The 72089-nt window shown below is 49.0% G+C and overlaps 1 protein-coding gene across 2 annotated transcripts; it reads left to right on the plus strand.

The window, feature by feature from the left end:
• The first annotated feature begins 2320 nt into the window (after nucleotides 1-2320).
• Nucleotides 2321-30501, plus strand: URI1 (URI1 prefoldin like chaperone). Of its 2 annotated transcripts, none has more exons than XM_075326152.1 (10): nucleotides 2321-2351; nucleotides 4053-4127; nucleotides 4209-4344; nucleotides 20740-20831; nucleotides 21707-21767; nucleotides 24833-25001; nucleotides 25195-25411; nucleotides 25550-25692; nucleotides 26977-27202; nucleotides 30147-30501. In XM_075326152.1, the coding sequence occupies exons 2-10, from the start codon at nucleotides 4125-4127 to the stop codon at nucleotides 30330-30332; spliced, it is 1233 nt and encodes a 410-aa protein (XP_075182267.1). In that variant the 5' UTR covers nucleotides 2321-2351; nucleotides 4053-4124; the 3' UTR covers nucleotides 30333-30501. The 2 variants fall into 2 exon arrangements, with proteins under 2 accessions (XP_075182267.1, XP_075182268.1); XM_075326153.1 differs by having other exon boundaries at nucleotides 25198-25411.
• Nucleotides 30502-72089: the final 41588 nt, after the last annotated feature.

The raw sequence follows: 72089 nt of genomic DNA on the forward strand, positions 1-72089 counted from the left end.
CTGCAGAGGAGAAAGCGAGAAAGTTTAAGATGTCTTCAAAATGTCTGAACTTTCTTAGAGAGAAGGTGGCGGCACAGAGCGGCGGGACTAAAGCCGGTTACTCCAGCACAAGCAAGGAGTGGGATCGGAGCACAATCGGGGGTTGGGATCGGAGCACAATCGGGTGGTGGGATCGGAGCACAATCGGGTGGTGGGATCGGAGCACAATCGGGTGGTGGGATCGGAGCACAATCGGGTGGTGGATCGGAGCACAATCGGGTGGTGGGATCGGAGCACAATCGGGGTGGTGGGATCGGAGCACAATCGGGGGGTGGGATCGGAGCACAATCGGGGGGTGGGATCGGGAGCACAATCGGGTTGGGATCGGAGCACAAACGGGTTGGGATCGGAGCACAAACGGGTGGGTGGGATCGGAGCACAAACGGGTGGGTGGGATCGGAGCACAAACGGGTGGGGTGGGATCGGAGCACAAACGGGTGGGGTGGGATCGGAGCACAAACGGGTGGGTGGGATCGGAGCACAAACGGGTGGGTGGGATCGGAGCACAAACGGGTGGGTGGGATCGGAGCACAAACGGGTGGGTGGGATCGGAGCACAAACGGGTGGGTGGGATCGGAGCACAAACGGGTGGGTGGGATCGGAGCACAAAGAGGGGGTTTGGATCGGCACACATTTGGGGGGGTTTGATCGGCGCACAAAGAAGGGGTGGGATCCGGAGGCCAAAGAAGGGGTGGGATCCGGAGCACAAAGAAGGGGTGGGATCGTAAAGTTGAGGGGGTGGCAGTACGCTTACCATTGGACCCTCCGCCCCGCATCCTCGTGGCGCAGCCTCGTTTCCCCGCCGACGGATATTCCGTTCATTTATTTGGAAATGTTTATCCGCGATCTCCTCCTATAAAGATGTAATTAGGCCGTATGTCACTCTAATCGTTCTGCGCCGCGCCGTATTTATAGTATCCTTTTATTTTAGCTTTTAATAACCGACTTAACCTTTTATGATATTTTACTTCTCCCGTTTTTTTATTTACAAGATCATTAAAAAAAAAAATCTATTATTATTTTTCATCTGCGTCAGAGGCCGCTATTTTTACCGCCAAAACTAATATCATTCCGCGGTCCCCGCTACCAGTCTGTAGGGGGCTGCTGTGCGCTGCTGGAGTCTGTCTACGAAACAGAAGAGTAAAATTCGACCAATATTATTACATTATATTTACGAAAAAGCAAGTCTACACCAGCTGCTGTAGACTTGCTTTCCAATTTATGTAAGGTTCTGGTAAAAAAAATATAGTAAATGTATCATCTTGTTGCCACGCCCTCTTATAATAAGCTCCACCCAGTTGTCATATGTATGTAAAAAAAGTTAAAAAAAAAAATTGCTCGCAACAAATATGCTCTGAAATTAGCACTTAAAGCGTTTTTTCCGCATTTTCATATATGTATATTTTCGGATTATGCTTGTAAAATCGAGCACTTTTGCAAATTACTGCTTGTTAAAATTTTCGTCCGTTCTTGAGCTATTCTCACTTTTGTTTTGTGTACAGATCGTTGCCTTGGAGACCGACCACCGCGGCTAGACAGCAGAACATGCAAAGTGCTTTTCTGTTGAGCTTGTAAGCACTGTTTTGAAGCAGGAGTGCGCTAATCCTGTCCGGCTTCAACACTAGTGCTTAGAGGCTACACAGCAGCGGTGGTCAGTTTCCATAGCAACAAGCAGTAAACAAACGAAAAGTGGTAATAACTCGGGAACGGTTCCAAATTTTAACAAGCAGTAAATTGCAAAAGTGCTTATTTTTACAAGCTCTATCCAACAATAGCCATTTATAAAAAATGGAAATAATCCCTTTAAATCGAAAAATGAATGTCCCTTCCCCTATTTGTGCACCATTATTGCTCATACCTACATTTTATTAGTAAGGTAAAAATTTGCCACAAAGTTTGGCACAAATCTGCTGCAAAATTAGTCCCGTGCGACATTGTCAAGGATTTTCTTGCAGATTTGGCAAGAAGTTGGGTCAAAAAAGTCACACGACGCGGACTTAAAGGGCTTAAAGGGTTACTCCCAAAATTGGTAGTAAATACAAGGAAGAAAATAATATAAATATATAATGTGCAAAAAAAAATAAAAATGGTAGTAATATTTCCGCTGTCGCTCTCTTCTCTCCTCGTGTTACACCGTTATATATTGTTGTGGTTGGAAACAAATATTCTGCGGCCTGATACATATTCGCCGCCGGCGCCGCTGCATCAATATCACAGTTTTCTGCAGTCTCTGCCTTTTATTTATGTCCCTGTTTTTTATGTTTTTCTTTTTCACAGGTGATCAGCGGCTGCCAGGAGAAAATCCAGCACTGGTAAGTGACATGCGGAGAGTGTCGTTACCGGATACTTCTGCTGCTTGTGCAAAATGTTTCCCCCCCCCCCCCAATTTATTTATTAAACAAAATCCATATTCAACTTTCTGATCATGACCGCTTCCCTGCTGCTGAACAGAGGGGGGTTGGCCTGTGAAGCCTTGTTTAGAGGGGGCCGACCTAATGGGCCCTATCCAGAGGGTGGCTGGCCTAAGGGGCTTTATCCAGAAGGTGGCTGGCCTAATGGGCCCTATCCAGAGGGTGGCTGGCCTAATGGGCCCTATCCAGAGGGTGGCTGGCCTAATGGGCCCTATCCAGAAGGTGGCTGGCCTAATGGGCCCTATCCAGAAGGTGGCTGGCCTAATGGGCCCTATCCAGAGGGGGGCAGGCATAATGGGCCCTGTGCGGAGGGTGGCCGGCCTAATTGGCCCTGTGCGGAGGGTGGCCGGCCTAATTGGCCCTGTGCTGAGGGTGGCCGGCCTAATTGGCCCTGTGCTGAGGGTGGCCGGCCTAATTGGCCCTGTGCTGAGGGGGGCCGGCCTAATTGGCCCTGTGGGGAGGGGGGCCGGCCTAATGGGCCCTGTGGGGAGGGGGACCGGCCTAATGGGCCCTGTGGGGAGGGGGGGCCGGCCTAATGGGCCCTGTGGGGAGGGGGGCCGGCCTAATGGGCCCTGTGGGGAGGGGGGCCGGCCTAATGGGCCCTGTGGGGAGGGGGGCCGGCCTAATGGGCCCTGTGGGGAGGGGGGCCGGCCTAATGGGCCCTGTGGGGAGGGGGGCCGGCCTAGTGGGCCCTGTGCGGAGGGGGGCCGGCCTAGTGGGCCCTGTGCGAAGGGGGGCCGGCCTAGTGGGCCCTGTCCGGAGGGGGGCCGGCCTAGTGGGCCCTGTCCGGAGGGGGGCCGGCCTAGTGGGCCCTGTCCGGAGGGGGGCCGGCCTAGTGGGCCTTGTCCGGAGGGGGTGGTCGGGAGTGTGATTGAGGGGACCTGTTCAGAGCAGTCCAGGATCAGGGGCCCTTGTCCTAGCAGGCAGGGGGTCTCGTCTGAAGGGCCGGGCCTGGGGGCTTTGCCCATTGTTGGGATTTCGGTAGTTTGTTGGATCACACTCGCAACAGCTTAGAAGAAAACTAATAAAATAGTGACAATTATAATAATAAAAAAAACACTAATCAGACGATTCCGTGCGGTGATGTTTTATTAAAATATGCGTCTACTACCTATAGAAGAGCGCGGTGATGATAACGTAATCGCAGCAATTACCGCAGCAGCCGTCACCGCCATAAAGCAAGGTTAAGAACAATCCGAAAATAACGATAGTAAAAATAGCAACAATAAGAACAAAAAGAGGCGAGGAACGGAATAAAAGTCTCAGCGCTAACGATGATAAAATAACAAAGTGTGTAATAATCCCCATAGAGGACGGCGCTGATAATGATAACGCAGCGCCGCCGCCGATAACCACAAAAACCGCCGTAAAAAAGAGCAATGGAAAAGCGATCGTCACATAAAAATAGCAACAATAATAACAAAAAAGGAGACGTTTATCATAAATCCCCAGCGGAATAATGAGCGGAAATGCAAATAATAATAATGGAAATCATCAAATTATGGAGGATCCAGACGTGGCGTTCGTGGCGGGGGGCTGGCGATATTTGGGGGGTCGGAAACTGCTCGTGTGTCATGTGCCGATCTGTTCTCCTCTAGGAAGAAGGTAGAAGAGGACTACGACGCGCTGCAGGAGCGGCTGGGGACGCTGCCCGACAAGCTGTCCTACGAGATCATGGTGTGGAAACCGTCAGCAAGCAGGGGCATGACCGCTGACAGATCCTGTTATGGTATTTTAAGTGCACTGTTTCCCCTGCAGGTCCCTTTCGGCCCTTTGGCTTTTATGCCCGGGAGCCTGGTCCGCACCAATGAAGTCACCGTCCTCCTCGGGGACAACTGGTTCGCCAAATGTTCTATCAAGCAGGCGATGAGTTTAGTGGATCACCGGAAAAAACGTGAGTGCACAAAAACGTGATGTAGCACCAGCCTACGCCAGCGCAATGTACACAGACTGTCAACTGGATGGTCGTTGGGTCTAGATCCTTGATTTCGGATTAATAGACTGTTACCTCTGGGGGCGACACTACCTGCCATATTGGTTATCATCCAATATTATATATTATCACAGCGCTACCTCTGTCTACAGGTCATGCCAGGTACTGCGCCTCTGTCTACAGGTCGTATCTGGTACTGCACCCCTGTCTACAGGTCGTATCTGGTACTGCACCCCTGTCTACAGGTCGTATCTGGTACTGCACCCCTGTCTACAGGATGTGTCTGGTACTGCGCCTCTGTCTACAGGACGTGCCTGGTTCTGCGCCTCTGTCTACAGGACGTGCCTGGTTCTGCGCCTCTGTCTACAGGACGTGCCTGGTTCTGCGCCTCTGTCTACAGGACGTGCCTGGTTCTGCGCCTCTGTCTACAGGACGTGCCTGGTTCTGCGCCTCTGTCTACAGGACGTGCCTGGTTCTGCGCCTCTGTCTACAGGACGTGCCTGGTTCTGCGCCTCTGTCTACAGGACGTGCCTGGTTCTGCGCCTCTGTCTACAGGACGTGCCTGGTTCTGCGCCTCTGTCTACAGGACGTGCCTGGTTCTGCGCCTCTGTCTACAGGACGAGCCTGGTACTGCGCCTCTGTCTACAGGTCGTGTCTAGTACTGCACCTCTGTCTACAGGTCGTGTCTGGTATTGCACCTCTGTCTACAGGTCGTGTCTGGTACTGCACCCCTGTCTGCAGGTCGTGTCTGGTACTGCGCCTCTGTCTACAGGACGTGCCTGGTACTGCGCCTCTGTCTACAGGTCGTGTCTGGTACTGCGCCTCTGTCTACAGGACGTGCCTGGCACTGTGCCTCTGTACAGGACGTGCCTGGCACTGCGCCTCTGACTACAGGTCGTATCTGGCACTGCGCCTCTGTCTACAGGTCGTGTCTGGTACTGCGCCTCTGTCTACAGGTCGTGTCTGGTACTGCGCCTCTGTCTACAGGTCGTGTCTGGTACTGCGCCTCTGTCTACAGGTCATGTCTGGTACTGCGCCTCTGTCTACAGGAGGTGCCTGGTTCTGCGCCTCTGTCTACAGGATGTGCCTGGTTCTGCGCCTCTGTCTACAGGACGTGCCTGGTTCTGCGCCTCTGTCTACAGGACGTGCCTGGTTCTGCGCCTCTGTCTACAGGACGTGCCTGGTTCTGCGCCTCTGTCTACAGGACGTGCCTGGTTCTGCGCCTCTGTCTACAGGACGTGCCTGGTTCTGCGCCTCTGTCTACAGGACGTGCCTGGTTCTGCGCCTCTGTCTACAGGACGTGCCTGGTTCTGCGCCTCTGTCTACAGGACGTGCCTGGTTCTGTGCCTCTGTCTACAGGACGTGCCTGGTTCTGCGCCTCTGTCTACAGGACGTGCCTGGTTCTGCGCCTCTGTCTACAGGACTTGCCTGGTTCTGCGCCTCTGTCTACAGGACGTGCCTGGTTCTGCGCCTCTGTCTACAGGACGAGCCTGGTACTGCGCCTCTGTCTACAGGTCGTGTCTAGTACTGCACCTCTGTCTACAGGTCGTGTCTGGTATTGCACCTCTGTCTACAGGTCGTGTCTGGTACTGCGCCTCTGTCTATAGGTCGTGCCTGGTACTGCGCCTCTGTCTATAGGTCGTGCCTGGTACTGCACCTCTGTCTACAGGTCGTGTCTGGCACTGCACCCCTGTCTACAGGACGTGCCTGGTACTGCACCTCTGTCTACAGGTCGTGTCTGGTACTGCACCTCTGGTTCCATTGAAGTGAATTGAGATCTGTAATGCCACATTCAACCTGTAGGCAGGGGCATATGCCACTGTGCGATTAACACAAGATCGGGACCCCCCACTCTCATACGGGGTGTTATAGTGACTCCAAACTATCAAAATGTTTAGTTGCCTCCATTCAATTCCTGAATGGCTTGTGTTTTTAACAGGGGTTGAGGACTTTATGTCCTAATATGATGAATTGGTGGAAGATGCCGTGACTGATGGGAGTGGACCCCCATCAGTGCGGTGGTTGAAGGGTCCACATCTGTCATTAGCATTGCATTATCGGCCCTCAGCATTGTGCAGCCTCTGTCTGTCGCCACGTCCCTTCTGTCTGTACCGTCGCCGCGTCCCCTCCGTCCGTGCCGTCGCCGCGTCCCCTCCGCCCGTGCCGTCCCCTCCGCCCGTGCCGTCGCCGCGTCCCCTCCGCCCGTGCCGTCGCCGCGTCCCCTCCGCCCGTGCCCCGGCCGCGTCCCCTCCGCCCGTGCCCCGGCCGCGTCCCCTCCGCCCGTGCCCCGGCCGCGTCCCCTCCGCCCGTGCCCCGGCCGCGTCCCCTCCGCCCGTGCCCCGGCCGCGTCCCCTCCGCCCGTGCCCCGGCCGCGTCCCCTCCGCCCGTGCCCCGGCCGCGTCCCCTCCGCCCGTGCCCCGGCCGCGTCCCCTCCGCCCGTGCCCCGGCCGCGTCCCCTCCGCCCGTGCCCCGGCCGCGTCCCCTCCGCCCGTGCCCCGGCCGCGTCCCCTCCGCCCGTGCCCCGGCCGCGTCCCCTCCGCCCGTGCCCCGGCCGCGTCCCCTCCGCCCGTGCCCCGGCCGCGTCCCCTCCGCCCGTGCCCCGGCCGCGTCCCCTCCTGGATCAGGATGACACAAGGGGGTTATTTTCGGCGTCTCCGGCGCTCCAGCTTCAGGCGTCCTGGCACCTTCAGGTCTATCTGGAAGACGCGTGCGAATATCTCGGCATTGTCTGATTTTTTTTTTTTTTTTTTTTTTTTTTTCTTGCCTGGCAATAATAAACTTATGGGGGTGATGGGGGGGTCCTAATTACCTCCTTTCCATTGTGCTGCTTTCCAAAACCCGTTGCACGTATTAAGCCATTAAAGTATAAAGACTTTGATTTTTTTACTCGCCCAAAAATAGCAATAAAGCGGCAGAAATATCCCAACGCAACGAAAAAAAAAAAGAAAAAGTGATGGGGGCTGCTTAGCATAAGAAAAGAAATCATCGCAAGAAGGGGCGGGGGAGGGGGGCGAGCGAGAGCGAGTGATCAGGAGTATTGCGGTAAGAGCCGCGCTCCTCATTGATTGATGGAGGACACAAGCCACAGTCATTTGGAAAGGTAATCGGGCCTCACGCGCTTCAGGTCCTCCTTGAAATCAGCTCTCCGGCTCTTTATAGAGTCAAGGGCGAATTATTCTGTAATTCATGATAATTCAATAGAAATAATCCCCCTGATAGGGTAATGGGACGTGGCGAAACGTCTCGGGTTCAGATGGGTGTTCCGGGAGCGACCAAAATGCGTTTTCAGCAACTTTAGATATAGTTTTAGTACTATAAATCTACTTTTCTTTCTCCACTTATGAGCCACTTCTCCTCTTCCGGCTTCCTCGAGTCCAATTTTCACAAAAGTGACCGCCAGCACAGTGAGCGATCAGATTATAGCTGCCTAAAGAAGTGTATGGACAGGGGAGCGGGAGAAATGTGTTGCTGCTTTCTAGTAAGTGTTTTATCTCAGCCCAGAGCTGGATTCATATCTACACTGCTCAGTACTGTTGTATAATGTCCTCCTTGCTGCAGATTTCTAGTAAGTGTTTTATCTCTGCCCAGTCTTGGATTCACATCTACACTGCTCAGTACTGTTGTATAATGTCCTCCATGCTGCAGATTTCTAGTAAGTGCTTTTATCTCACTCCAGAGCTGGATTCAAAACTACACTGCTCAGTACTGTTATATAATGTCCTCCATGCTCATGCTTTCGAGGAAGTAATTTTTTTGTCTGTGGTAGATTCACAGCTACACTCCTCAGTGCTGCTGTATAATGTCCTCCATGCTGCTGTATAGTGTCCTCCATGCTTGCTTTATAGTGTCCTCCATGCTGCTGCTGTATAATATCCTCCATGCTGCTGCTGATTTTATTATGTGTCTTATCTCACCTCAGTGCTGAAATCCCATCTACACTGCTTAGTACTGCTATATAGTGTTCTCAATGAAGTTTTTTTTTTCCTCACCGCAGTGCTGGATTCACATCTACACTGCTCAGTCCTGCTGTATAATGTCCCCCATTCTGTTGTATAATGTCATCTATGCTGCTTTATAATATCCTTCATGCTGCTGTATAATGTCCCCCATGCTGCTGTATAATGTCCCCCATGCTGCTGTATAATGTCCCCCATGCTGCTGTATAATGTCCCCCATGCTGCTGTATAATGTCCCCCATGCTGCTGTATAATGTCCTCCATGCTGCTGTATAATGTCCCCCATGCTGCTGTATAATGTCCCCCATGCTGCTGCTTCTGACTATCTGAGCAGTAATCCTCATGTCCTTGTGTGCTGTGTATGGAAGATATCGTAGCAGTTAGTCTGTACTCACCAGCTCAGAGACAACTTAGCGCTGGAGACGGAGCCTGGAGAGTTGAAATCTGGTGAAAAATGAAGAGAGCTGAGCGACCTCCATTATTTGCTGATGCAGCTCCTCTTGAGGTTCTTTGTCAACAGCAGATTTTTGGGCCTGTACAGAGGTCACAGTATCGGGCAGCTTCGCCGTGCAGTGCTGTCGGACAGCTGGGTGGTATTCACAGTGGAAGCTATAATGGTGAATATATTGATCACCCAGGGAGAGAATGAATTCTTCTTAGTTCTATCTGTTCCTGGGAAAGATGGGTAATGACATATCCAGCTTTCCAAGGCTCCTGAATGGCAATAGTTATATCTCCACACGGTGTGCCATATAACCCACTCCGTTCTACATCAGAGTGTACAGCACAACTATCACCGTCCTCAAAACTTATGTTCTGAATATGGAAGGTTTCCACCCTCTGGGTGCAGGGCCTCCTCCTCGCCTACAGGTGGTGCTGCTGCAGTAGATGCAGATTTGGGGAGCAGTGCCTGTTCCTCACCTACAGGTGGCGCTGCTGCAGTAGATGCAGATTTGGGGCGCAGTGCCTCTTCCTCACCTACAGGTGGCGCTGCTGCAGTAGATGCAGATTTGGGGCGCAGTGCCTCTTCCTCACCTACAGGTGGCGCTGCTGCAGTAGATGCAGATTTTGGGGAGCAGTGCCTTTTCCTTGCCTACAGGTGGCGCTGCTGCAGTAGATGCAGATTTTGGGGTGCAGTGCTTCTTTCTTGCCTACAGGTGGTGCTGCTGCTGTAGATGCAGAGGGGGATGTCTGGGAAGGAACCACCCTAGAGTCCGGACGCCCCCCCCCCGCCAGTAATGTCACATATAGCTTGTCTTTATCACTGCAGAAGAATGCGCCAGGAAACCTCCACGACGCAACTTGTCTTTCTTGAGAAGCCAAAACCCGCGTCTGCCCGGCATCTGCTCGCACATCCTGTGCTGCCGAACACGTGGACTGGGCGCTTATACTTATGCGCCTTCTATTGTTCCATTAATTGGCACAAATCCGTCCCATTTTTCCCTGCAAAATCTGCAAGAGATATTCTTGTCCCGTGAAAAGTGTTTTTTATTTGGGGGCGAGGGTAAGGGGGGGATGAAGCTGCAGATCTGATATGGATTTTTGCTTGAATTGCTGCCTGAAATCCAACCGCGCGTCACAGGATCCAAAAGTTTCCCTGTGGCTTTTTGGTGCGTTTCTACAGATCCGGCCTCGATAATGTTGCAGTTTAACCCCGTCACGTTCCGGGAGGCGCAGGCGATCCCCCTCGTGGAGCGCTCCTTTGGACTCCACACTGAAGCCTCGCGGCTCTAATATCCACACTCCAGGCTCCTGAGGATTCGCAGCTGCTCCAGACACTTGTGGTTTGATCTTGAGAATCGCAGATGACTCTTCAGCGGCGGAGGACGAGTAACGAGAAGATCTCGCACCATTCCGCCGCGTCCCGCTAATTGGAGACCAAACACTATTCCCCCGGGGGGATCTCTGCAGACCCCTCCCGGACACTTAACCCTGCTACGCTGCCGGCGAAGACGGGGTTAAACGGCAATGCTAACCAGCTGTCAGCTGCAGCGGCGGCACCAGACGGCCACAATAATAACCTCCCTGTTTAGCGGAGGCCAAGGCCTCTACAGCCCGGGTATCGATCCGCGCGGAAAGTAAAGAATAATGAAAATTCATCCCAATCAGTACGACGCATATATAATGACTGTCACAAGGTCGCTGGCCGATCGCGGGGCGAGACCAGCGCTGGATGCAGCATTTTATAGTATAACGGCGGCTTTTATGCCATTCTCTCTGGGAGGTGATGCTTTACACTGCAGCGCTGATCTCCGGATCTTATTCAGTTGCAGACATCAAATTTTCTGTTCTCTGCGGACATCAGCCCCATGTGCGGGACACGGGCCCCCATATGCGGGACACGAGCCCCCTTTTCAGACACAAGCCCCAATGTGTGGGACACAAGCCCCCTCTGCGGACACGAACCCCCATGTGCGGGACACAAGGCCCCTCTGCAGACACGAGCCCCCATGTGCGGGACGCGGAGCCCCCATGTGCGGGACACCCCATCTGCGGACACGAGCCTCATGTGCAAGATGTGAGCCCCCATCTGCGGGACACAAGGCCAATGTGCGGGGACGTGGAGTCCCCATGTGCGGGACACAAGCCCCCTCTGCGGACACGAGCGCCCATGTGCGGGTGGTGGAGCCCCCATGTGCGGGACACAAGGCCCCTCTGCAGACATGAGCCCCCATGTGCGGGGCATGAACCCCCATTTGCAGGACGCGGCGCCCCCATGTGCGGGAAACAAGCCCCCTCTGCGGACACGAGCCCCCATGTGCGGGACGCGGAGCCCCCATGTGCGGGACACAAGGCCCCTCTGCAGACACGAGCCCCCATGTGCGGGACACAAGGCCCCTCTGCAGACACGAGCCCCCATGTGCGGGATGCGGCGCCCCCATGTGCGGGACACGAGCCCCCATGTGCGGGACACAAGGCCCCTCTGTGGACACGAGCCCCCTTGCCCGGGACGTGGAGCCCCCATTTGTGGACGCCGGCCACCTTTTGTGGAACACAAGGCTTATGTGCGGGACACCCCATCTGCGGACACAAGCCCTAGGGTTCCCCCAAGTCGTCTTCACCTGCGCTAAACACGAAGAACGTTACTTACACTTGGAATTCGACTACTGCCCCCATCATCCACTAAATCCATCATAAACTGCGGGATCTAACAGCCTTGGAGCGGTGATTTAACGCCGCCATCCTCCGTCCAACTAGACAAGGCTTCTCCTACTGCTTCGGTTGAGGGGGGGGGCCACAATCGCACCGCAGGCCGCTCCAGCACAAATTTATTATTTTATTTTATACATCTTATAAATCTATATCTTTTTATTAGTTTTTTTCAGGGTGTGGGGGGAGTAAGGTGCAGGTGGATTTTCCATTTTTACTATAAAGAAAATCAAAGTCCAATTTTCTGTAAATGAGGCGGTGGCTGCGCGGAGGGCCGAGCCTGACAACTGCGCGGAGAGCCGAGCCTGACAACTGCGCGGAGGGCCGAGCCTGACAACTGCGCGGAGGGCCGAGCCTGACAACTGCGCGGAGGGCCGAGCCTGACAACTGCGCGGAGGGCCGAGCCTGTAATAATTGCGCTGAGGGCCGAGCCTGACAACTGCGCGGAGGGCCGAGCCTGTAATAATTGCGCTGAGGTGGGGCCGATTCTCCACTAGTGCATCACCCCTCCAGGCACTCCCCTGCCCAGCACTGTGCGCTCGCTTCACATCAGTCAGATGTATAGAGGTGGGGCAGACCTTCTTCTGAGCTTTTTATGGGGGATCCAATCTCCCTTTGAGCATTTTCTGGGGGTGGGCCTCCCTCGGCACCCTTTTCTGGGGGTGGACCTCCCTCGGCACCCTTTCTGGGGGTGGGCCTCCCTCGGCACCCTTTCTGGAGGTGGGCCTCCCTCGGCACCCTTTCTGGAGGTGGGCCTCCCTCGGCACCCTTTCTGGGGGTGGGCCTCCCTCGGCACCCTTTCTGGGGGTGGGCCTCCCTCGGCACCCTTTCTGGAGGTGGGCCTCCCTCGGCACCCTTTCTGGGGGTGGGCCTCCCTCGGCACCCTTTCTGGGGGTGGGCCTCCCTCGGCACCCTTTCTGGGGGTGGGCCTCCCTCGGCACCCTTTCTGGGGGTGGGCCTCCCTCGGCACCCTTTCTGGGGGTGGGCCTCCCTCGGCACCCTTTCTGGGGGTGGGCCTCCCTCGGCACCCTTTCTGGGGGTGGGCCTCCCTCGGCACCCTTTCTGGGGGTGGGCCTCCCTCGGCACCCTTTCTGGAGGTGGGCCTCCCTCGGCACCCTTTCTGGGGGTGGGCCTCCCTCGGCACCCTTTCTGGAGGTGGGCCTCCCTCGGCACCCTTTCTGGGGGTGGGCCTCCCTCGGCACCCTTTCTGGGGGTGGGCCTCCCTCGGCACCCTTTCTGGAGGTGGGCCTCCCTCGGCACCCTTTCTGGGGGTGGGAGGCTGATTTTAGTCCATGCCTTTCCAGTGTTTACTAATATACCTATTCTTATAATTAGTTTATGACCTATTAATCCAATCACGTTTTTATGCTACATTATTATTTATTTTGCAGATTTTTGGTGTTTTTTTTCCATATCACTATCTGCATTAGCAGTAAACATTAGAAATCTTGCCGTTATTGCACCGACCACTGGGACTTTTTTAGACTCTTAAAACTTCCTGTTGTGATTATTATTATGCGTTGCTTATATAGCGCCATTAATTCCACAGCGCTTTACTTACTTCATAATCACTGTCCCCATTGGGGCTCACAATCTAGCTTCCTTATCACTATGTCTTTGGAGTATGGGAGGAAACAAAGGAAACCCACGTATTACGGAGAGCGTATACAAACCCCTTGCAGGTGGTGGTCTTGGTGGGATTCAAACCCAGGACCCCAGCACTGCAAAGCAACTGTGCTAACCACTGAGCCACTGTACAGAGCTAACCACTGAGCCATCATACAGTGCTAACCACTGAGCCATCATACAGTGCTAACCACTGAGCCATCGTACAGTGCTAACCACTGATCCATCGTACAGTGCTAACCACTGAGCAATCGTACAGCGCTAACCACTGAGCCATCGTACAACGCTAACCACTGTGCCATCGTACAGCGCTGACCACTGAGCCATCGTACAGTGCTGACCACTGAGCCACCGTACAGTGCTGACCACTGAGCCACCGTACAGAGCTGACCACTGAGCCATCGTACAGTGCTAACCACTGATCCATCGTACAGTGCTAACCACTGAGCAATCGTACAGCGCTAACCACTGAGCCATCGTACAACGCTAACCACTGTGCCACTGTACAGAGCTAACCACTGAGCCATCATACAGTGCTAACCACTGAGCCATCATACAGTGCTAACCACTGAGCCATCGTACAGTGCTAACCACTGATCCATCGTACAGTGCTAACCACTGAGCAATCGTACAGCGCTAACCACTGAGCCATCGTACAACGCTAACCACTGTGCCATCGTACAGCGCTGACCACTGAGCCATCGTACAGTGCTGACCACTGAGCCACCGTACAGTGCTGACCACTGAGCCACCGTACAGAGCTGACCACTGAGCCATCGTACAGTGCTAACCACTGATCCATCGTACAGTGCTAACCACTGAGCAATCGTACAGCGCTAACCACTGAGCCATCGTACAACGCTAACCACTGTGCCATCGTACAGTGCTGACCACTGAGCCATCGTACAGTGCTGACCACTGAGCCACCGTACAGTGCTGACCACTGAGCCACCGTACAGTGCTGACCACTGAGCCACCGTACAGTGCTGACCACTGAGCCACCGTACAGTGCTGACCACTGAGCCACCGTACAGTGCTGACCACTGAGCCACCGTACAGTGCTGACCACTGAGCCACCGTACAGAGCTGACCACTGAGCCACCGTACAGAGCTGACCACTGAGCCACCGTACAGAGCTGACCACTGAGCCACCGTACAGAGCTGACCACTGAGCCATCGTACAGTGTTAACCACTGAGCCACCGTGCCGCCCTATTGTTTCAGGAAATGTACATATACAGCACTGAATGGACTCCCGCCCTATATTTTGTATTGAAGCTTCTAATGAGTGTAAGGATCATTGTGAGAGGAGGGGGAGCAGGGTCGGCCATGACATCACCTATTCTAAATGGAGCATCCCGTGTTATCAGCTGTTAACCATGGTATCATCATTCATTGTATTCCAGCCTCTGATGATAAGGAGCCTGTTGAAAGCTGTTCCCAAAAGTTGGAGTACGAGTCTAAAGCTGGTGTCACACATAACGACGACGACAACGACGTCGCTGCTACGTCACCATTTTCTGTGACGTTGCAGCGAGGTCCCGTCGCTGTCGCTGTGTGTGACATCCAGCAACGACCTGGCCCCTGCTGTGAGGTCGCCGGTCGTTGCTGAATGTCCAGCTTCATTTTTTGGTCGTCACTCTCCCGCTGTGACGCACACATCGCTGTGTGTGACAGCGAGAGAGCGACGAAATGAAGCGAGCAGGAGCCGGCACTGGCAGCTGCGGTAAGCTGTAACCAGCGTAAACATCGGGTAACCAAGGGAAGACCTTTCCCTGGTTACCCGATATTTACCTTCGTTACCAGCCTCCGCTCTTGCTGCCAGCGCCGGCTCCTGCACTGTGACATGTGGCTGCAGTATGCATCGGGTAATTAACCCGATGTATACTGTAGCAAGGAGAGCAAGGAGCCAGCGCTAAGCAGTGCGCGCGGCTCCCTGCTCTCTGCACTGTGACATGTAGCTGCAGCACACATCGGGTTAATTAACCCGATGTGTGCTGCAGGAGAGCAAGGAGCCAGCGCTAAGCGCGGCTCCCTGCTCTCTGAACTGTGACATGTAGCTGCAGCACACATCGGGTTAATTAACCCGATGTGTGCTGCAGGAGAGCAAGGAGCCAGCGCTAAGCGCGGCTCCCTGCTCTCTGAACTGTGACATGTAGCTGCAGCACACATCGGGTTAATTAACCCGATGTGTGCTGCAGGAGAGCAAGGAGCCAGCGCTAAGCGCGGCTCCCTGCTCTCTGCACATGTAGCACAGCGACCTTATGATCGCTGCTTCTGCTGTGTTTGACAGCTAAGCAGCGATCATAACAGCGACTTACAAGGTCGCTGTTACGTCACCGAAAATGGTGACGTAACAGCGACGTCGTTGTCGTTTAGTGTGGCACCAGCTTAAAATAGCTCAAATGGCCGGTGTGAAAATTGCAAGATTCTAATTGATGATATTAAAGGGGAAAAAATGGCTTTAAAACTATCTACAACAAAAACCTGATTCCCTTTTATAAAAAAAAATCTTCTCTTGGGAGGGTCAGAGGAGCTATGATACATAGCCCCGCCCCTTCCCAATAAATGGTAACACCCCCGAGGAAACCATTGCAAAATAGGAAATAAAAAAACACTTTTGGGTTGAAGTTTGGCTTGTAAAAAATAAATAAAGCACACCTTCTATTCTGTTACATTAGAAACATAATGAATAAACCACACAAGCGTTGCCTTGTTTTTTTTGCAGTGGTCTTAGGTAAAGTTGCTAATGAATAAACCGCACATGTGATCGCTGCCTGCTTTTTTTTTTTTTTTTTACAATTGCCTTGAATAAACCGCACACGCGATCGTTGCCTTGCTTTTTTTTCAATGGTCTTGAGTATAGTTACTAATGCATAAACCACACACGATTGTTGCCTTGCTTTTTTGCAATGATCTTGAGTACCATTGCCAATGTATAAACTGCACACGGGATTGTTGTCTTACTTTTTTAAATGGTCTTGGGTAAAGTTGCTAATGCATAAACCACACATGCGATGGTTGCCTTGTTTTTTTAAGCTGGTCTTGAGTAAAGTTGCTAATGCATAAATCGCACATGTGATCGTTGACTTTTATTTTATTTATTTTTTTTTACAATTGTCTTGAATAAACCATACACGTGATCGTTGCCTTATTTTTTTGCAATGGACTTGAGTATAGTTGCTAATGAATAAACCACACACGCAATCTTTGCCTTTTTTTTTTTTTTACAATTGTCTTGAATAAACCGCACACGCAATCGTTGCTTTGGTTTTTTGCAATGATCTTCAGTATAGTTGCTAATGCATAAATCGCACATGCGATCTTTGCCTTACTTTTTTGCTTGAGTATAGTTGCTAATGAATGAACTGCACACGCGATGGTTGCCTTATTTTTTGGAATGGTCTTGAGTATAGTTGCTAATGCATAAATCGCACACTCGATCGTTGCCTGAATAAACCACACACGCAATGGTTGCCTTATTTTTTTTACAATGGTCTTGAGTATAGCTGCTAATGAATAAACCACACACTCAATCTTTGCCTGTTTTTTTTTTTTTTTTTTTTTTTTTTTTTTTTATACAATTGTCTTGCATAAACCGCACACACGATCGTTGCCTTGTTTTTTGCAATGGTCTTGAGTATAGTTGCTAATGAATAAACCGCACATGCAATGGTTGCTTTATTTTTTTGCAATGGTCTTGAGTATAGTTGCTAATGCATAAATTGCACACTCGATCGTTGCCTTCTTTTTTGCTTGAGTATAGTTGCTAATGAATAAACCGCACACGCAATGTTTGCATTTTTTTTTTTTACAATTGTCTTGAATAAACCGCACACACGATCATTGCTTTGTTTTTTTTGCAATGGTCTGAAGTATAGTTGCTAATGAATAAACCGCACACGCGATTGTTGCCTTATTTTTTTTTTTGCAGTGGTCTTGAGTATAGTTGCTAATGAATAAACCACACACGCAATCTTTGCCTTGTTTTTTTTACAATTGTCTTGAATAAACCGCACACGATCGTTGCCTTATTTTTTACAATGGTCTTGAGTATAGTTGCTAATGCATAAACCGCACACACGATGGTTGCCTTATTTTTTTTTGCAATTGTCTTAAGTAAAGGAGGAGGAGGGAGGAAAGGAAAGAGGAAAAAAAAAAGTTATTGATTTGACCTCCTACCTAAAATAATGTTCTTTAGATCTAAAGCTGGTTAGACACATTATCTCGCCGGGTTCAGTGAAGCAAAAACATTCCACAACCTCAACCTTTTCCCTGACCCTCCGCTTTTAACAACTGCCGACACAGTTTTGTGCTGTTATGTGACCATGCACCGATGAAATCTGTCAAACAGCTTCTTGAGTTATTAGGCTGTCTGAGTCTGACCTTTCTGCAATCAAAGATATATGACTTAAGGGCTCAGATTTGCCATGGCAACCGGTCCAATTTGCCGCCGTGAGAAAAGGTCTAATTGTTGCAGAAATTTAATGATCTAGAGCGACATCAGGGCTGTGAGATTTTATGAACTGTTTACACCGTAATTTTCATTTTGTTAATGCCATCTTTTTTTTTTCCATTTTTTTTTTTATTTTATTTTTTTTTTTTTTTTGTAACCCGTTCCTCTCTTATGGCAGCAACAGCTGGAAGAAAAAAAGGGGGGGTGGATTAAAAAAAAAAAAAAAAAAAAAAAAAAAATCAGCTGTGTCTTTATGGAGATGATTGCAGAGCCGGGTGTATTTTTGGGAGCGCTCTCCGCTGCCAGATATTATTAACGCTTAGGTTTTTGCAATGTTAATTAAGGAGAGGCGATACTGAGAAGCCCAGAGTGCTTTTAAATACAAAAAAAAAAAAAAAATTCTAAAAAAAAATAAGAGGAGTCGGAGATGCTTCTTGACCAGCGCAGGATTGCTTTTTGCATTAATGCCCCTTAATTAGAAATATAATGGATGGGGGTGGGGGGAGGGGGGCGCCCGGTGGCATTTTTAGCAGGTTGACATGCCAGTCTCGCGGTGGATGCGGCCACAGTGTCTTTAATAGGGGAGAACAATGGCTGGAATTAGTGCACCAGACGGGAAGGAAAACACAGCCCATGAGAAGGTCTCCGATCGCCTGCGCCCCGGGAGAGAGACGATCTTTTAGTGAGCGGCTGCGGACTGGGAGATGGGGGCTCCCATTGGCACCCCCCACCCTAAAAGTCAGAACATTATCAAGGTCTGGTTGTTACGCAGTGTGGCACCGGATGGGTATACTGGTGGAATAAGACTCTTACTGGTTGCAGTTTGTAATAAATCCATGACGGGGGCTGCGGCGTGATTGACAGAACATAAGCAAGGCGGATAAGTAGATATTGCATAAGTAAGTGAACCCCACTGGTGACTCTTCTGCAGCAATGGGAGTGGGTCCGGTAGTCTAGGGGACCCTGCTCTCTGGTCTCTATGTAACACAGAATCAGCAGCAGCATGGAGGACATTATACAGCAGGACTGAGCAGTGTAGCTGCGAATGCAGCCATGGAGTGAGATAAAACACTTACTAGAAAGCAGCAGCATGGAGGACATTATATAATAGTACTGAGCAGTGTAGATGTGAATCCAGCTCTTGGTGAGATAAAACACTTACTAGAAAGCGGCAGCATGGAGGACATTATATACTGAGCAGTGTACCTGTGAATCCAGCGCTGAGGTGAGATATAAGCATGTACTAGAAAGCAGCAGCATGGAGGACATTATATAATAGTACTGAGCTGTGTAGATGTGAATCCAGCACTGGGGTGAGATAAAAGCACTTTATAGAAAGCAGCATCCCCTTCTGTTTCCTGCCTCTATCTAGACCTCTGCTCCTCTTCTCCCACCCCTTCTCCATAGACTTCAATAGGCAGCTGTAATCTGATCCTTCAGTGAGCCGCTGTCCGTCTGGTCTAGACTTCAACAGGACAGATCTTAGAGTGATAAGATCTGGAAAAGAAGTTGCTCATGGGTGGAGGAAGAAACAGATGGATTTAGGGGTCTGGTCTGGGGTCTGTATGGATTTAGGGGTCTGATCTCGGGTCTGTATGGGTTTAGGGGTCTGGTCTGGAGTGTGGATTTAGGAGTGTGGTCTGGGGTCTGTATGGGTTTAGGGGTCTGGTCCGGGGTCTGAATTGATTTAGGGGTCTGGTCCGGGGTCTGAATGGATTTAGGGGTCTGGAATGGGGTCTGTGTGGATTTAGGGTTCTAGTCTGGGGTCTGAATGGATTTAGGGTTCTGGTCTGAGGTCTGTATGGATTTAGGGTTCTGGTCTGAGGTCTGTATGGGTTTAGGGTTCTGGACTTGGCTCTGTATGGATTTCGGGTTCTGGACTGGGGTCTGTGGGGATTTAGGGGTCTGGGCTGGGGTCTATGGATTTAGGGTTCCGGTCTGGGATCTGTGTGGATTTAAGGTTCTGGACTGGGCTTTGTGTGGATTTAAGGTTCTGGACTGGGCTTTGTGTGGATTTAAGGTTCTGGACTGGGCTTTGTATGGATTTAGGGTTCCGGACTGGAGTCTGTGTGAATTTAGGTGTCTGGAATGGGGTCTGTGTGGATTTAGGGGTCTGGAATGGGGTCTGTATGGATTTAGGGGTCTGATCTCTGGTCTGTATGGATTTAGGGTTCTGGTCTGGGGTCTGTATGGATTTAGGGTTCTGGTCTGGGGTCTATGGATTTAGGGGTCTGATCTCGGGTCTGAATGGATTTAGGGTTCTGGTCTGGGGTCTGTGGATTTAGGGGTCTTGTCTGGGGTCTGAATGGATTTAGGGTTCTGATCTGGGGTCTGAATGGATTTAGGGTTCTGGTCTGGGGTCTGTATGGATTTAGGGTTCTGGTCTGGGGTCTGTATGGATTTAGGGTTCTGGTCTGGCGTCTGTATGGATTTAGGGGTCTGATCTCGGGTCTGAAGGGATTTAGGGTTCTGGTCTGGGGTCTGTGGATTTAGGGTTCTGGTCTGGGGTCTGTGGATTTAGGGTTCTGGTCTGGGGTCTGTGGATTTAGGGTTCTGGTCTGGGGTCTGTGGATTTAGGGTTCTGGTCTGGGGTCTGAATGGATTTAGGGTTTTGGTCTGGGGTCTGTGTGGATTTAGGGTTCTGGTTTGGGGTCTGTATGGATTTAGGGGTCTGGTCTGGCATCTGACAGCGGGCGATTCCATTGTGTTCCCTTAAATAGGAGCTGGTAATGTTTGGGGGTCTCAGGGTCCAGCACTGTTAGGGGGGCTGTGTGCAGGACTCCGAGGCTTTCCTATTGCGGCCGGCGCCGCTCCGGCTTCGTTTTTGGACACAGAAGCTCTTTTATTAGTATTCACAGTGAAAAGATGTAAAACTTAGATTTTTGCTGCTCAGCGCTGTGCCGCCACCTCGTGCACCGCCACCTCGTGCACCGCCACCTCGTGCACCGCACATTATACAGAAAGATACCAGATGTAAGTCAGGAAACTTTCTGTGTTATATGCACATTTATTGGGTTTTTGCTCCGGATGGAGATCGTTGGCGCTGGACCTGGCTGCATTGTTATAGTTACTTAAAGGGGCACTCCCGCCTCTGTAAGTCGGGGACGCCGGGGTCCGGATCTGCAGGGGACGCGGGTGAGTGACACTGGTGACTGTCTTCTTCTTGCAGATGTCAGGGAAGCCATGGAGGAATATCAGCAGGTGATGAAGAACTTTGAGTCCAGGGTGGAGCTGACGAAGGATCTGCAGAGGATGAGCAGTGTAAGGGGGCGCGGGCGGTGCTGGTGGGGGGAGCACAGGCGGTGCTGGTGGGGGGGCTCGGTCGGTGCTGATGGGGGGGAGCGCAGTCGGTGCTGGTGGGGGGTGTTCAGGCGGTGCTGGGGGGTGTTCAGGCGGTGCTGGGGGGCCTCAGGCGGTGCTGGGGGGGCCTCAGGCGGTTGTGGGGGGGCTCAGGCGGAGCTGGTGGGGGTGGGCTCGGGCGGTGCTGGTGGGGGGCTCGGGCGGTGCTGGTGGGGGGGAGCGCAGTCGGTGCTGGTGGGGGGTGTTCAGGCGGTGCTGGGGGGCCTCAGGCGGTGCTGGGGGGGGCCTCAGGCGGTTGTGGGGGGGCTCAGGCGGAGCTGGTGGGGGTGGGCTCGGTCGGTGCTGGTGGGGGGGGAGCGCAGTCGGTGCTGGTGGGGGGTGTTCAGGCGGTGCTGGGGGGCCTCAGGCGGTTGTGGGGGGGGGGCTCAGGCGGAGCTGGTGGGGGGGGGGGGCTCAGGTGGAGCTGGTGGGGGGGGCTCAGGTGGAGCTGGTGGGGGGGGGGCTCAGGTGGAGCTGGTGGGTGAGGCTCAGGTGGAGCTGGTGGGTGGGGCCCAGGCGGAGCTGGTGGGTGGGGCCCAGGCGGAGCTGGTGGGTGGGGCTCAGGCGGAGCTGGTGGGGGGGCTCAGGCGGAGCTGGTGGGGGGGAGGCTCAGGCGGAGCTGGTGGGGGGGACTCAGGCGGAGCTGGTGGGGGGGAGCGCAGGCGGTGCTGGTGGGGGGGGCTCAGGCGGTGCTGGGGGGGCTCAGGCGGAGCTGGTGGGGGGCCTCAGGCGGAGTTGGTGGGGGCACAGGCTCACGGCGCGGATCTGACATCATCTGTCTCTTCCTTTCCCCACAGGAATCCAGCGACTTCTTTGACATCAGGGAAGAAATGAATGTGGACACCGTGTGCACCAAAGGTAACCGCCATATAGCGCCACCGCTGTCTACAGGTTGTGTCTGGTATTGCAGCTCAGCTCCATTAAAGTCAATAGTGCAGGACGCCAATACCACGCACGACCTGGAGACACGGGTGGCGCTGGTTTTGGAAAAAGGAAGGGGCGGGATATGGTTGCAAAATTCTCAACACCCTTTAAGATCCAGGGGTGGTTCTTGTGTGGGGTATCGTACGTGTACACGGTGCTCCGGGGGCCGCGCTCCACCTCTGATGTCAGCCGCTGTTTACCGCGTTGATCTTCCGCTCTCTGCCATCAAGGCCGATTGTTTTAAGAGGGATTAAAATTCATAGCGGAGAGAAGCGTCTGCATCACCGGAGCCCCCATCACCGGAGCCCCCATCACCGGAGCCCCCATCACCGGAGCCCCCATCACCGGAGCCCCCATCACCGGAGCCCCCATCACCGGAGCCCCCATCACCGGAGCCCCCATCACCGGAGCCCCCATCACCGGAGCCCCCATCACCGGAGCCGCGTAATGAAGCCGAGACCGCGAGAGAAATAAACCAGCTACATAATCACGTCAGGGGAGGAGGGGAAGGAAATCAGCAGCGCGCACCCCCCGCCAGACCGAGCGTACAGTGCCGCTATACACTGTCCTAATGCCGATCACTGATCCAACTCAGGATCAGTAATGTAATGTATGTACACAGTGACTGCACCAGCAGAATAGTGAGTGCAGCTCTGGAGTATAATACAGGAGGTAACTCAGGATCAGTAATGTAATGTATGTACACAGTGACTGCACCAGCAGAATAGTGAGTGCAGCTCTGGAGGATAATACAGGAGGTAACTCAGGATCAGTAATGTAATGTATGTACACAGTGACTGCACCAGCAGAATAGTGAGTGCAGCTCTGGAGTATAATACAGGAGGTAACTCAGGATCAGTAATGTAATGTATGTACACAGTGACTGCACCAGCAGAATAGTGAGTGCAGCTCTGGAGTATAATACAGAAGGTAACTCAGGATCAGCAATGTAATGTATGTACACAGTGACTGCACCAGCAGAATAGTGAGTGCAGCTCTGGAGTATAATACAGGATGTAACTCAGGATCAGTAATGTATGTACACAGTGACTGCACCAGCAGAATAGTGAGTGCAGCTCTGGAGTATAATGCAGGAGGTAACTCAGGATCAGTAATGTAATGCATGTACACAGTGACTGCACCAGCAGAATAGTGAGTGCAGCTCTGGAGGATAATACAGGAGGTAACTCAGGATCAGTAATGTAATGTATGTACACAGTGACTGCACCAGCAGAATAGTGAGTGCAGCTCTGGAGTATAATACAGGATGTAACTCAGGATCAGTAATGTAATGTATGTACACAGTGACTGCATCAGCAGAATAGTGAGTGCAGCTCTGGAGTATAATACAGGATGTAACTCAGGATCAGTAATGTATGTACACAGTGACTGCACCAGCAGAATAGTGAGTGCAGCTCTGGAGTATAATGCAGGAGGTAACTCAGGATCAGTAATGTAATGCATGTACACAGTGACTGCACCAGCAGAATAGTGAGTGCAGCTCTGGAGGATAATACAGGAGGTAACTCAGGATCAGTAATGTATGTACACAGTGACTGCACCAGCAGAATAGTGAGTGCAGCTCTGGAGTATAATGCAGGAGGTAACTCAGGATCGGTAATGTAATGTATGTACACAGTGACTGCACCAGCAGAATAGTGAGTGCAGCTCTGGAGTATAATACAGGAGGTAACTCAGGATCAGTAATGTATGTACACAGTGACTGCACCAGCAGAATAGTGAGTGCAGCTCTGGAGTATAATACAGGATGTAACTCAGGATCAGTAATGTATGTACACAGTGACTGCACCAGCAGAATAGTGAGTGCAGCTCTGGAGTATAATACAGGAGGTAACTCAGGATCAGTAATGTAATGTATGTACACAGTGACTGCACCAGCAGAATAGTGAGTGCAGCTCTGGAGTATAATACAGGAGGTAACTCAGGATCAGTAATGTAATGTATGTACACAGTGACTGCACCAGCAGAATAGTGAGTGCAGCTCTGGAGAATAATACAGGAGGTAACTCTGGATCAGTAATGTAATGTATATACACAGTGACTGCACCAGCAGAATAGTGAGTGCAGCTCTGGAGTATAATACAGGAGGTAACTCAGGATCAGTAATGTATGTACACAGTGACTGCACCAGCAGAATAGTGAGTGCAGCTCTGGAGGATAATACAGGAGGTAACTCAGGATCAGTAATGTAATGTATGTACACAGTGACTGCACCAGCAGAATAGTGAGTGCAGCTCTGGAGTATAATACAGGAGGTAACTCAGGATCAGTAATGTATGTACACAGTGACTGCACCAGCAGAATAGTGAGTGCAGCTCTGGATTATAATACAGGAGGTAACTCAGGATCAGTAATGTAATGTATGTACACAGTGACTGCACCAGCAGAATAGTGAGTGCAGCTCTGGAGTATAATACAGGAGGTAACTGAGGATCAGTAATGTAATGTATGTACACAGTGACTGCACCAGCAGAATAGTGAGTGCAGCTCTGGAGTATAATACAGGAGGTAACTCAGGATCAGTAATGTAATGTATGTACTCAGTGACTGCACCAGCAGAATAGTGAGTGCAGCTCTGGAGCATAATACAGGAGGTAACTCAGGATCAGTAATGTATGTACACAGTGACTGCACCAGCAGAATAGTGAGTGCAGCTCTGGAGTATAATACAGGAGGTAACTCAGGATCAGTAACGTAATGTATGTACACAGTGATTGCACCAGCAGAATAGTGAATGCAGCTCTGGAGCATAATACAGGAGGTAACTCAGGATCAGTAATGTAATGTATGTACACAGTGACTGCACCAGCAGAATAGTGAGTGCAGCTCTGGAGTATAATACAGGAGGTAACTCAGGATCAGTAATGTATGTACACAGTGACTGCAGCAGCAGAATAGTGAATGCAGCTCTGGAGTATAGGTGGAGGGAATACTCTTTAGATGAATGCTTTCTTTTAATCCTGGCCGTGTCTTCGCAGGTATACAGCGCACCGCTCACAAACCTCACTCTAAACCAAAGTCTGGTGACAGCTCGGAGGTGGATTTCCGGGAAGGAGACAGTAAAGATGGCGTCCTAGAGCATGCGGAGCTGTGGGCGCGGCTGGAGGAGCTGGAGCAGCAGGAGGAGCTGCGGGGGGAGCTGGAGGAGTAGGTGCCAGGAGCTTTGTGTTATAGAGGCTTGTATCTCTGCGCTTCTCACAGCTGAGGCTTTGTTACTTTGTACCCTGGGTGTGAGCTGCGCAGATCTGCTGACCGTTTGTTACAATGTATCAGTGCAGAATGAATGTATCACAGAGGACTGTTCACACTGGACGCAGATTTTCACTGTTTCCCTGTTCAGTAGTGAAGAAGACAAGGAGAATCTGAGGACTGATCTGAACGTGGAGCGCGACTATCGACCTCAGGGCAACCGCGCAAAATCCGAGCCTGCGCCGAACGCCGCGCAAATCAACGGCTCAATATTATCCAATCACAGCGACGACGAGGAGGACGATCCGGGAAGCCCAAAAAACGCGGTGGCAACAATCCGATTCTCTCATACGGTTGAGCCAAAAAGGGTGAGGACTTGTGATACGTGTTAGATCTCTGCTTGCTGTCAGCGGCAGTGCTCGGTGATGGGCTGCAGACGATCGCCGTGCTATCACTGACATCTGCGGAGACGAGGGACTCTCAGTTTTTATATTTTTTTTATTCAGGTGAGAATAAACACTGGAAAAAACACAACTCTGAAATACAGCGAAAGGAAAGAAGAAGCCAGGCGGAAAAGGAAAAACAGCAACGGAAACGGGCACTCCGCGCCGGAGCTGCCGGTCATCAAGACCCCCGCGGATATATACAGGTACCGAGCCATATGGAGTGAATTGCTGGTATATACTGCTACATTTCCACTGCAGTTACTACAATTGCCACTAGAGGGAGCGCACTGAAGACTGAGAGGTTCAAAGTACTCAGAAAACAATCTGTATATAGTGAGCTCCCTCTAGTGGTGGCTGTATAAATCTGTATATAGTGAGCTCCCCCTAGTGGTGGCTTTATATATCTGTATGTAGTGAGCTCCCCCTAGTGGTGGCTGTATATATCTGTATGTAGTGAGCTCCCCCTAGTGGTGGCTGTATATATCTGTATGTAGTGAGCTCCCTCTAGTGGTGGCTATATATATCTGTATGTAGTGAGCTCCCTCTAGTGGTGGCTATATATATCTGTATGTAGTGAGCTCCCTCTAGTGGTGGCTGTATATATCTGTATGTAGTGAGCTCCCTCTAGTGGTGGCTGTATATATCTGTATGTAGTGAGCTCCCTCTAGTGGTGGCTATATATATCTGTATGTAGTGAGCTCCCTCTAGTGGTGGCTATATATATCTGTATGTAGTGAGCTCCCTCTAGTGGTGGCTGTATAAATCTGTATATAGTGAGCTCCTCCTAGTGGTGGCTGTATAAATCTGTATGTAGTGAGCTCCCCCTACTGGTGGCTGTATATATAAATTTATATATAGTGAGCTCCCCCTAGTGGTGGCTGTATATATAAATTTGTATGTAGTGAGCTCCCCCTAGTGGTGGCTGAATATATAAATTTGTATGTAGTGAGCTCCCCCTAGTGGTGACTGTATATATAAATTTGTATGTAGTGAGCTCTCCCTAGTGGTGACTGTATATATAAATTTGTATGTAGTGAGCTCCCCTTAGTGGTGGCTGTATATATAAATCTGTATGTAGTGAGCTCCCCCTAGTGGTGGCTGTATATATACATCTGTATGTAGTGAGCTCCCCCTAGAGGTGGCTGTATATATAAATCTGTATGTAGTGAGCTCCCCCTAGTGGTGGCTGTATATATAAATCTGTATGTAGTGAGCTCCCCCTAGTGGTGGCTGTATATATAAATCTGTATGTAGTGAGCTCCCCCTAGTGGTGGCTGAATATATACATTTGTATGTAGTGAGCTCCCTCTAGTGGTGGCTGTATATATAAATTTGTATGTAGTGAGCTCCCCCTAGTGGAGGCTCAGCTATCGAGAATTTTGTTCTCTAAATCTATGGAGATTTGACCTCTATAAAGACAGCTTTTGGGGCCCTTTAGATCCACATTGTCCTCACCGTCCCACCATGCTGTGTACTCTCCTTTGCAGAGTCTTTGTCGATGTTGTAAATGGAGAATACGTCCCCCGGAAATCCATCATGAAGTCTCGAAGCCGCGAGAACAGCGTGTGCAGCGACACCAGCGATCACAGCTCCCACGAATTCGAGGAGAGAAGAGGTTATATAAGAAATGTCAGCCTGGAGGACAACGCCTTCAGCGACCACAGCGAGGAAGACGACCTGAAGAAGGCGTCTCCTGTGTCTGGACCATTACAGGTAGGAAGACCCACACACAGTCTGCACCTAGGCTAAGTTACCTTCTCTGTATACAGGACCAGTCTTTTCATGCAGAGATTGTTTTTTAGGTTCTTATTGAAATGTGCACCTTGTAGTTCAGGCTGACGGCAGCAAAACCACAAAGGACACAGAAACAAGGAGTACAGTCCAATTTATGCGCTTGTCTGCATGAGCCCTTGCTCAGATGGTAGCTTTACACCCCCTCATCATTTTCTTGCAACTTCATTAGGTATCGCCTGGAATGGCTTCCAATTTTCAAGGATTTTGCCTTCTCTCTGCGTCCAACTCTTCCCAAACATCTGTACTGGGGTGAGATCCGTGATTGTGGAGGATGTCTTCTTCTATGGATTCTGGATGCTGAGCTGTATGCCTGCTTGATGTCTGTGCATCATTTTTGAGGGCTGTTAATGAGATGCTGGCATTTTGCAGTTTCTGAGGCTGGTAATTTTGATGAACTTATCCTCTGCAGCAGAGCTTATTCTTTGTCTTTTTGTCCTGGGGTGATCATCATGATAACCAGTTTCATCATTGATTTTTTTTTCGTGATTGAGCTTGATACCTTCAAGGTTCTAGCAACTTTTCAGAATGACTTGCCTTCGTGTCTTACAGTAATGATGGCCTGCGATTTCTCTTTTCTTTTTTGAGTGATTCTTGCCATATTCTGGCTTAGAACAGCTGTGGAGTAAGGCTCAGCACTGTATGACCTGTGTAGCAACAATGCTTCTGCAAAACACGACTGCTGGTCACAAAGAGCGATAATTCCACAATGTAGCTGTTAACGAGGCAAAACTGTCCATTGTAAGCCTTTACAGATGACGACCTGATAAAACTGCTGGAGAGAATGACAAGGGGGCGTACAGAGTAACCGGGCGGTAATGTAACGTATTCTGGTCTACTTTCATGTCTGTCCTTTTGTGGTTTTGCTGCCTCGAGTCTGAATTTGTAATGTGCACATTCCTATAAGAAGGAAAACCATTGTATGAACAGGGGTTTGTAAACTTTTGACCGGTCCTGTGGGTCATCCCCAATCTGTGTCTCCACCAAAGCCTTCTTCCAGCTGGAGACAACGGATGTTTGGGGATGGCTCAGACGATGGGCTCAGACGATGGGCCGATCACTGAGACCTCCAGTCACACACGGTAATTGCGCCCGAGAATCTGAGACCTCTCACCCCATATAGTAACCGTATCAATAGGTTTTCCCCAAGGAAACTGAGCGCTCGGACGCCCACGAATCCAGATTTAGCATACACATTTCTGCTTCATTAATTCTCTACGGGACTGAGCAGCGCTCAGCTCCCTCCGGCAGTGCCATAGACAATGATTGAAGGGTGCCTGCTCGACCTGTGCTCCTTTTAGAATGGCCAGTGCTGAGCCCCACTTTCGGATTAGTCGTGGTCTTAGAGATCAAGAAGTATTATCAGATCCTGAAATCTCCTGGATACCTCTTATAATCTATGTATATGGCCTCTTAAGGCGTACGAGGGTAGTCCTCTGCCCGGGACACCTTCTCCGATGCAGTATGGAGCCTCTGCTCAGGACCCCTTCTCCGGTGCAGTGTTGAGCCTCTGCTCAGTACCCCTTCTCCGATCCAGTATTGAGCCTCTGCTCAAGACCCCTTCTCCGGTGCAGTATGGAGCCTCTGCTCAAGACCCCTTCTCCGGTGCAATATGGAGCCTCTGCTCAGGACCCCTTCTCCGATGCAGCATTGAGCCTCTGCTCAGGACCCTTTCTCCGGTGCAGTATTGAGCCTCTGCTCAGGACCCCTTCTCCAGTGCAGTATGGAGCCTCTGCTCAGGACCCCTTCTCCAGTGCAGTATGGAGCCTCTGCTCAGGACCCCTTCTCCGGTGCAGTATGGATCCTCTGCTCAGGACCCCTTCTCCAGTGCAGTATTGAGCCTCTCCCCGGGAACCCTTCTAAGGTGCAGTATTGAGCCTTGCTCAGGACCCCTTCTCCGGTGCAGTATTGAGCCTTTCCCCGGGACCCCTTCTCCGGTGCAGTATTGAGTCTCTGCTCAGGACCCCTTCTCCGGTGCAGTATGGAGCCTCTGCTCCGGACCCCTTCTCCGGTGCAGTATGGAGCCTCTGCTCAGGACCCCTTCCCCGCTGTAGTATTGAGCCTCTGCTCTGGACCCCTTCTCCGGTGCAGTAGTGAGCCTCTGCTCGGGACCCCTTCTCCAGTGCAGTATTGAGCCTCTCCCCGGGAACCCTTCTAAGGTGCAGTATTGAGCCTTGCTAAGGACCCCTTCTCCGGTGCAGTATTGAGCCTTTCCCCGGGACCCCTTCTCCGGTGCAGTATTGAGCCTCTGCTCAGGACCCCTTCTCCGGTGCAGTATGGAGCCTCTGCTCCGGACCCCTTCTCCGGTGCAGTATGGAGCCTCTGCTCAGGACCCCTTCCCCGCTGTAGTATTGAGCCTCTGCTCTGGACCCCTTCTCCGGTGCAGTAGTGAGCCTCTGCTCGGGACCCCTTCTCCGGTGCAGCATTGCGCCTCTGCTCAGGACCCCTTCTCCGGTGCAGTTCTGAGCCTCTTCTCGTGACCCCTTCTCCGGTGCTGTGGACTTGTGCTCCCCAGACCTATATGGTTAGTCCAGGCTTCCACTTTATTAAGGGCTGCTCCTTAAAGGGGTTGTTTCGTCATCTTTCTTCAGGAGTGCGCCCGCTCCTCAGCTTCCCGCTTGCCACGGGTGGGTGCGCTCCTGATGATTGACAGTTCGGATCAGCGCTATAGCTCCGCCGCCGGCCAGTACTGATACTATAGGAAGAAGCTTTGTCTGTGCAGCATCTGAGGAGTGTGGGGGCCTGCAGCACCGCAGAGGTGGCCGGTAACCTAGACAATAACTAATCTATCGCTTCCAGAGGTCGGACCCCTTTAAGCAGATTTGCCTTATTTTTGCCTCCTGACCTTTATTCCTTTATTTTTCAGCCGTTTTCAGGAACAGTGATAGAGAAGGAGCCGTTCTCCATATCCGTGCCAGTGACCGGCATCGCCCTCCCCGGTCTGCCCACCATCCAGGAGAGGAAATCTGAAGAGGTCACGACGGAGGCCACCGAGGAGCCGCCGAAAAGAGTCTCCAAATTCAAAGCGGCCAGAATACAGCAGAACCAATAACCCCTCCCCCGGCCGGAGCCACCGCCGCCGTCAGGTCTGGATCATGTTTCCTCCTCCGCTCTGTGCCAGATGATGGGAGTTGTGGTTCTCACCGTTTCTCGTCCTCGTCCGGGTGAAGTCACGTCGATCGTTTTCCTCTTTTGTAATAAATATGCAATTTTCACAGTTATAGTCGGAGATGTCGGCACCTGGGGGAAGCGAGAAGACCCCCATCGTCCCCGCGCCGCGCGCCCTGTATCTGATGGGGGTTACAGTAAGACCATAGATCTCTAGGGAGGAAACGTTTACCGCCAGGACCTGGAGTCCCTATATATAAGGTGCCGTCATTGTAAAGCTTCACCCCTGCAGGGGGACGACAGAACGGAGCGAAGCGGCGCAGACACTGCTCATCCCTGCAGGGGGACGACAGAACGGAGCGAAGCGGCGCAGACACTGCTCATCCCTGCAGGGGGACGGGGGATGACAGAACGGAGCGAAGCGGCGCAGACACTCCGCTCATCCCTGCAGGGGGACGGGGGACGACAGAACGGAGCGAAGCGGCGCAGACACTGCTCATCCCTGCAGGGGGATGACAGAACGGAGCGAAGCGGCGCAGACACTCCGCTCATCCCTGCAGGGGGACGGGGGATGACAGAACGAAGCGGCGCAGACACTCCGCTCATCCCTGCAGGGGGACGGGGGATGACAGAACGGAGCAAAGCGGCGCAGACACTGCTCATCCCTGCAGGGGGATGACAGAACGGAGCAAAGCGGCGCAGACACTGCTCATCCCTGCAGGGGGACGGGGACGACAGAACGGAGCGAAGCGGCACAGACACTGCTCATCCCTGCAGGGGGATGACAGAACGGAGCGAAGCGGCGCAGACACTGCTCATCCCTGCAGGGGGACGACAGAACGGAGCAAAGCGGCGCAGACACTGCTCATCCCTGCAGGGGGACGGGGACGACAGAACGGAGCGAAGCGGCGCAGACACTGCTCATCCCTGCAGGGGGAGGACAGAACGGAGCGAAGCGGCGCAGACACTGCTCATCCCTGCAGGGGGACGACAGAACGGAGCGAAGCGGCGCAGACACTGCTCATCCCTGCAGGGGGACGACAGAACGGAGCGAAGCGGCGCAGACACTGCTCATCCCTGCAGGGGGACGGGGGATGACAGAACGGAGCGAAGCGGCGCAGACACTGCTCATCCCTGCAGGCGAGGAGCCGTCACTGATCCAGCGGCACAGTATCCAAAGTGACTGGAGCTGCCCCCTCTCCCCCTCCATTGGCAGAATAGCACCAGGTTCTCATAGATCCATAAACGGTTACATCACATGGGGAATATAGTTATCGCACCTAGTCACAACTTTTTAGCCTTCTGCCCAAAATTTTTTTATACCTCTATTAATGGCTGTCAGCTGACAGAGGCTGGTACTTTAACAGGCTTCTGCTGAATTTCTCCAATCACTCAGTTTGCAGATTGTTGAATCCTGACAGTGTGCATTGTGCACGTTGAATCCTGACCGTGCGCATTGTGCACGCTGAATCCTGACAATGTGCATTATGCATACTGAATCCTGACATTGTGCATGCTGAATCCCCGTCAGTACGCATTGTGCACACTGAATCCTGTTAGTGCACACAGAGTCCCGACAGTCTGCATTGTGCACACAGATCCCCGACAGTCAGCATTGTGCACACTGAATCCTGACAGTGTGCATTTTGCATGCTGAATTCTGTCCGTGTGCATTTTGCATGCTGAATCCTGGCCGTGTGCATTGTGCACGCTGAAGCCTGACCATGTGTATTGTGCACGCTGAAGCCTGACCGTGTGCATTGTGCACGCTGAAGCCTGACCGTGTGCATTGTGCACGCTGAAGCCTGACCGTGTGCATTGTGCACGCTGAAGCCTGACCGTGTGCATTGTGCACGCTGAAGCCTGACATTGTGCATGCTGAATCCCCGTCAGTGCGCATTGTGCACACTGAGTCGTGGAAGTGCACATTGTGCACACTGAATTCTGACAGTGCGCATTGTGCACACTGAATCCTGGCAGTGCGCATTGTGCACACTGAATCCTGTAAGTGCGCATTGTACACCCTGAATCCTGTAAGTGCGCATTGTACACCCTGAATCCTGTAAGTGCGCATTGTACACCCTGAATCCTGACAGTGCCCGTTGTGCACGCTGAATCCTGTCAGGATCTGGCTGTATTTCCAGTGGCCATGCTGTGATTAGTTTGCTGTGGACACAAGTCGAAAAGCAACTTTTCTTCTCTAGTTCCATGAATATCGACTGACCAGTCATGTGAGCACCTGTTTGAGCAGGCAATGTGGGGAATCCTGACTGTGTGCACATTGCACATAGACCACAAATCTAACCCCTTGCACTATACCTTCCCCATGTAATGTTACATTTTTGTGGAGAACCTGAGGGTCTCTATGAAATTTTGGGTGGAGCATCACATCCCCCTCTCCCCTACAGAAGTGGAATGAGTATAATAAATGCTGCCATTAGTAAGGTAACCCCCTCAATAGTGCCTTAATCTGGGGGATAATGGGATCAGGAAGAGAACAGTCTTCACACCTCTATTCGGCATTCCGGCGAGTCCTCGGAGTCCGTTACTGTCCCCTTAAGACGAATGCCTGCCGATCGTGCACTCGTCATGGGAAAGTGGCTGATGCTGAACCGCCCCTTTAATGGTGACGATCCCTTCCACGTATTCAGTGTTTTTGCCCTTGGATACACCCAATAATGGGGCGGCGGCGGCGTCATGTCCAAGGGCAACTAAACTCACCTGGATTCAGAGAGAGAAGCAATAATCCTCATCCGGTGGCGAGAGACCCCTGTATGGAGCCTCCTCGCGTTATCACATAGGCCAGAGGGTCTACAAGCTGCTCCACTCGGTCTTGTAGTGCCACACATCATCACAGGAGCTTTCTGTGAGGCGACGCGTGTCGCTCACATTTTCTAATAGAGATTTGTTCTTTTTTTTTTTTTCTTTCCAAAGAAAAACTTTTTCTGTGAATCGTTTCTTCTATTTTCACACAATGTCGAAAAGTAAAGAAATAAAAGTTTCTACTGTGACTGGAACTTTTCTGGGGGGTGGATACGAGTGGAGGAGGGGGCGCAATCACTGCTGTACGGAGACATTCACATTTACTATGAGGGGGGGGGGCGGATACAAGGGGGCGGATATGAGGAGGGGGGCGGATACAAGGGGGCGGGGGAGCAATCACTGCTGTACAGAGACATTCACATTAATACGAGGGGGGGTGCGTATACGGGGGAGTGCAGACACAAGGGGGTGGATACGAGGAGGGGTGCGGATACAAGGGGGCACAATCACTGCTGTACGGAGACATTCACATTAATACGGGGGGTGAGGATACAAGGGGGCGGATATGAGGAGGGCGGGGGGCGCAATCACTGCTGTACGGAGACATTTACATTAATACGAGGGGGGTGCAGATCCAAGGGTGGCGGGTGCAGATATGAGGGGGGGTGGATACGAGGAGGGGTGCAGATACAAGAGGGGCGGGGGGGCGCAATCACTGCTGTACGGAGACATTCACATTAATATGAGGGGGGGTGCGCATACAAGGGTGGGGGATATGAGGGGGGTGCGGATATGAAGGGGGTGCGGATACAAGGGGGGTGAGGGAGCAATCACTGCTATACGGAGACATTCACATTAATACGAGGGGGGGTGTGGATACGCGGGGGTGCGCGGATACAAGGGGGGCGGAAACGAGGGGGAACGGGGGCGCAATCACTGCTGTACGGGGATATTCACACCTACCCCTGGAAAAAAAAACTGCATCAATTGTATTTGAATTCTTTTTCAAGATCTCTGCTTGCTGTCAGTAAATTGGAGCAATTGGTGTCGCAGCTCGGACCCGGTGCCTTTCACAGCTGAGGGTTTGTGACAGTATGAAAAATGGCCTGAAACGCGGCCATGATAGTTTGTTACAATGTATCAGTGCATAGATTGGATATACCTGCTGTTTGCTGTCAGTGAATGGAAACATGGCGTCTCCCAGCTGAATGCAGTCTGTTACAATGTGTCAGTGCATAGATTGGATGCTTGCTGTCAGTGAATGGAAGCATTGCGTCTCCCAGCTACATGCAGTCTTTTACAATGTGTCAGTGCATAGATTTGATGCTTGCTGTCAGTGAATGGAAACATGGCGTCTCCCAACTAAATACAGTCTGTTACAATGTGCCAGTGCATAGATTGGATGCTTGTTGTCAGTGAATGGAAACATTGCGTCTCCCAGCTTAAATACAGTCTGTTACAATGAGTCAGTGCATAGATTGGATGCTTGCTGTCAGTGAATGGAAGCATTGCGTCTCCCAGCTACGTGCAGTCTGTTACAATGTGTCAGTGCATAGATTGGATGCTTGCTGTGAGTGAATGGAAACATGGCGTCTCCCAGCTACGTGCAGTCTGTTACAATGTGTCAGTGCATAGATTGGATGCTTGCTGTGAGTGAATGGAAGCATTGCGTCTCCCAGCTACGTGCAGTCTGTTACAATGTGTCAGTGCATAGATTGGATGCTTGCTGTGAGTGAATGGAAACATGGCGTCTCCCAGCTACGTGCAGTCCTGACAGCTTGTTACAATGTGTCAGGTTTGGAGTCCAGGGATATAAATTAGAGCAAACCCTCACGAGACCGCTGCAGATTTCCAGCTTCTGAGTGTCGTCAAGGAAGATCCCATTCACTAACATACAAAAATCTGGACAGAACGTCCCACCGCCGGGATCAGAGCTGCAGTTAGATGACAGCAAGCAGAGATCTTGGTAAAAAAAACAAAGATGCAAAAGTCTGGACAGAGAGTCCCACCGGCGGGATCAGAGCTGCAGTTAGATGACAGCAAGCAGTGATCTTGGGGGGGGGGGGGGGGGGGTAAAAATTTCCAAAAAAAAGGGATAAAGTGATGAAGCCAAAAGCAGTGAATTGTCATTTTGTAACATCCATTTTTTTGTATTCTGTATTAGGAGCGTTCTTAAGGGGTTAAATAATGTGCGGCGTCCGGTAAACAAGCGTCGGCGGCGGCTGTCACTCGGAGCGGGGATTTTTGTTTTTGCTTTGGATACAATCAGACCAATTAGCCCTCGTCAGGATTCTCCCGGCCGCGGAGGAAACGACGACCTTTAACACTTCGATAGTCGCGGCTCCGGCACTTAGCGGATTTTTCGTGCAGGTACATTTTGAATATTTGGAAACATTGAGCGAGAAGGGAAATGCCAGGCGGGAGTGAGGGGGGTGATGTATGGATGATTGGCGATCGATCAGTTTTGGGGGGGTTCTGTTATAATAATAAACATTCTCTCGGGTTAACTCCTTCCCTGCCGGACCTCCTCTAATCCACTTTGTGCATCACTTCTGCACGAGTTCAGACCACCGCTTGCTGTCAGTGAACACCGCCAGGTCCTGCTCTAAGGGCGCGGGCACACAGGACCAGCAAACCCTCAGCCGGGACCCGATATATCTATTCACTGACAGCAGGCAGAGCTCTTAAATATGGCGAAACGCGAAATTGGCGAAACGTTTCGAGGACGTTGCAGGTGTATGATGGGGCTAGAGTAGACTGATCTCTATGGAGGAGCGCGATGTCGGTGCTGGGTAATTAATGGGGACGCTCGGCCGTGTAACGGATGATGAGGGGCGAGCTCAGGAGGAGACGGGCGATATTTTTTGCCTTACAAATGGCTGCCCGGTCACCCGCATTAACCCTTGACGCGTGAGCGATGGCCGTTCCCGCTGAGCCTCCTCCGCGGCGGACACTAAATCATCGCATGTGTCCGATGTTGTAAATAAACCGCGCCGGATGGGGAGCGAGCGCGCGGCGTCCGGGGAGACGGACAGATCGCCTGCCGGGGCTAATTGTTCACTCTCCGCCAGCACATTAACGGGAGGCTCCATCAATCTAACAGCCGGCGAGAGGGGCGCACCGGGGATCACTAGCACCCGTCACCAGCGCGTCGTCGTCAAGGCGAGACCCAATTAGTGGAAACGAGTTCACGTTTCATTTTTAACCGTGAAGATTATTTACGAGGAGAAGACGCGGAAGTGGATGGGAAAACGTATCCACAGAAGTGAGTGCACCCCCAAGCCTCATTCACACAGGTTGAGGCCTTAGGCTACATTCATACGTAGCAGATTTGTGTGCAAAATATCCACAATAGACAAAGATTACTTTTTTAATAATAATAATAAAAAAATAATAATTATTTTTATTATTACTTTTTATTATTATTTTCATTTTTTTTTTATTTTAGTATAATTTTTTATTATTAAGTTTTATTATTATTTTTATTTTATTATTAATAAAAAATAATACTAAAGCTTATAATAATAATAAAACTACTAATTATTATTATCATTATATTTTTTAATATATGTTATACATTTTATTATTATTTTATTATTTTGTTTTTAATAATAAAATAAAAATAAAACTTATAATAAACTTATTATAATAATTTATTATATTATTATTATTATTATTATTAATAAAATAAAAATAAAACTTATAATAAAACTACTAATAATAATTATCAATATTTTTTAATAAGTTATTATACATTTTATTATTATTCTTATTATTATTTTATTATTTTTTAATAAAATAAAAATAAAACTTATAATAAAAAACGTATTATAATAATAATTTATTATTATTATATTATTATTAATAAAATAAAAATAAAACTTATAATAATAAAATTAAACTTATAATAATAAAAAATAATATAATGCTACTAATTTATATTATACATTTTTATTATTAGAAGGTATGTTTTATTATTTTTATTTTATTATTTTTAATAATATTAATAATAATTATAATTTTTATTATTATATTATTAAATCTCATAACTCCCCATAAGACCGAGCTCACTGACAGCTTCTCAGATAACTCATTCCGCAGCACAAGATCCTAGAGAAGCCAATTGGTGCAAAATGTTTAATGAAACTGAATTAAAACATTTTTAGGCCAAAATACATTTATTAAAAAAAAAATAATAATTCCATAACAGGTGTCTATATTAAGTTACGGATTTCAGCATTTGATGGTGCAAAATCTGTGGAACTTAAAAGATTCAGATTTTGATGCAGATTCGTCATGGATTTCAGCCTATGTATTGCAAAGAGTGGAAACATTTTGGGGTGTAAACATTAAAGTTACAGAATGCCATATAAGACCTCCAGACTGCATGTGATACTCCGTGGCCCCGGCCTTCACCATTATGGCTGCTCATTATTTTTAAACAGATTTTCACCTCCTCCTTTGAGACCATTTATGAGGTCTGTTTCTGGGTTATATGGCTGCTGTTATTGGGTTTTAGACCCTTTTTATGCCTCACTAAACACTTTTCGAAGTGCGTAGAAAAAGCAGCCAACGCAGATATCGGTAACAACCCATCCAATCCACACAGGCAAACAAATCAAACCACAGATGTCCATAAATTATGTTTAATAATAAATGAAACAGGGAAAAAGTATTGAACACATACAGGAAGAGAGGTGCAAAAAGCCATGGAAAGTCAATCTATCAGTAATTAGAAAGCAATCCTGCCACTTAGTAAAAAATATCAGCTGATGGCCCATAAAAAGGTGTCTTTACCAAGGAGCCACACAAGAAACATCTCATGATGGGTAAAACCAGTGAGCTGGCTCAAGACCATTTCAAAACCTACTGATGACTTTGTTTACAGAAAAATGTCTAAACTACTCAAGGTTCCAGTGATATCTGTTGGGGCCATAATCTAGAAGTGGAAAGAACATAATTTCACCATCAACCGGCCACGACCAGGTGCTCTCCAAGATTTCAGACAGGAGTGAAAAGAATTTAACAGGTCTGCGAGGGTAAGACTGTTTGTTTGAAAAGTAATAGGTAATTTTTATATACTTTACATCTCTGAATTAAGTAAAAATATAGAAAAAAATTCCATCACGTACATTTTTTTTTCATAGACGCTGACTCCATAGGCTTTTTTTTTTTGTGCTAGACTTTGACCCGTTTGTGTGACTTTGTTGGAAAAGTGTATTATGTGTACTTTGGTGTAAACTGTGATCAGGATAAGTCTCGGCCTCCACATATAGTGGGTTCTGTTTATGTAGATCTACGACAGTGGTCTAAAGAGAAGAAAGAGTTTTGGTTTTCGCCTATGATCCGGAGAAACCGCAAAATCATAGTGATGACTGATGCATCAACCTTAAAAAATAACAAGGAAGTTACCCAGTGGCCTAACTAGAGTTCATTGGGCCCTGGTGCAAAATGTTGACCTGCCCCTCCCCCCATATAATGCAGCCCCATAGAACTCCATGTTTTATAATGCAGCCCCATAGTCCTCCATGTATAATGTGGCCCCATAGTCCTGCATATAGTATTATGTAGCCCCCATATAGTATTATGCAGCCCCCATATAGTATTATGCAGCCTTTATATTCCTCCATATAGTAGCATACAGCCTCCATATCATTTACTGCACCCCCTTAGTACCCCGGCCACCATGATTAAATACATTTTTCTCGTTGCCCCGCTGCTCCGGCTCCTCAGTGTATCCATCACTGCCCAACTCAACACAGCAAGCGCGCAGTAGTGATGTCATTGTGCTCCGCTCTGCTGAGCTGTCGATGCGCTACGGACACAGGTCCGCTCACCCTCTTATTGCTTTCATTTGCGATGCCGATACAATTGAAAGTGTGAGCCTCTGCGGCAGGCCACACGACCACTATGGGGCCCGGTCCCATAGTGGTCGTGTGGCCTGCCCTCCACTGGCAGTGTGCCACTGGCTAAGGTTCTCAGGCCCCCTGAACCCTTAGGCCCAGTTGTGATGGTGACCCCCTGCGACTGCGATCATTCCACCCCTGCCCAGACCTTCTTCAGTGATTTGCCCTGTGCATACCCGTCCAGGAATACCTGCCCCTTCACTTTCGAGAAACTTGAAGACTCACCTGATTCTGAACATGAAGACCCGGATTCTGATGAAGACTTTCACACTCGTCCCAACGAGAGTCGCAGCTTTTTTCACAGCTCGGAGGAAATTACTTAGTCCGATGCTTGGACCTTCCAAAATATTCTGCAGAACTTTTAGGCTCTAGACTGGAGAAAAAGAACCTGCAACCTCCTGGTACCTATTTTTCATGGTATAGAAGAAGAGAAAATGAAGTCCTTCCATACTTTTCTCAAGACGATGATCGAAGTGATGGGAAAATGTTACATTGAGTACAATGTGAGGGAGTGGAGACTCTACTGCTTAATCCCAAAAAGTCCGGAAGCTTCTACTGCCCAATGGCAGCAGGCATGCTTTAGAGCCGGTAGGGCGTTCTGTGAAGGAAAGCAACCAGAAGTTAGACTTTATTCTCAAGAAACTTAACACTGAGGATCAAGGATGGTCAATATGTGGTCATCTGCAAGTTCTCTCTTTGCTCCTTGGGCAGCGAGGAGGATACACAAATTACCCATGCTTTTTGTGTGGATGGGACAGCCGAGATAAGACTCATCACTTGTCCCAACGAGAACATCTTTGCAACCTGGACTCCAGAACAAAGCTGCGGAAAGTTTAGATTATCCCATTAAAGGTCTCCTGTCACCGCTCCACCTTCACCTGGACTGATGAAGCTGATGGTGAAGGCTCTACCGAACGAGGAGACTTAAGTACCTGTGTACCAAGCGTCAGGGACTGTCCAAGCAAAACTGAAGGACTGCATATTTATGAGTCCAGATATTCGGAAACTCATAAGGACATTAGTCAGCCACCAATTGTGCAAGTTCTCCCACTTAAAATGATGAGGTCGGCCTGTAATTGACATCATAGGTGACCACAACAATGAGAGACACAATGAGAAAACAAATCCAGAAAATCACCGTGCCTGATTTTTGGAAAATAAGTATTTACGGTAGTTACCTAAAACCATGCAAGATTTCGGTCTCTCACAGACAAGTAGCTTCCTCTTTAAGAGGCTCCTCTGTCCTCCACTCATTACCTGTAGTAATGGCACCTGTGTCAGTATAAAAGACCCCTGTCCACAACCTCAAACAGTCACACTCCAAACTCCACTATGGTGAAGACCAAAGAGCTGTCAAAGGACACCAGAAACAAAATTGTAGCCCTGCACCAAGCTGGGAAGACTGAATCTGCAATAGGCAAGCAGCTTGGTGTGATGAAATCAACTGTGGGAGCAATAAGAAGACAGACAAGACCACTGATAATCTCCCTCGATTTGGGGCTCTACGCAAGATCTCACCCTGTGGGGTCAAAATGATCACAAGAACGGTGAGCAAAAATCCCAGAACCATACAGGGGGGATATAGTGAATGACCTGCATAGAGCTGGGACCACCATAACAAAGGCTACCATCAGTAATACACTACGCCGCTAGGGACTCAGATCCTGCAATGCCAGACGTCTTCACCTGCTTAAATCGGTACATGTCGGGGCCCATCTGACGTTTGCTAGAGAGCATTTGGATTATCCAGAAGAGTATTGAGAGAATGTCATATGGGCCGATGAAACCAAAGTAGAACTGTTTGGTAGAAACACAACTCATCGTGTTTGTAGGAGACACAATACTGAGTTGCATCCAAAGAACATCATACCTACAGTGAAGCATGGGGGTGGCGACATCATGCTTTGGGCTGTTTCTCTGCAAAGGGACCAGGACGACTGATCCGTGTACATGAAAGAATGAATGGGGCCATGTATCGTGAGATTTTGAGTGCAAACCTCCTTCCATAAAAAAAGCTCTACAAAGAAAAGGTGCATGTGAGGAGTCCAATCCCATTAAGTTCAGCTCCACTACATCTAACATGGCAAGTGACAGAATGCAGATTATGATAGAATATAACAATCGTAGTATTTTCCAATCCTTTCCGGGCATGCTGGGAGTTGTAGTGCCCCACAGCAGCCCTTATAGACCTTGCGTCCTTCCTTATTGGTTGTAACTTTTTTCCCTTTAATCCGCAATTTGTAGGCTGCAGTTCTGGCCTGTGGCCAGTAGGGTGCAGCAGAGAGCACAGTGAGGGAACAGAGAGCTGCCAGTCAGTGATTAGAATTTATTATTCATTTCTCTTATAGGTGGGGTGTGCAGACACAGTTACAGTAATAATTACCAAGACTCCAGTGTTTCCATGGCAACCACTTTTTTTTTTTTTTGGGCTTCATTCATGCTGTTGCAGAGAGTGAGCCTGTAAAGCATGACATTGCTGGATTTGGAGGTCTGCGAGCCTCCCGCTGCTGGAGGTTTGAGGTTAGTTACAGCATCATAAGGTGCTCTCAGCCATAAAAAGCCCCGACTGGGATTAAAGGACCCGGCGAGCCCCACGCCGGGATTTCCCTGCCACCAAAACCGGCCTATAAAAATGCAAATTCTGCAATCACGGCGAGGTGTAAAACATTTTATTGGGCGATTTTTATTTATTTATTTTATTTTAATAGGACCCGAAATATTAGTCTTAGTAATAAGAGAGCGGCCGGGTTTCCTACGGCGCCATAAAGGGTTTTATGTCACGCGTATATCCGCTGCTAGACGACGGCCTGGAAAAGTTTAGTCCTTAAGAAACAAAAAAAACAAAGTTTGCCATTGTTCTAATCACTACTTTATAGCCGATTCAGCAGCTTTCTAATATTTTCGATTTATTGACAGCAAGCAGAGATAATGATTTGTTACAATTTCTTGGCTGGACACTGATGCAGCAGGTTTGTAGCCTTTGGATATAATCATGTTTCCATTCAATGACAGTGAGCAGAGATTTTAGCTCATGTTTCCATTCACTGACATCAGAGATCTTAGATCACTTTGCCATTCCCTGATGCTGAGCAGAGATCTTCGATCACGTTTCCATTCACTGACAGTGAGCAGAGATCTTAGATCACGTTTCTATTTGCTGACAGTGAGCAGAGATCTTAGATCACGTTTCCATTCGCTGACAGCAGAGATCTTAGATCACGTTTCCATTCGCTGACAGAAAAGATCTTAGATCACATTTCCATTCACTGACACTGAGCAGAGATCTTCTATCACGTTTCCATTCACTGATAGCAAGCAGAGATCTTAGATCACGTTTCTATTCACTGACAGTGAGCAGAGATCTTAGATCACGTTTCTATTCACTCACAGTGAGCAGAGATCTTAGATCACGTTTCCATTCACTGATAGCGAGCAGAGATTTTAGATCACGTTTCCATTCACTGACAGCGAGCAGAGATCTTAGATCACGTTTCCATTCACACAGTGAGCAGGGATCTTAGGTTATGTTTCCATTCACTGACACTGAGCAGAGATTTTAGATCACGTTTCCATTCACTGATTGTGAGCAGAGATCTTAGATCACGTTTCCATTCACACAGTGAGCAGGGATCTTAGGTTATGTTTCCATTCACTGACACTGAGCAGAGATGTTAGATCACGTTTCCATTCACTGATCGTGAGCAGAGATCTTAGATTGTTTCCATTCACACAGTGAGCAGGGATCTTGGGTTATGTTTCCATTCACTGACACTGAGCAGAGATCTTAGATCACGTTTCCATTCACTGACAGCAATCAGAGATTTTAGAACACAAAGTTCCAGAATGTATTAGACACGATACGTCTATTCTCTTTCTGGATTCATAGAACGTTACCTGATCTTCCAGCCCCAATAACAGGCAGCTCCAAATGCCCGGAATTCTGCATCTTGTCTTAAGTATTGATCTTAATTCCCTTCCAGATTGCAGAAAGTTCACTGCAGACAGATTTCTGATTGAGCCAAATGTATTTCCTGTCTGCAGTCGGCTCCCCCTAGTGGTGGCAGAAAAGCTTAACCTCCACCAGTAGAAAGAAAAATGATGGACATAATCGGCACAAAAAAAGGACTTTTAGGCAAAGAAAAGTAAATGTGTGTCCCCTGTTAGCCAGAGTGACCCATGTAATGTAAAATATTTTGATCTGGAGAAGTAAAAAGAGAGGGGGGGGAGGGCGCTGCCCTGGTGCAACACTTCACAAGTCAACCAGTAAAAAACGAAACCTAGAAAGTTGTGACAGTAAAACACCTCTCAGCGGTTCCGTTCCGTTCAGACAAGAGCATCCATTTTCTTTTGCGGTTTTTGCGCCTGGCACAATGCTGCACACCCCTGCCTATTTCCATTTGTTAAATACTTTGTTGTAGAAAAAAAAATTGCATTTATTAGGAACACAGAGGGTAGTAGAATATATAAGGAGAACTGAGCAAAAAGGTTCAGAGGGTCCAGGTCTGATAGCCACACCGTAGTCCATGAGCATCGGACTGGAGCCCTGCGGACCACCATTAACTTGTCTGATAGGTGACATTGCGTCAGGCCTGCTAAATGAGGCACCAGGGATGACGCATGTTATCCGCACGCGCAAAACTAGGAGAAGCTGAATGGAACTGTGGTTGTGCATGTTCCATGCGTTCAAAGTGTATGGTACGGACAAAGCAACCTGAAAAGTCCTGAAGATGTCCAAAGACTAACAGACAAGCCAGGAGGGGTCAGGATTGGCTTCAACTGTCTCAAGACTAGAAGACAAGCAAGGAGGAGTTAGGATTGGCTTCAACTATCTCAAGACTAGTAGACAAGCCAGGAGGGGTCAGGATTGGCTTCAACTGTCTCAAGACTAGTAGACAAGCCAGGAGGAGTTAGGATTGGCTTCAACTATCTCAAGACTAGTAGACAAGCCAGGAGGGGTCAGGATTGGCTTCAACTGTCTCAAGACTAGAAGACAAGCCAGGAGGAGTTAGGACTGGCTTCAACTATCTCAAGACTAGTAGACAAGCCAAGAGGAGTTTCAACTGTCTCAAGACTAGAAGACAAGCCAGGAGGAGTTCGGATTGGCTTCAACTGTCTCAAGATTAGAAGACAAGCCAGGAGGAGTTCGGATTGGCTTCAACTTTTTCAAGACTAGAAGACAAGCCAGGAGGAGTTCGGATTGGCTTCAACTATCTCAAGACTAGTAGACAAGCCAGGAGGGGTCAGGATTGGCTTCAACTGTCTCAAGACTAGAAGACAAGCCAGGAGGAGTTAGGATTGGCTTCAACTATCTCAAGACTAGTAGACAAGCCAAGAGGAGTTTCAACTGTCTCAAGACTAGAAGACAAGCCAGGAGGAGTTCGGATTGGCTTCAACTATCTCAAGACTAGTAGACAAGCCAGGAGGAGTTTCAACTGTCTCAAGACTAGAAGACAAGCCAGGAGGGGTCAGGATTGGCTTCAACTGTCTCAAGATTAGAAGACAAGCCAGGAGGAGTTCGGATTGGCTTCAACTTTTTCAAGACTAGAAGACAAGCCAGGAGGAGTTCGGATTGGCTTCAACTTTTTCAAGACTAGAAGACAAGCCAGGAGGGGTTAGGACTGGCTTCAACTGTCTCAAGACTAGAAGACAAGCCAGGAGGAGTTAGGATTGGCTTCAACTATCTCAAGACTAGTAGACAAGCCAAGAGGAGTTTCAACTGTCTCAAGACTAGAAGACAAGCCAGGAGGAGTTCGGATTGGCTTCAACTGTCTCAAGATTAGAAGACAAGCCAGGAGGAGTTCGGATTGGCTTCAACTTTTTCAAGACTAGAAGACAAGCCAGGAGGAGTTCAGATTGGCTTCAACTGTCTCAAGATTAGAAGACAAGCCAGGAGGAGTTCGGATTGGCTTCAACTATCTCAAGACTAGTAGACAAGCCAGGAGGAGTTTCAACTGTCTCAAGACTAGTAGACAAGCCAGGAGGGGTCAGGATTGGCTTCAACTGTCTCAAGACTAGTAGACAAGCCAGGAGGAGTTAGGATTGGCTTCAACTATCTCAAGACTAGTAGACAAGCCAGGAGGGGTCAGGATTGGCTTCAACTGTCTCAAGACTAGTAGACAAGCCAGGAGGAGTCAGGATTGGCTTCAAGACTTTTTCCCAACTCTATAAAACAAAAACTGAAATTATAGAAGTCATCAAACTAAATCGTGTAGAAAAAACAAAATACTTAATAAAAAAAAATGTTTTAATAGCCCCAATCCTTATGCCGCCACTATTTGTGGCCTTCTCTTTGTTTAAGCTCTTTATTATTCTTAATATTAATTATTATATTTTTTTTCTGGTAGTTATGAGAGTCCTGGAGAAAATCCCACCCTCCTTCCTCCATTTGAGCGGTGAATCATTTGGGAGACGGGTAATGCCCTCCAAATCCAGTTCTTCGGTTATTGCTTGGATGTTAAAACTCATAAATTTGAATTTTGTGTGTATACACTTTGATTGCTAATATAATGAATGCCTTTCTCTGGAAAACAGATTGGTTCGTTTGGATAATATATTCATTATGTGAGATGAAAATGAAGCGCATTAACTTTAATTCTTTAATTGATCCTCCCGCACTTACATGAAATATACATATTTTTAAAGCTGCTCCTTGGAAGTTTGAGCGCTCAGCAGACAGCCAGGTGATGTGATTATTTAAATGGCCCCGAAAACTTTTTAAAGTGTATTTATCTATTTTTTGTATAATATTATGAGCTGTGTAGTCAGATCCTAATTAGTTATAATATTACGGTGATAACATTATTTAAATAAGCCCTTAACTGCAGTGGAGGAAATTATACAGCGAGCGGCCTCACAAGTGTCAACTGTCTACGCAAAGTTACCGGAGAGAGAGACTCGGCACAGAAGTTATTTTGTGATCAGTAAATCATATCCACTCACAAAGTATTCATCAGCCCTGGGCATACCTCTCCTCATCTACCTCCCTCTGCCCAGGCTCGTGCCCCCTCCCAATCCTCCTTCCGCCTAGGCTCGTGCCCCCTCCCAATCCTCCTTCCTCCTAGGCTCGCGCCCCCTCCCAATCCTCCTTCCGCCTAGGCTCGTGCCCCCTCCCATTCCTCCTTCCGCCTAGGCTCGTGCCCCCTCCCAATCCTCCTTCCGCCTAGGCTCGTGCCCCCTCCCAATCCTCCTTCCGCCTAGGCTCGTGCCCCCTCCCAATCCTCCTTCCGCCTAGGCTCGTGCCCCCTCCCATTCCTCCTTTCGCCTAGGCTCGTGCCCCCTCCCAATCCTCCTTCCGCCTAGGCTCGTGCCCCCTCCCATTCCTCCTTCTGCCTAGGCTCGTGCCCCCTCCCATTCCTCCATTCGCCCAGGCTCGTGCCCCCTCCCATTCCTCCTTCCGCCCAGGCTCGTGTCCCCTCCCATTCCTCCATTTGCCCAAGCTCGTGCCCCCTCCCATTCCTCCATTCGCCCAGGCTCGTGCCCCCTCCCATTCCTCCATTCGCCCAGGCTCGTGCCCCCTCCCATTCCTCCTTCCGCCCAGGCTCGTGCCCCCTCCCATTCCTCCTTCCGCCCAGGCTCGTGCCCCCTCCCATTCCTCCTTCCGCCCAGGCTCGTGCCCCCTCCCATTCCTCCTTCCGCCCAGGCTCGTGCCCCCTCCCATTCCACCATTCGCCCAGGCTCGTGCTCCCTCCCATTCCTCCATTCGCCCAGGCTCGTGCCCCCTCCCATTCCTCCATTCGCCCAGGTTCGTGCTCCCTCCCATTCCTCCATTCGCCCAGGCTCGTGCCCCCTCCCATTCCTCCTTCCGCCCAGGCTCGTGCTCCCTCCCATTCCTCCATTCGCCCAGGCTCGTGCCCCCTCCCATTCCTCCTTCCGCCCAGGCTCATGCCCCCTCCCATTCCTCCTTCCGCCCAGGCTCGTGCCCCCTCCCATTCCTCCTTCCGCCCAGGCTCGTGCCCCCTCCCATTCCTCCTTCCGCCCAGGCTCGTGCCCCCCTCCCATTCCTCTTTCTGCCTAGGCTCGGATCACCTTCCCGTTCCTCCCTTTGCCCCATCTTGTGTCTTCTTCCTTTCCTCCTACTACTCACACTTACAGGTTCCCCATTTTTACCTTTACTCCACCACCCCTTTCTCCACCCACCCTCACAAGACTACTCTTTGTTCTTCACCCACACAGATTTCCTCCGGACTACATTTATTCATGCAAGTCTTCTTCCTATGTGCACCCAAAATTAATTGTTTTCCCATCTGTCTCCACTCATGCTTACATGTCTCCTCCCATATGTCTCCTCCCAGGCTGTCGTGTCTCCACCCATGCTTAAATGTCTCTCATCTCTCTCTGCCCATGCTTACATGTCTTATCCCATATGTCTCCTCCCAAGCTTTTGTATCTCCACCCATGCTTAAATGTCTCCCATCTCTCTCTGCCCATGCTTACATGTCTTCTCCCATCTCTTCGCCCATGCTTACATGTCTCCTCCATCTTTCTCTGCCTATGCTTACATATCTCCTCCCATATATCTCCGCCCATGCTTACATATCTCCTCCCATCTGTCTCCTCCCATCTATCTCCTTCCAGGCTTACATGTCTCCTCCTATCTATCTTGTTCCAGGTTTACATGTCTTCTCCCATCTGTCTCCACCCAGGCTTTCGTGTCTCCACCTATGCTTAAATGTCTCCCTCCCATCTGTCTCCTCCCATGCTTACATCTCTCATCTTTCTCCACCCATGCTTACAAGTCTACTCCCACCTGTCTCCGCCCATGCATATAGGTGTCCCTCCCATCTATCTCCACCCATGCTTACATGTCTCCTCCCATCTATCTTGTTCCAGGTTTTCATGTCTTCTCCCATCTGTCGCCACCCAGGCTTTCGTGTCTCCACCCTTGTTTACATGTATCCCTCCCATCTGTCTCCACCCATGCTTACATGTCTCCACCCATGTTTTAATTTTTCTCTACCTACGCTTAATTTTTTTCTCATCTGTCTCTGCCCATGCTTATGTCTCCCTCCTATCTCTATGCCCATGCTTACATGTCTCCTTCATCTTTCTCTGCCCATGCTTACATGTCTCCACCAATGCTTATAGGTGTCCTTTCCTTCTATCTCCACCCATGCTTACATGTCCCTTCCATCTTTCTCCGCCCATGCTTAATGTCACCTCTCATCTTTCTCTGCCCATGCTTACATGTCTCTGCCCATGCTTACATGTCTCTGCCCATGCTTACATGTCTCTGCCCATGCTTACATGTCTCTGCCCATGCTTACATGTCTCTGCCCATGCTTACATGTCTCTGCCCATGCTTACATGTCTCTGCCCATGCTTACATGTCTCTGCCCATGCTTACATGTCTCTGCCCATGCTTACATGTCTCTTCTGTCTGTCTCCGCCCATGCTTACATGTCCCTTCCATCTTTCTCCGCCCATGCTTACATGTCCCTTCCATCTTTCTCCGCCCATGCTTAATGTCTCCTCTCATCTTTCTCTGCCCATGCTTACATGTCTCCGCCCATGCTTACATGTCTCTTCTGTCTGTCTCCGCCCATGCTTACATGTCTCCGCCACCTTTCCCGCCCATGCTTACATGTCCCTTCCATCTTTCTCCGCATGTGGTTAATGGTTTATTTCCTTTCCACTTCTACTAAGGCTTACATGCCATCAGCAACTACATTTTCTACCCTTCTTCCACCCAGGTTGCTGGCTTTGTGCTTCGTCCTCACATACCGATCTCTCCCCATCACCTCCACTACACAAAGTTACTTTTAGGTTTCCTTTTGTGTTATGGACCGTGGTTGCCCCATTAATCACTGCCCCCCCATAGCATGCACCCACACATGATACTACCATAGGGTCACCAAACTGAACTATCACCTGCCGCTGCATAGGACAAGTGTATGTATCTCATCCAGGTGGAAGAACGTAACTTTTTACCATCATGGAAGGAAATGTTTTACTTTCCAGAAAACTAAATATATTCGGTATAAACATGAAACTTTGTCACCCCCCGGGGGTCCAGGATGATGAGATATGCGGAGTCCGCGCATTGGGGTCTCTGACAGCCATCCGCACCCTATGACTATTAAGGTGTTTGGTTGCTGCCCCCGAGTGTTGCAGGTTGACAACCCCGGGTGTAATTGCAGCATTTTTCTTTCTACCCTGATATATAGATCAGTCACCAGCAGACAGAGGAGATATATTGTATCGGGGAGTCAGAAGAATACTTGCAGAGGTCACTGATTTGGAGACACAATGTGATTTATTTATGATCATCCCAGGAAATAAATTGTATCTTCCTGGGTGAGAAAGCGGATTGTGACGCCGCTCGATCACCGATGAAGCCGAAGACACCAACCAGACAGCCATGTCTGACAGCGGAGGTGGTGGATCTGGGGTCGGTGCCCACTGGTACCAGGGAATGTGGACTTCTTTATATCCAGAGCATAATAATCAGAGGGGAAGGGGTTAAAAATAATAAAATGATCATTATGTCCTGCCGCCGCAGCCCCCCGCCTGGTCTTCCGGTCTTCAGATTTCCGGGGTCTCTGAATAGGCCTTACACAATCAAGTACCCCAGATCCAGAAGATGAAGCGTCTTCAGTGATGGTTGGGTACAGATCACATGGATCCAATGGTGTGGGGAGCTCTGCCTCATGGGTTAGGGTCCTAACTACAGGAAGACCCCCCCCCCAGATCCAGGGGAAGAAGCGTCTCCAGTGATGGCTGGGTACAAATAGAACAGATCCAATGGTGCGGGGAGTTCTACATCATCGGTTAGGGGCCTACTGGAGGAAGCCCACCAGACCCAGAAGAAGCAGCGTCTTCAGTGATGGCTGGGTACCGATTGCACAAATCCAATGGTGCGGTGAGCTCTGCCTCATCGGTTAGGGTCCTAACTACAGGAAGCCAGATCCAGAAGAAGTGTCTCCAGTGATGGTTGGGTACAAATAGAACAGATCCAATGGTGAGGGAGCTCTGCTTCATACATTAGCGTCCTGCTGCAGGAAGCCCCCAAGATGCAGAGGATGAAGCGTCTTCAGTGATGACTGGGTACAGATTGCACAGGTCCAATGGTGCCGGGAGCTCTGCCTCATCGGTTGGGGTCCTACTGAAGGAAGCCCCCCAGATCCAAAGAAAGAAGCATCTCCAGTAGGGCTGAGCGGATCCAGACTGTAAAAGTCCGGATCCGCACGGTTTCAATGATATCTAGGTGCCGGGCGCGGGATTCCGGGTGCACAATCCGGATTCGGTAAATAAGTAAAAATAAACAAAACAACAAATAAGCGTCAGTTTCATACTTACCGAGACTTGGTGTCATGGCGGCACACTGCTTCCGGGTCGCGCTTTCACTTCCTGTAAGGCGCACGCAATCACACAGCTTTTCATGTTTTCCCCGCCCACCGGCTATCCTCTCATCTGTGATTGGTTCCTGGCTGACGCGCCCCCAGCCTGTGACAGCTCTGCCGCGGTCATCGTTTATCGCGGCTCAGTCATAGGCTGCACTCAGAGCGGGCAGTCTTCTCTATGGCTGCTCGCTCTGAGATGTAGCAGAGCTGGATGTGTCGTCGTGGGACGTCGTGTGGATTACGCCGGAGCTGGAGGGGTGTGTTTGGGGGTTAATAAAGTGGTGAAGGAGGGTGTGTTTTGTACTTTATTTCAAATATAGCATTTTTCTCTGTGTCTTGTTTATTTCCTGTTATTTACAGGTATCTGATAGACGCCTGTGCCATCACAAACCTAGGGTTTAGTAGCAGCTGTGCGCTGTTATTAACCCCTGCTATTACCCAGATTGCCACCACTCCAGGGCAATCGAGAAGAGCCAGTATTGCACCGGGATTGTCACATCTAATAGATGTGGCAATACCGGGCGACTGCGGGCTGAGAATATACCAGCCCCCAGCCGGCGTTATCATGGCTGGGGATGAAAATTAATGAGAACCGTACATCGGTTTTGTTTTTTTTAATTATTTATTTAAATAAATTTAAACAAAAGCCACATGCGGTTTCACTGGAGTTACACATGCGAGGGACTCGCGCGAGTCTGCCATGGCAGCACCCGGCAAAGCCTCGCATGTGTGACTGTATACACAGCACAGATACAGCCAGACAGCTGACACTCAGGGTGGGGCGCGTCTGGCTGCAGCCAATTACACGCGCCGGTGGGCGGGCAAAACAATGAATATTGAATTGTCGGCTCCGGACGGGAATAGCGTGACTCGGAAGGAGTGTGCCGCCATGACAGCGCCTTGGTGAGTATGCCACGCTCGCTCCTAGCCCCCTATCGCCCCCACAAATGTTTTTAACCTCTCTATTCCGGTCCCCATTGACTTATATGGGCACCTGATCCCGGAGCAGATCGGACTCTTTAAAATCTGGCAGTGATCCGCCGATCCCGGATTTGTGGGCGTTCGATCAGCTCTAGTCTCCAGCGATGGTTGAGGCTTCTTTCAGAGATGGTTGGGTACAGATAGCACAGGTCTAATGGTGCAGGGAGCTCTGCCTCATGGATTAGGGTCCTACCACAGGAAGACCCCCCAGATCCAGAGGAAGAAGCGTCTCTAGTGAGGGCTGGGTACAGATCGCACAGATCCAATGCGGGGAGCTCTGCCTCATGGATTAGGGTCCTACCACAGGAAGCCCCCCAGATCCCGAAGAAGAAGCGTCTCTAGTGAGGGCTGGGTACAGATCGCACAGATCCAATGCGGGGAGCTCTGCCTCATGGATTAGGGTCCTACCACAGGAAGCCCCCCAGATCCAGAGGAAGAAGCGTCTCTAGTGAGGGCTGGGCACAGATCACACAGATCCAATGCAGGGAGATCTGCTGCAAAATAATTTTACAGGAGCTCTACTAATCAGAAAGTGATGATGCATGCGAGTTATCACCATCCGTTTATGTGATTGCAGCATCGATGGAGGAGTCAGAAGACTCAATAATTTTGCTTTAAATCGTTGCTGTTGTTACAAACCTTGCAAAAATCAATTGTTCCACACAATATAAGAAACTGTGTAATGTGCGGTATCTTAAGAGTAATCTGATTCTTCTCTTCCCCCACCCCCCAAAACACCCCTCATGATTCGTTCTGGAAAAAAACCTGCTAAAATACATCCTTCTCAAAACATGATGAACTGCTAGAATACCGAGGGATCAGATTACAGCTGCCCAAGAAAGTCTATGCAGAGGGGAGGAGAGAGCCAAAAAGACACACAATGAGCTGCCACTTTCTAATAAGTGTTTATCTCACTTTACTGCTGGATTCTCAGCTACACTGCTCAGTACTGCTGTATAATGTCCTCCATGCTGCTTTCTAGTAAGTGTTTATCTCACTTTAGTGCTAGATTCTCAGCTACATTGCTCAGTACAGCTGTATAATGTCCTCCATGCTGCTTTCTAGTAAGTGTTTCTAACTTTAGTGCAGGATTCTCAGCTACATTGCTCAGTACTGCTATATAATGTCCTCCATGCTGCTTTCTAGTAAGTAATTATCTCACTTTAGTGCTGGATTCTCAGCTACACTGTTCAGTGCTGCTGTATAATGTCCTCCATGCTGCTTTCTAGTAAGTGTTTATCTCACTTTAGTGCTAGATTCTCAGCTACATTGCTCAGTACAGCTGTATAATGTCCTCCATGCTGCTTTCTAGTAAGTGTTTCTAACTTTAGTGCAGGATTCTCAGCTACATTGCTCAGTACTGCTATATAATGTCCTCCATGCTGCTTTCTAGTAAGTAATTATCTCACTTTAGTGCTGGATTCTCAGCTACACTGTTCAGTGCTGCTGTATAATGTCCTCATTGCTGCTTTCTAGTAAGTGTTTATCTCACTTCTCAGCTATATTGCTCAGTGCTGCTGTATAATGTCATCCATGCTGCTTTCTAGTAAGTGTTTATCTCACTTTAGTGCAGGATTCTCAGCTACACTGCTCAGTGCTGCTGTATAATGTCCTCCATAGTACTGCTGCTGCTTCTGAATATCTATTACATGGAGATTGGAGAGCAGGAATACCTCATGTCTGTGTGTGCTGTGTATGGGAGGCTTCATAGCAGCTCGTCTCCACCCACCAGCTCAGAGACAACTGGAAATTACAGACAGAGCCTGAAGAGGGGAAAACTAGTCGAAAATCCAGGATATCAGTCGTTTAATCTCCAGAAATAGTTATTCTTTGTACAAACAACGGTAAGAAAAAATCTTGAAGGGACATGTTTGACAGGAGAGAGAGTTTGGCTAAAGAAATCAAAGTAACAAACCCTCAGCTGTGAGACAGTCTCGTTTACATTGTAAAAAGTGAATCTCTGCACTGATACATTGTTGCAAACTGTCAGAACAAGAGAGGAATGTGTGCAGCTGTCTATAGATTGGATATAATTGTAGCAAACTGCACTCCGGGGAGAAATCCTTGTCACCCCACTTAAAATCGCTTACAGACCCCCGTCCCCCCCCCCTCCCGTCCCCAATCTGCTGCAAAGCATCATGGTTCTTTATGACTTTGTTTGCACAAGCATCCCCTTTATAAGTCTCAGTAGTCTCGGGATGATGAAGATGGCGGAAGGTGTCGGCACAATCTTCTCTAGAGAACATTCGGCTAATTCCCCTTGAAGCCGCCCGCGTTTCCCGTGATCTATGATGGGGTCGGGCTATTTCTCCGCCGGTGATATAATCTCTGTGAGAGGCGCCGTATTTGGGGCCATTACGGTGCCGAGGTGACGCGCGGTGTAATGCCGCTCCATTGTCTGTTAATCTGCCGTAAATTTAGCGCGCGCGTTAATAGGACTACCTGCCTGAAGTCAAAAACATCCAACTGGGGACGTAAACCCTTATCGGAGCCGAACGCCGCGCTCGTCCCAGGGCCCCTTGTTAAACGCTGCGGTGGAGGAACCATTATAATTGCATTTACAGCAGCGGGTTAATCCCTCGTTTAATGGCGCATTATCACACCGACGTCTCCAAACAAGAAGCAAAAGAGGAAGCCCGGCCGTCTCCGGGAAGTGTAAAATCACATACCGTGCATAGGAAAAGTCTACACACCCCTGTTAAAATACCAGGGAGTTTGGTGGATAGAGGAAAAAGTCTACAGACCCCTGTTAAAATACCTGGGAGTTTAAAATTACATATTACAGTGGATAGAAAAAGTCTACACACCCCTGTTAAAATACCAGGGAGTTTAAAATTACATTTTACGGTGGCTAGAGGAAAAAGTCTACACACCCCTGTTAAAATACAAGAGAGTTTAAAAAAAAAATAATTACATTTTGCAGTGGATAGTAAAAAGTCTACACACCCCTGTTAAAATACCATTAAGTTTAAAATTACATTTTACAGAGGATAGAGAAAAGTCTACACACCCCTGTTAAAATACTAGGGAGTTTAAAATTACATTTTACGGTGGATCGAGAAAGTCTACACACCCCTGTTAAAATACCTGGGAGTTTAAAATTACATTTTTACGGTGGCTAGGAAAAAGTCTACACACCCCTGTTAAAATACAAGAGTTTAAAAAAAAAAATACATTTTGCAGAGGATAGAGAAAAGTCTACACACCCCTGTTAAAATACCAGGGAGTTTGGTATTTAGTTATGGTGTATAGAGGAAAACGTCTACACACCCCTGTTAAAATACCGGGGAGTTTGAAATTACATTTTACGGCGTATAGAGGAAAAAGTCTACACACCCCTATTAAAATACCAGGGAGTTTGAAATTACATTTTCTGGTGGATAGTAGAAAAAGTCTACAAACCCTTTTAAAATACCAGGGAGTTTAAAATTACATTTTACGATGGATAGAAAAAGTCTACACACCCCTGTTAAAATACAAGAGCGTTTTTTAAAAAAAAAAAAAAAAAATTACATTTTACGGTGGATAGAGGAAAAGTATACGCACCCCTGTTAAAGTACCAGGGAGTTTAAAATTGCATTTTACGGTAGATACAGGAAAAGTATACACACCCCTGTTAAAGTACCAGGGAGTTTGAAATTGCATTATACGGTGGATAGTGAAAAAGTATACACCCCTGTTAAAATACCAGGTTTGTGTTGTGTAAATAAAAACCTACCAAGATGAATCAGTTCAGAACTTTTTCCCTCTTTTGTTGCACAAATCTATTGAGAAACAAATTCAAATATTTCCGGATGGGAAACAAAAAAAAGTAATAAAATAATGTGGGTGACGTAACTGGCGATCTTTGCCCCCTCTCTCTTGCCTGTGTACAGCGCCCTCCTCAGGTCACTTAGGTTCTGGTCCAGGCTCGGGGTGGCAAAGTCATTCTTTGGCTGTTGTTTGGCTCAGTTCCAGCTGCCGAAAAACAGCCCCAAAGCACTATTCTGCCTCCACTATGCCTCACTGTGGGTATGGTGATCTTTTGGTTATGTTCAGTGTTGACTTTGCACCAAATATACCTTTTCAAATTATGGCAAAAAACTTTAACCTTGGTCTCATCAGACAGAACACATCTTCTCACATGCTTTTGGTTTTGGCAAAATATAGCCAGGCCTTGGAGATTTTTTTTGTAAGAAAAAGATTCCATCTTGCCACCTTACCCCAGGGCTGGACATATGAAGTATACCAGGTAATTGTTGTCATATGCGGTGCACAACCAGGAAGTGCAGGAAATTCCTGCAGCTCCTTTAATGTTGCTACAACCTTTTTGGCAGCTTCCTGGACTAAGTTTCTTTTTGTCTTACCATTAATTTTTAAGGAATGTTAAGTTCTGGTTATTGTTACTTTTGTGCCAAATTTAAGCCACTTCTTGATGTTTTGGAAATGTGTTAGTACCCTTCTTTTGAGTGATATCTTTTAACAATGAGATCCCTTTGCTGTGTTATCAGCTGTTTATGGTCCATGGAATTTACTGTATAATCCAACTTAGAAAATGTCAGGAAAATCCTCCTAGAACTATGTAACATGGGGTAAAGGTAAATGGCTGATTCTGAACACAACCACATCCCCAGTTATAAGGGGGTGTTCACACTTTTGCAAGCACATTATTTTAGGTTTTTTATTATCCCCCTAAACATAATTTATTTTTTTTTTCAATGGATCTGCACAGTTAATGGGTGATATTAAAAGTGGAAAAACTTTTGATTCTTCTGAAATGATTCTTCTTGGTAGGATTTTTCTTTTGCATGACAAAAACCTGACTTTTTAACAGGGGTATGTTGACTATTCTGCTGGTGCAGTCACTGTGTACATACATTACTGATCCTGAGTTACCTCCTGTATTATACTCCAGAGCTGCACTCACTATTCTGCTGGTGCAGTCACTGTGTACATACATTACTGATCCGGAGTTACCTCCTGTATTATACTCCAGAGCTGCACTCACTATTCTGCTGCTGCAGTCACTGTGTACATACATTACATTACTGATCCTGAGTTACCTCCTGTATTATACCCCAGAGCTGCACTCACTATTCTGCTGGTGCAGTCACTGTGTACATACATTACATTACTGATCCTGAGTTACCTCCTGTATTATACCCCAGAGCTGCACTCACTATTCTGCTGGTGCAGTCACTGTGTACATACATTACATTACTGATCCTGAGTTACCTCCTGTATTATACTCCAGAGCTGCACTCACTATTCTGCTGGTGCAGTCACTGTGTACATACATTACATTACTGTTCCTGAGTTACCTCCTGTATTATACTCCAGAGCTGCACTCACTATTCTGCTGCTGCAGTCACTGTGTACATACATTACATTACTGATCCTGAGTTACCTCCTGTATTATACTCCAGAGCTGCACTCACTATTCTGCTGGTGCAGTCACTGTGCACATACATTACTGATCCTGAGTTACCTCCTGTATTATACTCCAGAGCTGCACTCACTATTCTTGTGTTGGAGTCACTGTGTACATACAGTGCTGGCCAAAAGTATTGGCACCCCTGCAATTCTGTCAGAGAATACTCAGTTTCTTCCTGAAAATGATTGCAATCACAAATTCTTTGGTATTATCTACATTTAATTTGTCTTCAATGAAAAAAATAAAAAAATTGTCATAAAGCCAAATTGGATCTAATTCCACACCAAACATAAAAAATGGGGTGGACAAAAGTAGTGGCGCGGTTTGAAAATCATGTGATGCTTCTGTAATTTGTGTAATAACAGCCCCTGTAACTTACCTGTGGCACCTAACAGGTGCTGGCAATAATAAATCACACTTGCAGCAGGTGACATGGATTAAAGTTAACTCAACCTGTGTCCTGTGTCCTTGTGTGCACCACATTGTAAGAAGTGTAAAGCCCATGGCACTGTGGCTAACCTCCCTAGATGTGGAAGGAAAAGACAAATTGATGAGAGATTTCAATGCAAGATTGTGCGGATGGTGGATAAAGAACCTCGACTAACATCCAAACAAGTTCAAGCTGCCCTGCAGTCCGAGGGTACAACAGTGTCAACCCCTACTATCCGTCAGCATCTGAATGTAAAGGGACTGTATGGTAGGATACCCAGGAAGACCCCACTTCTTACCCCGAGACATAAAAAAGCCAGGCTGGAGTTGGCCAAAACTTACCAGAGAAAGCCTAAAACGTTTTGGAAGAATGTTCTCTGGTCAGATGAGTCAAAAGTAGAGCTTCTTGGGAAGAGCCATCAACATAGAGTTTACAGGAAAAAAAAGAGGCATTCAAAGAAAAGAACACGGTCCCTACAGTCAAACATGGCGGAGGTTCCCTGATGATTTGGGGTTGCTTTGCTGCCTCTGGCACTGGACTGCTTGACTGTGTGCATGGCATTATGAAGTCTGAAGACTACCAACACATTTTGCAGAATAATGTAGGGCCCAGTGTGAGAAAGCTGGGTCTCCCTCAGAGGTCATGGGTCTTCCAGTAGGACAATGACCCAAAACACACTTCAACAAGCACTAGAAAATGGTTTGATAGAAAGCACTGGAGACTACTAAAGTGGCCAGCAATGAGTCCAGACCTGAACCCCATAGAAGACCTGTGGAGAGATCTCACAATGGCAGTTTGGAGAAGGCCCCCTTCACATCTCAGGCACCTGGAGCAGTTTGCCAAAAAGAATGGTCTAAACGTCCAGCAGAGCATTGTAAGAAACTCATTGATGGTCACCGGAAGCCGTTGTTCACAGTGATTGTGGCTAAAGGTTGTGCAATCAAGTATTAGGCTAAGGGTGCCAATACTTTTGTCTGGCCCATTTTTGGAGTTTTGTGTGAAATGAGCAATGATTTGATTTTTGTTTCATTCTCTTTTGTGTTTATTCATTGCAAGCAAAATAAATGAAGATAATAATACCAAAGAATGTGTGATTGCAATCATTTTCAGGAAGAAACTGAGTATTATCCGATAGAATTACAGGGGTGCCAATACTTTTGGCCAGCACTGTACATTACATTACTGATCCCGAGTTACCTCCTGTATTATACTCCAGAGCTGCACTCACTATTCTGCTGGTGCAGTCACTGTGTACATACATTACTGATCCTGAGTTACCTCCTGTATTATTCTCCAGAGCTGCACTCACTATTCTGCTGGTGCAGTCACTGTGTACATACAGTGCCTACAAGTAGTATTCAACCCCCAGCAGATTTAGCAGGTTTACACATTCGGAATTAACTTGGCATTGTGACATTTGGACTGTAGATCAGCCTGGAAGTGTGAAATGCAGCAAAAAAGAATGTTATTTCTTTTTTTTCTTTTTTTTTTTTAAATTGTGAAGTTTATTCAGAGGGTCATTTATTATTCAACCCCTCAATCCACCAGAATTCTGTTTGGTTCCCCTAAAGTATTAAGAAGTATTTCAGGCACAAAGAGCAATGAGCTTCACATGTTTGGATTAATTATCTCTTTTTCCAGCCTTTTCTGACTAATTAAGACCCTCCCCAAACTTGTGAACAGCACTCATACTTGGTCAACATGGGAAAGACAAAGGAGCATTCCAAGGCCATCAGAGACAAGATCGTGGAGGGTCACAAGGCTGGCAAGGGGTACAAAACCCTTTCCAAGGAGTTGGGCCTACCTGTCTCCACTGTTGGGAGCATCATCCGGAAGTGGAAGGCTTATGGAACTACTGTTAGCCTTCCACGGCCTGGACAGCCTTTGAAAGTTTCCACCCGTGCCGAGGCCAGGCTTGTCCGAAGAGTCAAGGCTAACCCAAGGACAACAAGGAAGGAGCTCCGGGAAGATCTCATGGCAGTGGGGACATTGGTTTCAGTCAATACCATAAGTAACGTACTCCACCGCAATGGTCTCCGTTCCAGACGAGCCCGTAAGGTACCTTTACTTTCAAAGCGTCATGTCAAGGCTCGTCTACAGTTTGCTCATGATCACTTGGAGGACTCTGAGACAGACTGGTTCAAGGTTCTCTGGTCTGATGAGACCAAGATCGAGATCTTTGGTGCCAACCACACACGTGACGTTTGGAGACTGGATGGCACTGCATACGACCCCAAGAATACCATCCCTACAGTCAAGCATCGTGGTGGCAGCATCATGCTGTGGGGTTGTTTCTCAGCCAAGGGGCCTGGCCATCTGGTCCGCATCCATGGGAAGATGGATAGCACGACCTATCTGGAGATTTTGGCCAAGAACCTCCGCTCCTCCATCAAGGATCTTAAGATGGGTCGTCATTTCATCTTACAACAAGACAACGACCCAAAGCACACAGCCAAGAAAACGAAGGCCTGGTTCAAGAGGGAAAAAATCAAGGTGTTGCAGTGGCCTAGTCAGTCTCCTGACCTTAACCCAATTGAAAACTTGTGGAAGGAGCTCAAGATTAAAGTCCACATGAGACAACCAAAGAACCTAGATAACTTGGAGAAGATCTGCATGGAGGAGTGGGCCAAGATAACTCCAGAGACCTGTGCCGGCCTGATCAGGTCTTATAAAAGACGATTATTAGCTGTAATTGCAAACAAGGGTTATTCCACAAAATATTAAACCTAGGGGTTGAATAATAATTGACCCACACTTTTATGTTGAAAATTTATTAAAATTTAACTGAGCAACATAACTTGTTGGTTTGTAAGATTTATGCAGCTGTTAATAAATCCTGCTCTTGTTTGAAGTTTGCAGCCTCTAACTTATTTGCATCTTATCAAACCTGCTAAATCTGCAGGGGGTTGAATACTACTTGTAGGCACTGTACATTACTGATCCTGTGTGTCTATTTTTCAGTTGTCTCTGAGCTATGGGATGTCTTCCATATACATCACACACATTCATGAAGGATTCCTGCTCTGCTGTCTCTATGTACCATGGATGACATTATGCAGCAATACTGAGCAGTGTATCTGTGAATCCAGCTCTGGGATGGGATAATCAGTATTTTCCCCTTGTGCCTTCCCCATCCCTTTATATGGATTTCCCTATGAAGCCTTCATCAGGTCCCTAACAGTTTGTCTTCCTTTGTCCAGGATGGATTTTAGCTGTTTTTCAAAATGATGATGAGTTCAAAAGACAGAAAGGGGAGAAGTGGCTCATAAGTGGAGAAAGATGCAGATACATTACGCAGTTTCTGATATTTTCTTGTACTATTGATTCATGATAATTTTGTAGCATATTTTTCGATTCGCCACGACAGCACCCACGAGAGAGGGGTCCGCCCCCTTCAGGACAGGAAACCTACAGATAAAAAGGGGCGGTCCCCCTCCCTCATCAGTTGGTTTCCTGTCCTGAATGGATCGGAACCTACAGTACCTGGGTCCAGTAGCGTCCGTGCGGTTTGCAGGGGAACGGCAGAGCTTCGGATCCGGAAGCACGGTCGGTGGAGCTCCCCTCGTGGACTCCATCCTCCTGGTGCATCTCGACCTCTTTCCCTTGGTCCGGATAGCGCCGCCTGGGAAATGATGCCTGCAGGAGACCACTGGTGAGTATACTGTGCGCGGTGCGGCCGGAGGCTCTCCCTGTGGCATGGGCCTGCTACTAACGGGTTGCGCCAGAACACAATCTCCACTGCAGTGACCCCGAAGTGCACAGCGCTTCCGGGAGGGCATGGACCGGAGGAGGTGGCCTGGAGAGGGCTGTGGATCCTCCACTACTAAAGGTGGAGTGGAGCCTACGGAAATGTGTTCCGGCCCTCTCCATTATGGGAAGTCCACGCACCTCACCATCCCGGGACCCTTCTCCGTCCAGGGATACTGGCCATAAGGACTCCAGGGACTCTGCGGGTCGCAAGAGGAAGGAGGACCGCACGGGCTCTGCATCCTCTAAGGGTCACCAGATGAAGCCCTCGCCTCCACCTCCGAAGCCGGTAGCCGTCTATGTGGGTCCTGCATACAGGCTATACGGGAGGAAGCTCCGGCTTCGAAAACTCCCCCTCCGGATCTACGGGAACTGATCCGCTCAGAGATTCAGGCATCTCTAAAACCCCTTCAAGGGTCTAAGAAGCACAAGAAGGATCGCCAGCGACCAGATCTCCCCCCCCCCCCCATCTTCTGACTCAGATTGTAGCCACAGTGACTCGCCTTCAGCTTCTTCGTCGTCTTCTTCTGACGAGGCAGGGCAGGCGTGCTTTTCCTTAGACGGGATAGACGGCCTTGTAAAAGCCGTGCGCTCGACTATGGGAATTGCAGAGGAGAAACCCCCAAGTCCGCGGATCATACTTTGTTCGCCGGTCTGACTCAGAGAGAAAATCTTTCCCAGTGAATGAGGCCCTCAAATCCCTTATCCGTAAGGAATGGCAGAAGCAAGACCACCGTGGTTTCCTTCCATCTTCCTCAAAATGGCGATACCCCTTTGACGATGAGGACCTCTCGCAGTGGTGCAAAGTTCCGAAAGTGGATGTGGCCGTTGCAAAATCATCCAAAAAATCTGCCTTACCATTTGAGGATATGGGATTTCTGAGAGATCCTCTAGATAGAAAATCGGATGCTTTTCTTCGGTGGACCTGGGAAGCTTCTGCAGGGGCACTGAAGCCGGCCATATCTGCCATGTGCATGGCCAGATCCCTCTCGGTCTGGCTGGACCAATTGGAGAGGTAGCTTAATTCAGGAATCTTGAGGGATAAGATCCTTTCCTCCCTACCTCTGCTCAAGGATGCAGAAAATTATCTGGCAGACGCATCGGCTGATTCTGGCAGCCCGGTCAGCAGGGTCCTCTAATGCGGCCCGGAGAGCTCTCTGGCTAAAATCGTGGAAGGGGGACACATCCTCGAAATCTAGGCTGTGTGCACTTCATTGTGAGGGTGAGTTCCTATTTGGCCCCCAGCTGGATGACATCCTCACCAAGGCTGGAGATAGTAAAAAGGGGTTCCCTAACACGTTTACTCCTCCCTCTAGGCACCTGTTTCACAAGCGCCGTTTCCAGCCCGCCAGACCCGAACGCAGGGACTGATCTGACCATCCCACTTCGGGTTCCAAGGGAGCCCTGTTTGGCAACCCTTCTTTCCATCGAAAGTATCCCAAACAATAGTCCGGTTTTTCCGGTTGGAGGCAGACTCCGTTTTTTCAGGGACGTATGGAAGACCATCACTTCCAACTCCTTTATTCTGGACCTGATCTCAGAGGGCTTCCGGCTGGAATTTGCGTCCCTCCCTCCTCGGTCCTTCTGTGTTACACCCACCAGATCATCAGTGGAACAACATCACACATTGGTTTCGGAGGTTCTCACTCTCGTGGATAAGCAGGTCCTGACACCGGTCCCGTTGCATCAAAGAGGCCAAGGGTTCTACTCTCCCCTTTTCCTGGTCCTGAAACCAGATGGGTCATACAGAACCATAATTAATCTGAAGAAACTTAACCTCTTCCTGAGATACCGGTCGTTTAAAATGGAATCCCTCCTGTCCACTATGAAACTGCTCTTCCCCGATTGTTACATGGCGGTCCTCGATCTAAAAGATCCATATTACCACATCTCTGTCCACCGGCGTTTTCAGCAATACCTCCGGATAGCACTCATGATTGACCACTCCATTCACCACTTTCAATTCACGGTCATGCCCTTCGGCGTTTCCCTCGCCCCGCGGATTTTCACCAAGCTCATGGCTGAAGTCACAGCTCACCTTCGCGAACACAAGACTTTAATCATCCCATATTTAAATGACCTTCTGGTGGTAGGGAGCACAGCGTCACAATGTTCATCCCGCCTCAGTCATACACTGTCGACCCTGGGACGTCTCGGGTTGAATTTGCAGAAGTCTAGACTCACGCCTTCCACCTTTCAGTCTTTCCTAGGCATGCTCCTGGATTCACGACAACAACGTTGTTTTCTGCAACCAGACAAAGTCGCAAGGATACAAGGGGTCATACGACACGTGCAAAGTCACCGGTCAATTTCCCTTCGGACCGACATGTCTCTGCTAGGGTCAATGACTTCCTGTATTCCCGCTGTACAATCGGCCCAGCTTCACACCAGGCAACAGCAGTGGGAAATCCTGGCAGCTGCACGGTCAAATCGGGGGTGGCTCGATTGTCCCCTCACATTAACCAACACCACTCATGCTTCCCTCGACTGGTGGCTGAAGGACACGAACCTGACAAGTGGAAAGGAATGGCATGTTCGCCCCACCAAGTCTGATCACTACCGACATCAGCCCCTGGGGGTGGGGGGCTCACCTAGGGGATAACATGCCTCAGGGTCTCTGGTCCAGTCAAGAGACTAATGCCTCCTCCAATCTGAAGGAACTCCTGGCAGTCAGTCGAGCCCTGATATCCTTCCTTCCCCTCCTCAGGGGCACCCACGTACAACTCTGGACAGTGGTCGCCTACGTCAACCACCAAGGGGGGACACGGGCATGATCCCTCATGAAGACATAGTTACATAGTTACTTAGGTTGAAAAAAGACCTAGGTCCATCTAGTTCAACCTTCCTCCACCAGTTCTACATTTAGTCACTAAGTCATTTATAACCAACAATGTTGTGTGTACTGAGGAAATCATCCAGCCCTTTTTTGAAAGCCGTTATAGTATCTGCCATTACTACCTCTTGTGGTCGGTATTCCACAGTCTGACCGCTCTAACTGTAAAGAACCCTTTACTATTTAGCTGTTGGAATCGCTTTTCTTCCACTCGCAGTGAGTGCCCCCTGGTCCTTAGTATTGTTTTCGGAAGAAATAAGTCATGTGCCAGTCCTTTATATTGACCACACATGTATTTATACATATAAATGAGATCCTCTGAGACATCTTTTTTCTAAGCTAAACATATCTAACTTTTTCAACCTGTCATCATACGGGCGGCCTCCATTACCGGGCAGCCTCCATTACTCATCATACGGGCGGCCTCCATTCCTTGTAATAGTCTAGTTGTCTGCCTTTGAACTGACTCTAACTTCTGAATGTCCTTTTTAAAATGTGGAGCCCAAAACTGGATCCCGTATTCCAGATGTGGCCTTACAAGTGATTTATAGAGGGGTAACAATACGTTGGGATCACGGGATCTAATCTCTCTTTTTATACACCCTAGAATCTTGTTTGCTTTAGCAGCTGCTGCCTGACATTGAGTGCTGCTGCTCAGCTTATTTGTAATGAGAATACCCAAGTCCTTCTCCTGTTCTGTAGTCCCGAGTTTACTTCCATTTAATGTATACGCAGCTATAGGATTACTCCGTCCTAGGTGCATTACTTTACATTTATCAACATTAAATCTCATTTGCCAAGTATCTGCCCATTCTGACATCTTATCCAGATCTTTTTGTAATATTGTACTATCCAGGTCAGTTTTTAATATCCTACATAGTTTGGTGTCATCAGCAAAGACTGACACTTTACTATCAATCCCATCCACAAGGTCATTAATAAAGAGATTAAAAAGAATTGGTCCTAGCACAGATCCCTGCGGCCCCCCACTGCTGACTATAGCCCATTTAGAGAATGTACCATTTATGACTACTCTTTGTTTCCTATCTTTTAGCCAATTCCTTACCCAGTTGCATATTGTCTCCCCTAGTCCTTGCTTCTGGAGCTTTAGTATAAGGCTATTATGTAGTACAGTATCAAATGCCTTTGCAAAGTCCAAATAAATCACATCAGCTGCATTACCAATATCCAGGTTTGCACTTACCCCCTCATAGAACCCCAACAGGTTGGTTAGACACGACTTATCTTTTGTCTCTCTCCACTGTACACATTTGGGGGGTGAACAATGTGAAGGCGGATTTCCTCAGCCGGCACATTCTCCGTCAGGGGGAATGGGTGTTGCATCGGGAAGTTTTCGATCAGATAGTCCACTGGTGGGGCGAGCCCGTTATAGATTTATTTGCTACCAGAGTCCCTGAACAAGGCGGATCGGCCAAAGGTCCTAGGTGCCCTTCAGGTTCCTTGGCGATACACCCTAGCCTATGCTTTTCCTCCGCTGATTCTCCTACGTACGGTCCTCCGAAAGATCAGGGAGGAACAAGCTCGGAAAATCCTTATAGCTCCTTTTTGGCCTAGACGAGCCTGGTTCTCTCCCTCCTGATGGATATGTCAGTCACAGATCCCTGGGTTCTCACATCCAGACCAGATCTCCTGTCACAGGGTCCTTTCCTACATCCATGCGTCAAGGGTCTCCACTTGACGGCGTGGAATTTGTGAGTTACTAGCCGCCCACGGTTTTTCAAGCCATCTTATTGATACCCTGATTCGCAGTAGAAAACCAGTCACAACCCGACAGTATGGCCGGATATGGAAACATGCCCTTGCCTCTTTTCCTGACTCCTCTCCAGCTGTAGTCCCAATCTCCTCTATTCTGGAGTTTCTCCAGTCTGGACGGGATATGGGTCTCTCAGTCAGCACCCTAAAAGTTCATGTTTCTGCCCTGGGCGCCCTCTACAATACCAACAGAGTGGGTAATCGATGGGTCATGCGTTTCATCAAGGCATGCGACCGCATCCAGCAAGTCCGTGTCACCAGTCCACCCCCCTGGGATCTCACTCTAGTGCTGGATGCCCTTACCCTTGCACCCTTCGAACCTCTCCCCTCGGCCTTAGATAAATTACTATCCCTCAAAACCTGTCTTTTAGTCGCCCTTACTTCTGCCCGTCGCATCAGCGACATTCAGGCCCTGTCCATAGATCCTCCCTTCCTTAGGATATTTCCAGACAGGATCGTTCTCAAGACAGACCCGGCTTATTTGCCTAAGGTGGCTTCCCAGTTTCACCGTAGTCAGGAGATCATCCTCCCTTCCTTTTTTCCTGACCCTTCCACGCCAGAACCATGTGGTTTTCAAACCCTAGATGTCAGGGAAGCCGTTCTCACTTACATATCTAAGACAGCCCCTTGGAGACAGGATAGGGCATTGTTTATTGCCTTTCAGGGTTCCCGACGGCGTCGCCAGTTGACGAAACATACCTTAGCCCGATGGTTGAGGGACGCCATTTCCATGGCGTACATGATTAAGCAAGAGCCACTGCCTTCCGATGTATGGGCTCATTCTACTAGGGCAATGGCCTCCTCCTGGGCTGCAATGGCAGACGTCTCCATCGACAGTATTTGTAAGGCTGCCACCCGGTCCTCTCCTACTTTTTTATAAGCACTACCGATTGGACCTTTCTTCTTCCTCGGACCTTGCATTCGTGAGCTCAGTCCTTCAAATGGTTGTCCCTCCCTAAGTGTATAATTTCTCTCCAAGTCTCTCGTGGGTGCTGTCGTGGCGAATGGAAAAGACTAAATTACTTACCGGTAATGTAATGGGATTTTCTGGAGTCCACGACAGCACCCTTTACACCCCTACCCTTCTTCTTTTTCACTCTTCGGTGTCATTTGGTGCTTTCTCTGATTCTTGTACTAATCCATGGCGGTTCCTCTCACATACTCACATACTCTGAAACCAACTGATGAGGGAGGGGGATTGCCCCTTTTTTATCTGTAGGTTTCCTGTCCTGAAGGGGGCGGATTCCTCTCTCGAGGTTGCTGCCGTGGACTCCGGAAAATCCCATTACCGGTAAGTAATTTAGTCTATTGTGTGGCTCGCACTTTATTTTAGCCAAATTATACTTTGTATCAAAAAACCTCAATCGAGTGATTTCAGGAACAGTCAGAGAAAATCTGCAGAAGTGAATGTAGCCGTGAATGAAGGGCGTGAGCGCTCAGGTCGTAGCGGCCGGCCGTGCTGGTGCTCAGGTTGCAGCACACTCAAGTGGATTCGGAGGCCATAATTACGCCCTCCGCCAGGACTCTTTTTGCAGGCTCTTTGATCCTGCTCGGCCTTTGTTTTTAATCCCTAGATTAATTGTATTGTTATAATTTAGAATAGTAATTCATTCTCCCTCATCCGGAGGCGTCTGGCGCGCCCCTCCATCCACAGGAAGGATCACCGGCAGTAATGAAGGGTACTCTCCACTTCAGCTCCATATTACGAAAACTCCGCAAATCGCAGGGTTCTCAAGTGACAATACTTAAAAGCCGGAATCCTCAGACCCGCGGCACGGCGTGCCCAGATTATCAGGGGCAGAACTGTGGATTCTAGAATAAAAAATGGCTCCATTTTTTTTCATAACGACCCCTCCTGGGATAGGGGAGAACCCCCCCAAAAAAACAGCATTGCCGTCCCTCCCATCTGGGGCCACGCTGGACCCCATATCCCTTTGGACATAAAATGTCTACTGACTCTTTAGCCAGTTCTTCATAGATCAGGGATATCAGGAGCAGGAGGCGGGGGCCGCGCTATAGTATGAAGCCTGGGTGACTGTGACTAAATCATCAACCTATAGTTAAAAATGGCTGCTGTAACTTCCTGGATTCAACCAGTGGAAGAAGAAGAGGTCTGGAGCAGCCGGATGACGGGAGGAGAAGAGCAGCGATAGGAGGAGGGAAGCTTTGATGAAAACATGTTTCACACTGGAAGTCCTCATCAGGGCAAGGAAAGCACCCCCATATACAGTGCCCCATCAGACAGCACCCCCATATACAGTGCCCCATCAGAGAGCACCCCCATATACAGTGCCCCATCAGACAGCACCCCCATATACAGTGCCCGTCAGACGGAACCCCCATATACAGTGCCCTGTGAGACAGCACCCCCATATACAGTGCCCCATCAGACTGCACCCCCATATACAGTGCCCCATCAGACAGCACCCCCATATACAGTGTCCCATCAGACAGCACCTCCATATACAGTGCCCCATTAGACAGCACTCCCATACACCGTGCCCTCTCAGAAAGCACCGCCATATACAGTGCCCCGTCAGACAGAACCCCCATATACAGTGCCCCATCAGCACCCCCATATACAGTGCCCCATCAGACAGCACCTCCATATGCAGTGCCCCGTCAGACAGCACCCCCATATACAGTGCCCAGTCAGACAGCACCTCCATATACAGTGCCCCATCAGACAGCACCGCCATATACAGTGCCCCATCAGACAGAACCCCCATATACAGTGTCCCATCAGACAGCACCTCCATATACAGTGCCCCGTCAGACAGCACCCCCATATACAGTGCCCCATCAGCACCCCCATATACAGTGCCCCGTCAGACAGCACCCCCATATACAGTGCCCAGTCAGACAGCACCTCCATATACAGTGCCCCGTCAGACAACACCCCCATATACAATGCCCCATCAGACAGCACCCCCATACACAGTGCCCCATCAGACAGCACTCCCATACTCAGTGCCCTCTCAGAAAGCACCCCATATACAATGCCCTGTCAGACAGCACCGCCATATACAGTGCCCCGTCAGACAGCACCTCCATATACAGTGCCCCGTCAGACAGAACCCCCATATACAGTGCCATCAGCACCCCCATATACAGTGCCCCATCAGACAGCACCTCCATATACAGTGCCCCGTCAGACAGAACCCCCATATACAGTGCCCCATCAGACAGCACCCCCATATACAATGCCCTGTCAGACAGCACCGCCATATACAGTGCCCCGTCAGACAGAACCCCCATATACAGTGTCCCATCAGACAGCACCTCCATATACAGTGCCCGGTCAGACAGAACCCCCATATACAGTGCCCCATCAGCACCCCCATATACAGTGCCCCATCAGACAGCACCTCCATATACAGTGCCCCGTCAGACAGCACCCCCATATACAGTGCCCAGTCAGACAGCACCTCCATATACAGTGCCCCGTCAGACAGCACCCCCATATACAGTGCCCTGTCAGACAGCACCCACATATACAGTGTCCCTTCAGACAGAACCCCCATATACAGTGCCCCGTCAGACAGCACCTCCATATACAGTGCCCCGTCAGACAGAACCCCCATATACAGTGCCCCATTAGACAGCACCCCCATATACAGTGCCCCATCAGACAGCACTCCCATACACAGTGCCCTCTCAGAAAGCACCCCATATACAATGCCCTGTCAGACAGCACCGCCATATACAGTGCCCCGTCAGACAGCACTCCCATACACAGTGCCCTCTCAGAAAGCACCCCATATACAATGCCCCATCAGCACCCCCATATACAGTGCCCCATCAGACAGCACCTCCATATACAGTGCCCCGTCAGACAGAACCCCCATATACAGTGCCCCATCAGACAGCACTCCCATACAATGCCCTCTCAGACAGCACCCCATATACAATGCCCTGTCAGACAGCACCGCCATATACAGTGCCCCGTCAGACAGCACTCCCATACACAGTGCCCTCTCAGAAAGCACCCCATATACAATGCCCCATCAGCACCCCCATATACAATGCCCCATCAGACAGCACCTCCATATACAGTGCCCCGTCAGACAGAACCCCCATATACAGTGCCCCATCAGACAGCACTCCCATATACAATGCCCTGTCAGACAGCACCCCATATACAATGCCCCATCAGACAGCACCTCCATATACAGTGCCCCGTCAGACAGAACCCCCATATACAGTGCCCCATCAGACAGCACTCCCATATACAATGCCCTGTCAGACAGCAACCCCATATACAGTGCCCCATCAGAAAGCACCCCATATACAGTGCCCCATCAGACAGCACTCCCATACACAGTGCCCTGTCAGACAGCACCCCCATATACAGTGCCCCATTAGACAGCACTCCCATATACAATGCCCTGTCAGACAGCACCCTCATATACAGTGCCCCATCAGACAGCACCCCCATATATAGTGCCTCATCAGCATCCCATATTCAATACCCTGTCAGACAGCACCCCCATATACAGTGCCCCATCAACACCAACCCCATATACAGTGCCTCATCAGAAAGCACCCCATATACAATGCCCCATCAGACAGCACCCCCATATACAGTGCCTCATAAAAAAGCACCCCCTCTCAGAGAGCACCGTATATACAGTGTCCCACCAAAGAGCACCCTATATACAATCAACCCAGAGAGCACCCTATATACAGTGCCTGACCAGAGAGCACCCTATATACAATGTCCACCCAGAAATTACCCCTATATATAGTGTCCACCCCAAGAGAGCACCCTATATACAGTGCCCACCCAGAGAGCATCCTATATACAGTGCCCACCCAGGCACCCTATATACAGTGAACAACCCAGAGAGCACCCTATTTACAGTTCCCACCCAGAGACCATCCTCTATAAAGTGCCCAACCAGAGTGTCCCCCTATATACAGTGCCCGACCAGAGAGCCCCCCTTTATACATTGCCCTATCAGAGGGTGTTCCGCAGGCAGTATACAGTTAGACACCACAAGCCAAATAAATATTGTCCTTAATGTCAGACGCATTCTCCCAGAATCCTGTTTGATAAGTGTCTGTCCCCAATGTGTCCTCGTGGGCGGAGCCGTCCTGTACTCGGCCCGGACCAGTAAGTTTTGGGACTGTTCACCGGTCTATCCCGGACGGCAGAAGAGCCAGTGCTGAGCCCCTCCTCCGCGCGGCTCCGGGTCCGGTCGCCCTCTTCTTGGCCCTGGGTGGCCCTATTACCTATCACCCCTGATCTAGTCCCACTTTCCCTAGCAGCGCCACAGACCACGTTGGCGCCATCTAGAAACACAAGGGCCGGTTTGCCGCTGCAGGCGAGTGCGCGGCGTCAGCGTGGAGCCCGGAATGAGCCTTTTGTCTCTTCCCGCAGTTTTGAAAATGCAAACAGTTCAGAAACATTGTTTGTTGAAATACCAGGTGAGCGGCGCCCGTCCTTTGCTCCGGCGCCGAAGACACCTCAGACAATGGCGAACGTTTAAACTGTTAAGTCAGAACAAAGATCCAGCCGCGCTCACGAATGCGGCGAAAACCCCCGGAAAGAAATTCTTTAAAATTGCCTATTCATTCAAATTTACTGAGTGTAGCAAAAATGTCACAAGCAGAAAGTCAAAGGAGATTGAATAAAATAAATGCAAAAAGGCAGATTAGTCATGCACGGAGCCGCGGAGCCGTCGTCGGCGCACAATGCCACTTTTATGGCGGTTTCATCTTTGTTCAATACATAGTGGATGATACATGGTCAGCCATGTAATCTTCCTTTGATTCTCAGGCTCATTTATCCGCAGCCTTTTTCACCAGACATTGATGAGAAATCTTTCTGTTTTCTCGCTATTGTTTTATTTATCAAACATAACGGCCTTAAAAAAAAAAAAAAAAATTAAAAGGGGGGCAAAGAGGAAAACGGCGGACGACGAATTCTTAATAGGGGGGGGGTTAAAGGAAAATAAAAGATACAATGATGTCATCGTGTTCTTTTTTTTTTCTTTGCATTCCGGATACCTATCAAAAAATAAAATGGTTTATAAAAAAATAATAAATAAATCTGCGCTCGTCGGAATATATTTAAATGTTTCTGAAGATGGAGGAGCAAGCTGTATGAAAATGACTTGCATCTCAAACTTGACCTCTTGTCTAATCTTTACCGCCGCAGATAGAGATCTATTATTTATGCATTCGGATAAGTATAGAGAATATTTGTCAGTCACAGTTTTGTACCTTGCAAATTTAATAAAAAACAGCCCTTAAGATAGAATTGCTTAGCCAGCCGGGGCCGACAAAAGGCGGCGATGTAAGAAAAAAAATGTCAACAGCGGCCCGGCATCATAATGGAGACGAGCTGCCTGCCGGGGGGACGAGGGAGCCGGAGCAAATTTAGGGGGGGGGGTGAATATTTTTGCAAAATTGTTTTCTTTCCTTACCGGATGTCAGGCAAAGGCATAAGTATAGTGGGTGCAGCGCTGCAGTAATACATGATTCTTGGACCCAAAAGGTCCTTTGACCAAC

This window comes from Anomaloglossus baeobatrachus, chromosome 10 (genome assembly GCF_048569485.1).
Source record: "Anomaloglossus baeobatrachus isolate aAnoBae1 chromosome 10, aAnoBae1.hap1, whole genome shotgun sequence".
Classification (NCBI taxonomy): domain Eukaryota; kingdom Metazoa; phylum Chordata; class Amphibia; order Anura; family Aromobatidae; genus Anomaloglossus; species Anomaloglossus baeobatrachus.

Excerpts from the sequence above, each read along its gene's own strand:
- URI1 (XM_075326152.1), top strand. Across the intron at positions 21,768-24,832 it reads GGACACCGTGTGCACCAAAG|GTATACAGCGCACCGCTCAC; the intron begins GTAACCGCCATA and ends GTGTCTTCGCAG. Across the intron at positions 25,693-26,976 it reads ACCCCCGCGGATATATACAG|AGTCTTTGTCGATGTTGTAA; the intron begins GTACCGAGCCAT and ends TCTCCTTTGCAG.